At 32.6% G+C, this 70631-nt stretch overlaps 8 protein-coding genes across 15 annotated transcripts; 4 read left to right on the plus strand and 4 right to left on the minus strand.

The window, feature by feature from the left end:
* Window positions 1-1527: 1527 nt before the first annotated feature.
* Window positions 1528-5178, plus strand: LOC105786810 (protein Dr1 homolog). 4 transcript variants are annotated; one of them, XM_012613291.2, is made up of 6 exons: window positions 1537-1891; window positions 1969-2032; window positions 3025-3114; window positions 3720-3814; window positions 4324-4392; window positions 4696-5178. In XM_012613291.2, the coding sequence occupies exons 2-6, from the start codon at window positions 1978-1980 to the stop codon at window positions 4852-4854; spliced, it is 468 nt and encodes a 155-aa protein (XP_012468745.1). In that variant the 5' UTR covers window positions 1537-1891; window positions 1969-1977; the 3' UTR covers window positions 4855-5178. The 4 variants fall into 4 exon arrangements, with proteins under 4 accessions (XP_012468752.1, XP_012468750.1, XP_012468745.1 ...); XM_012613287.2 differs by having other exon boundaries at window positions 1597-1891; window positions 4693-5178; XM_012613298.2 differs by lacking the exon at window positions 4324-4392 and having other exon boundaries at window positions 1528-1891.
* A 6872-nt stretch (window positions 5179-12050) lies between these two features.
* LOC105786802 (DEAD-box ATP-dependent RNA helicase 51) lies at window positions 12051-17651 on the plus strand. Its single transcript, XM_012613280.2, has 12 exons — window positions 12051-12555; window positions 12958-13143; window positions 13446-13631; window positions 14152-14235; window positions 14925-14969; window positions 15156-15227; window positions 15319-15618; window positions 16298-16336; window positions 16425-16529; window positions 16818-16886; window positions 16972-17097; window positions 17226-17651. Exons 1-12 carry the CDS (start codon window positions 12136-12138, stop codon window positions 17406-17408), a joined length of 1815 nt encoding a protein of 604 aa, XP_012468734.1. The 5' UTR covers window positions 12051-12135; the 3' UTR covers window positions 17409-17651.
* A 642-nt stretch (window positions 17652-18293) lies between these two features.
* LOC105786791 (piriformospora indica-insensitive protein 2) lies at window positions 18294-20639 on the minus strand. Its single transcript, XM_012613271.2, has 2 exons — window positions 20269-20639; window positions 18294-19549 (listed from the first exon to the last, which is right to left on the minus strand). The coding sequence occupies exons 1-2, from the start codon at window positions 20488-20490 to the stop codon at window positions 18473-18475; spliced, it is 1299 nt and encodes a 432-aa protein (XP_012468725.1). The 5' UTR covers window positions 20491-20639; the 3' UTR covers window positions 18294-18472.
* A 2521-nt stretch (window positions 20640-23160) lies between these two features.
* Window positions 23161-26858, minus strand: LOC105786779 (probable serine/threonine-protein kinase WNK3). Of its 3 annotated transcripts, none has more exons than XM_012613266.2 (8): window positions 26618-26858; window positions 26363-26400; window positions 25902-26129; window positions 25595-25818; window positions 25340-25497; window positions 24818-25004; window positions 24604-24741; window positions 23161-24462 (listed from the first exon to the last, which is right to left on the minus strand). In XM_012613266.2, the coding sequence occupies exons 1-8, from the start codon at window positions 26654-26656 to the stop codon at window positions 23720-23722; spliced, it is 1755 nt and encodes a 584-aa protein (XP_012468720.1). In that variant the 5' UTR covers window positions 26657-26858; the 3' UTR covers window positions 23161-23719. The 3 variants fall into 3 exon arrangements, with proteins under 3 accessions (XP_012468720.1, XP_012468716.1, XP_052489075.1); XM_012613262.2 differs by having other exon boundaries at window positions 26604-26858; XM_052633115.1 differs by having other exon boundaries at window positions 24318-24462; window positions 24858-25004; window positions 26604-26858.
* Window positions 26859-32417: 5559 nt separating this feature from the next.
* Window positions 32418-37496, minus strand: LOC105786770 (50S ribosomal protein L19-1, chloroplastic). Its single transcript, XM_012613253.2, has 5 exons — window positions 37190-37496; window positions 36788-37009; window positions 36608-36694; window positions 36374-36507; window positions 32418-32765 (listed from the first exon to the last, which is right to left on the minus strand). Exons 1-5 carry the CDS (start codon window positions 37370-37372, stop codon window positions 32666-32668), a joined length of 726 nt encoding a protein of 241 aa, XP_012468707.1. The 5' UTR covers window positions 37373-37496; the 3' UTR covers window positions 32418-32665.
* Window positions 37497-41221: 3725 nt separating this feature from the next.
* LOC105786760 (uncharacterized) lies at window positions 41222-42837 on the plus strand. 3 transcript variants are annotated; one of them, XM_012613244.2, is made up of 2 exons: window positions 41222-42088; window positions 42517-42837. In XM_012613244.2, the coding sequence occupies exons 1-2, from the start codon at window positions 41290-41292 to the stop codon at window positions 42588-42590; spliced, it is 873 nt and encodes a 290-aa protein (XP_012468698.1). In that variant the 5' UTR covers window positions 41222-41289; the 3' UTR covers window positions 42591-42837. The 3 variants fall into 3 exon arrangements, with proteins under 3 accessions (XP_012468698.1, XP_012468702.1, XP_052489236.1); XM_012613248.2 differs by having other exon boundaries at window positions 41223-42088; window positions 42416-42837; XM_052633276.1 differs by having other exon boundaries at window positions 41223-42088; window positions 42493-42837.
* A 10848-nt stretch (window positions 42838-53685) lies between these two features.
* LOC105786751 (high-affinity nitrate transporter 3.2) lies at window positions 53686-54698 on the plus strand. The gene is made up of 2 exons (XM_012613236.2): window positions 53686-53902; window positions 53982-54698. Exons 1-2 carry the CDS (start codon window positions 53701-53703, stop codon window positions 54461-54463), a joined length of 684 nt encoding a protein of 227 aa, XP_012468690.1. The 5' UTR covers window positions 53686-53700; the 3' UTR covers window positions 54464-54698.
* A 7555-nt stretch (window positions 54699-62253) lies between these two features.
* LOC105786742 (quinolinate synthase, chloroplastic) lies at window positions 62254-67340 on the minus strand. The gene is made up of 7 exons (XM_012613231.2): window positions 66420-67340; window positions 66045-66329; window positions 64959-65177; window positions 64670-64849; window positions 62957-63469; window positions 62696-62857; window positions 62254-62617 (listed from the first exon to the last, which is right to left on the minus strand). The coding sequence occupies exons 1-7, from the start codon at window positions 67176-67178 to the stop codon at window positions 62552-62554; spliced, it is 2184 nt and encodes a 727-aa protein (XP_012468685.1). The 5' UTR covers window positions 67179-67340; the 3' UTR covers window positions 62254-62551.
* Between the last annotated feature and the right edge of the window lie 3291 nt (window positions 67341-70631).

The following is a 70631-nucleotide window of genomic DNA, read 5'->3' on the forward strand; positions in this document are numbered from 1 at the left end:
TTTATTAATTTTGGTTCGGTTCAATTAATTTCAACATTAAAGGTTAAAGTGGATAAAAATAATTTTTAGGATCAATGTGGAAAAAAATATACTTTAGGGACTAAAGTATACATTAAGCCTTAAAATTATATATATATATATATATTAAACCAATTAAACAAAGCGTTTACAAAACAAGCAGAGACCGAAGCTCTATATAGGTAGTTAAATCTCGTTACTCTCCAAGTAGATTTAACAAGAGACCATGTTCTATTTATTCAACTCCATCCCCACATCGCGAACAACACGGATCGACATTTTAAGATCTTTTAGCAATGTTTTCTTTAGTAGCAACCGCATTATGACATACTTTTTATAAAAAGTTGTTGATTTTAACAATGGTTTTGAGTTTCTGCCAACTTTTTTCAAAGCTATCATTACCTAAATGAAATCAACTTGGATCAACACTTGGTTGAGAATGCATGAAAAGTCATTGCCACCCCAAGCAAGGATTCTAGATTCCATCATTTAAGAAGTTCCAAACATGTTGATTATAACTTGCCGGAGCATCGATAGAAATTTTCTCAATTCCCTTACATTTTTAATAGTTAAACCACCTTCTAAGCGAGTTAAATTTTCGACATGATAAATTTGGATCTATGAAGTTCTTATCCACCAAAAACCTTGCAATATTGAAAGTGGGATGAGAGAGAAGGATGTAAAAACAAGGTAATTTTGAAATCCACCAATCATGCCGTATAAGAATGTCCTCCCCACTACCAACATTCTAGTGAAGGCCTTCTTGAAGAAGATCAAGACCCTCTCAAATGTTTCTCCATGCCCACAATAAAGTGCATGTCATACATGCATCAAAATAAGAGGTCGAAGGGAAATAAATCTCTTTGAGAGACAAGCGCGAAGAGCATATGAATCAGAGAAGAGTCTCCAAACTTGTTTAGTTAGAAGAACTGTGTTAAAGTTTTTTGACATATGGAAAATTCATACTCCGAATTTTTTTAACCTAATTAGCTTAATTCAGTTCATCTAATGAATTACTTTATTTTTTGAAATAGAATTATCTCACCATAACTTGTTAAGTATTCTATTCAAAGATTGACAGGTCTTCGAAAGTTCCAAAAAATTGAAAAAACAAATCAGGATAGCCTTTGCAAGTGCTTTGTACTTTGTATCATGTCTATGTATTAATTGTTTTTTGTAAATTATATTAATAAAAATATTTTATTAAAAAATTATATATTGACCATATTTACTCTTTTAAACACAATGCACTTCAGCGCACTCAAATTCACATCCTTCTGCATGGACCCATACCACTCAATTGACAAATTGTATTCCATAATTGAATTTAAATAAAAATATTTTTTCATAAAAAATACATAAAAATATTCTTAAAAGACGAATAAGTGAATAACTAGACGTGGACAAGTTTAGTCTCTTATTGGCATTTCGTCGAACACTTTTATTACCAAAAGTTTCATTTTCCTCGTCGATCAAAAAACCAAAGGAAAAACATTAAATTCCAGATATATGGAAAGTTTGAATAGTGTTTAAAGCCACAATACTCCACGCGCTTTACATCAGATTTCCAAACACGAACAAACCATCAGATCCACTAATTACGCAAATTTAATAAAATAAAGCGCGTGGATATCCATCGCGCCCCCTTGGATGTTTGTTATTATTTTTTTAATTTCCTCCCTAATCGGCTGCGATGGAGAGCTACCTCTCTTATCGTGAAGCGCCAATGACCTTCCTATGATAACTTCCATAAATCAACCATGTCTTCCTTCTTCTTGATCTCTCACTCGACTCAGATCACGAATCGCTTGACTCGTTTTAGAGTGTTTTCATCTGTAGAAATAATCCCCCGCGTCTTGACTCAGCAACTCGGGTGAGTCCATCCCCCTGGGTTTATTATTCGCTCTCACGTTTTAGATCTGTTTTGGGTTTTGATTTTTTTTTTTGCAGAATTAAAAGATGGAGCCGATGGATATCGTGGGTAAGTCGAAGGAGGACGCTTCGCTTCCCAAAGGTATATATATTTCTTTCCTATGTGTTTCTCGTTGTGATTTGTGTTTTATTTATAATTAATTATTCGGTGAATTTTGATGATATATATGTTTTTTTTCTATAAGATTTTCTTCCGTTTCATTTATTTTCCGATTTATGAATTTGAAGGCTTAAATTTGGTAGGGTTTATGAATCATAACAGTTTTGTTGCTTAATTTCGGGGTTTTTGATTGTCCATGTGAGCTTTGTGCTTTCAATAAGTAAATAAGTTCCTTTTAAAAATTAATTAGGTTTTTATCCAAAGGGTGAGTATGATGAAATGAATTCAAGAAAGGTGCATCATTCATGATGTGAAGGATAATTTTGTATTCAAACCTAATTTTTTGTTTTGCTAGCTTTCTAGTGTGAGATTCCATTTTTAGATTCATGGGAAGAGTTGGTCTTATATAAATTCTTTGTCTCTCAAAGGTGTCAACTGGCTTTTCAAATTTTCTTAAAAAGTGTTGGTTGGTTGTTCTATTTACAAATTCCAAAAGAGGTTCTTGTCTAGAACTTTTATGTGGGGGATTGTATTATGCTGGTTGAGAGATGTGATGGCTTTGAGGATCAATGATAAAGTTTATTTAGAAAGGAACTGACTTCAATGCTACTCAGGGCATTATTAATTGCGAACAGTGCAAGTGTGTGGAATACTAAACTCAGACTGCTATATGTTTTTGCTTTTTCGGGTAAATTTATGTTACGTAGTGAAATGGGATTTATGAGCTGATAATGAGGCTCTAACATTTTACACACTTTAGATGGTTCACTTTTGGTGTAAGGATTAAGATTATGTTGTTCTTTTTTTTTTCAATGTTTTAAAAAGAGAATTAGGTTGCTGTTTCTTGGCTGCATGCAGATTTAGTAATCCTATAAATTTCTGCACATGGCTTTGCCCCTTAGCCCTATTATTTTGTTCAGATTTGTTTCATTCCTCTGTGATGTAAATTATATATTATTACTTCCTTTTTCCAGCAACTATGACCAAAATTATAAAGGAAATGTTACCACCAGATGTACGCGTTGCAAGAGATGCTCAAGATCTTTTGATTGAGTGTTGTGTAGGTAAGATAATAAGTTTAACCCTCCTTTTCCTTTTAATCAGTACCAATTTATTGTCATACATTTATACTAGGTCTCTGTGGCTTCCATGTATTCTATCAATTTTCAACACATCAAATTCTTTTCTAACTTTTATTCAGAACTGAATTGTTGGCTTTTGTGTTAGTGATCATTTAACCGTTATTCTTTGTGGTGACTTGTTTCAGCATCACAAAGCCTTCTTTTGCATATTATGGTTGATTTATTTTGCCCCAAGCGTAATTTTTGAACCGAAAGTAAATCTTGTCTAAGTATAAATTTGATTCGGTCTGATTTCATTTCTAAACATTTCTGTTTTCAAAAAGTTGAAAGAGGATCTATTGTTTTAGATTTTCTTGTGGTTTTGAAACCTGAGTTGAGATTCATATAATTGGTAGTCTTATATTGAAGATTTGGATGTAAAACTTTTCCCGGTTAGATTCCCCCCCCCCCCCTTCTTTTGGCAGGTATATTGACCATCTATATTCACTCTTTTACATCATCGGAGTTTTACAGTCTCTAACTATAAATGCAATGATAGTTTAACTTCTTGTTTCCTGTAACTAATGGAAACTTTAATACTCTTGCAGAGTTTATTAATCTTATTTCATCAGAGTCCAATGAAGTTTGTAATAGAGAGGATAAACGAACAATAGCACCTGAGCATGTACTCAAGGCTTTAGAGGTTACTCCCTCCCCAACCTACTTTCACCTTTCAATTTGGTCCTTTATGTGTATTTCTTCTGTACTTTGTTTTATTAAGTTTGAAAAGGTAATGCCTTGAATGGGACCTTTGCATATGTTGTTATGGTTCAGCAGTGTCTTTATCTTCTAGTTGCTTAATCAAGTGCCATGTATTATATATATTATCTTTATCTGATCCAGTTATCAAGTGTCTGAAAGGGAAATTGTTGCTTTGATATCAGGCTATGGCTTTACTAGCCCTCTCTCTCTGTTAAATATGTCCTACATATTTCTTTTTCCTCTGCTATTACGAAGAAGTGAGGGCAGCTTTTGTGATTTTCCTTTGATGATTGAATTGGTTCATACTACATATTTCATTCACTAAAAAAGTCATCTGGTTTCCGTTGTGTACTTTATTCTTGATTGTACCATGTTAGTTCTAAGGATGCAAAAAAGATGTACTTGTAATATACTTGTTATTAAACTTTATGCATGCATGTGAATTTTCAGGTTCTTGGGTTCGGAAAGTACATTGAAGAGGTCTATGCTGCATATGAGCAGCACAAGATTGAGACACTGGTAATTTGCAATAAAAATTTTTCAGAAACAGAATCATAGTTTCCTAAAAACGAGATTGCCAGCTTGTTTTAACTTTTAACCCTTCTCTTTCTTTCTTTGTTGTTGACCATTTCCACAAAATTGTGTTAAGATTGACATACAGTTTCTTCCCTGACTATTATTGATCTAGAAATTGGCTATTTCTTGCTATTCTTTGCTGCTAGAATCTTATTCACCGTCAAATACAATTCAATACTTGATTCTGTACCTGAAGCACAACCCAACATAGTTCACTAATATTATTCTTGAAATGCATTTCAGCAGGACTCTTTGAAAGGTGGGAAATGGAGCAATGGGGCCGAGATGACCGAGGAAGAAGCAGTAGCTGAGCAGCAAAGAATGTTTGCCGAGGCACGAGCAAGAATGAATGGTGGTGCTGTTGCTCCCAAGCAACCAGATCCTGACCCAAGTTTAGAGAGCTAACCATTTAGGACTTAGTTTTCTTTTACAATAGGCAAGTATCCTTGACTCTTCCATTAGTGCTTCTAAGTTCTAATCTCATATATTATGTACAAAAAAAGAAGAAAAGCCATTGGTTAGTGTGCAGTGGCCTTTGTGGATATTTGTACTTTTTTCTTAATCTATGGAGGATGTCTATAATTTGATGTAGGGAGTGAGAGTTTGTTCACTTTCTGTGCCCAAACCTTTATTAGTAGTATTTTAGTCGTTAATCAATCAAGCTGTATTAGGACTTAGTGTTCTTTTGCTTTTTCATAAAATTAAACTTGTATATAAGATTTGATTTCATTTTGCACTGTTGGATACTTTCAAAATTGGTGAAGTCTATTTACTGCATGCTAGTCTGATATATATATATATATATATATATATATGTGTGTGTGTTTCGTTTGCAAATGTATATATCATTATAATAGTAATAAATACATTCGATCAGTTGCATTCATAATCAACCTGATAGTTAATATATATATCTAATTAACATTAAATCAACTAATACTTAACTCTCTTTATAAAAAACCACACATAAAAAGGTGCATTTTGTTTCAAATAAATGGTGGAAGTCGGTTTGTTTTCCTAAAAGAAAAGAAATAATGATATTTTAAAAAGATTAAACTTTTAAAAGAATTAAAACATACTTATAATTATTAATAATTATTGGTGAAATAATAAAGAATTTGTATATCATAGAATATTGACTCTATCTGTTCTCTCTTGATTTATGCGGTGGTTTTTAATTTTTGTTTAATGCATAAATTGTCTCCTAAAATATATTGATTTTCTCATTTTGATGTCTTAAAAAATTTTATATAACGATTTAGGATTTAAAGTCTTTCCGTACACGGTTTACCCGAAGTGTTGTCTTGTGATGGCAATTGTTCCCTTCCAACAAAGGATACAAAACTGCCTACTTCTCTCCCTCTCATGGAACTTGGCTTAAAGCTTCCCCTATAAGAAGTGATTCTAAGGACTAAAGTCGAGTATTTTCGTGGTAAAAGGGTCTGATCCTTCCTCCCTTCTTTGTGTCTTTTGCATTCTTTTGATATTGCTCCTGCTTCAGCCGATTTGCATACTACTACTTCACTGGCTATTGTGCCTTCCCTGGCGAAGGACTTCCGCCCCCCCCCCCAACTGTTCAATTTAGTCCTCGATCTGAATCAAAGATTGTTAACAGACAGTTTGTTGATGAATCACTTCCCTCGCTAATAGGGGTACAAGACTCCACAATCGTTACCCTCTTGGCTAAAAGGAATTTATCTGCTAAGTTCTCTAAGGATGTCGATTATCTTATGCGAACTTTGGCTTCCCTATCTTCTCCTATGGCATATCCTGTCTCTCATGTTGTTACCCATTCTCCTACTGTGTTGTCCAAGGCGTGCTTTCTCCTGTTCCCCACCCACCTATATCTGCTAAAGATCCCTATTTTGACCCCCACCGAATGTTTTTCCTCTTAAAAATGATTCTGCAAACGTGATGAACCATGTATCTAAACCAGGATCATCATGGAAGAGACGTGACAAGAAAGTTGTATGTCCTTCAAATGTCCGACAACCTAATTGTGGAAAATGTCAGCCTTGTTGTTCTGTCACTGGAGATATGGGAATTGATGGTCAACTCACTAAATTACCCCATTCTAGTCAGTCTTATGTTTCGACTGACTTGAAAATTGAAATCGACCAACACTGTTGAATAGCGTCGCTGAGAATTATGAAAACCTTGATTTGGAATTGTTGTGGGCTTGGGAACCCACGTGCACTGAGATGTTTATGGTCTTTGTTGAGGACCAAAGTTCCCTATATAGTTATGGAAAACAGATGGAATTGGTACGCCAAAAATTGGGGTATCTACCCAGAATCGATGTTAGTGCTTCAGGCATTCGGGTGGTTTATCTCTGGCTTGGAAACTTGGTACATCTGTAACCCTTCTCAGTTACATTGATTCCCATATTGATGTAGCGATTGATGCATTTTTGGTCATGACAAATGGAGATTCACAGGCCCCTGTGGTAATCCGGATGAGTGGCATCCAGGCGAATCTTGAGCTCTTATACACCAATTGCATGATCACTCATCCCTACCTTGGTCATTTAACCTTTAGTGTTTGAACAATTATTTTTGCTACTGCTGAAACCACTGTTAAAATAATAAATTTGAGGATATTTTCCCAAAAACTGAGTAATGAAGTAGTTTTCTATTTTTGTAAGAAATCAATTAGACACAACATTTTCAGCCATGGTATTAAATAAACAATTTTAAGATAGCATTTGAGGCGCTATTTATTTTTTTTAATTAGTAAAATTTACATAATTTAAGCAATTTAATCACAAATCCCACCAACTACGAAACCTTACACATTGCAATTGGTCATACCATTGCATTTGTTCATATGGCCAACAAGCTAGATGAGAGAGATCCTAAAATTTTCTTCTTATTGCCAGTTAAAACAAAGCAAAATGTCCATCTAGATTTCATTACTTTTTCATCCACATGTTGAAGGCTTGTTTCTTAAAGTCGAAATAACAAATGATGTTCCTTTCCTTTACACCCCTCATTATGATCGTCAAACATTGAAGCTTCCCTCCATGAACTCAAACCCCTTTTTTATATCCTTTAATCTCTTGCTGGTTGCTAGCATTGACTAGTAGGTTAGGCATCAAATATGTGCTTCATTACATCATTAGCTCCATAATATTGGTTATCTTCGTAGTTCAGGAAGAAAAACTTTTGAAAAAAGTTTGATAGGGTCTGATCCTTTAAAACCACTGGAAGGCTTCTCTTTTTCAAGTATCAAGCTACGAGCCCATGAATCTCGAGAATTAGTTATTGTAACAATAATAGATTATGAAGGTGGTATTTCATTTGTAAAGCACGGGCTAAGATTTTCAAGTGATTATGATGTTGTTGGTTTCACAACATGTGGGGAGATTAAAGGATCTTATTGTAAATATAATGGAAACCATTTAAAACAAAACAAAACTAGTGATTTACGTATGCCTAGTAGTGTCGGAGCCACCAAAAACGACGTTAGAAGACTAATGGAACAACTTATTAAGAAGCGCTTTAAAGCTAAAATTGTGTTTTTATGTGGTTTCAGGAGTGAATGTGTTTACCATTCCTGGTCGTCTTAAGGCACTCTTTTGTGACTTATTGTAGCTTAAGGTCGTTGGCAATGATTGTAAACTAATGTTATTACCCCACATACTACATAATTAATGCAAGATTAAAGGTTGGTGGCCAGAAAATCAGAGTAAAAGACGGAATATTTACGAAGGGCAATGTGTGCAAGGTAGTGAAGATTGTAACGGATGATGAGAATGAAGCAAGAGTGAATCATGCTAATAGGAAGTTGATCCTTGTAGAACTAGGACTTGAAAACTTCTATACGGATGGTTTTGTTAGGAAATTGCATGGGTTCCTTTTATTTTCATCAAGTATCATGTGTGAATATTTATTTTACTGTCTCAATATGATTTTGTTTGGTAATTAAGTAAATCATTCAATAATTATGATAATATTTAAATAATTGAAAAATAATGATAATATTTAATTAGTTGAAAAATAATTTTATTTAATAATTTACAATATTTTAAAGTTCAAATGATATTAATAAAATGAATTTTAGGATTTTTTTCTTTTCTAAGTGTTTGATTTTATATATTTTCTCTTTCTATTTTAATTAAATTATTATTTTCTATGTTTTTCGTTTTCATTTTCGGTTTTTTACTCGAATAATACAAAAAAATATTATCTCAAATAGTATGCACATGATATTATTTACTAAAATGATATGTTTGCAATAGTTACCATGGGTAGTGCCTTACAAGTTGGAACTACTATTTTCCCCCCACAATCATCATGACATAATAGGGTTTTAAAAAATCATTTTTTTATTGGTGGTGCCAACCTATATGGCGACACCAGTATTGGAGGGGTGAAAGAGACTTGTCAAGCACCACGCAGGTTGAGGGAGGCTGTCAGGCGGCACCCAAGTTGGTTGTAATTTTAAGAACAACAGAATTAGTATTGAAGATGGATAATCATCAATTCTTCGTGTGCATTTATTTCGATGGAGTAATTTTAAGAACAACAGTTGGTTGTCTTTTTTTAATCTCGCCAACAAATAGTAATGAGATTTAATAGAAATGTGTCTGTTGATGATATGAAAAAGAGGATCAGTGTAAAAATTGTTAGACGTTGTGGGAGGAAGATGTCGCAACTATACTACAAATTCCCAATTTCGTCAAATCCCATTAAATTTACATAGGAAGTGCCTCCGCTGACTTTTGAGTTTGCCCCAAATAAGAGGTTACGTAAGAAGCTGAAAGGTCACCTACATATCACCAGGATTCATGGTTAAATGGGCTTGAGGGAGAAAACTGACCCTAAATGTTACGGTGTGTGCAAAATAGTTGGTTATAATCGGGGGAAATACCCTCATTGAATCTATCATCTCGGACAATTGTCTCGATCGAGTGGAATATGAGCTAATGCACTTCATGTTCAAATGAATGTAAAATGTTATCAATTGAAGTAATATTTTATTTTATGTCGTGATTTGTATATACTTTTAGTTTTATTAAAATTTATTTGATTATAATGAAATTTTAATAATGTTTAAACATGTTCAACTATAAAATAAAAAGATTGCACTTTAGTAAATATTACATTGAAATACAGAGAAAATGCCTAAACTATATAAATTTTACAAACTTTAAAATTTGAAATACAATTATAAAATACATGCAATAAAGATAATGCTACACGCCCTAAAATTGATGGTTTGATGGTGTTGTCCGTAAGGTAAACCATTGTAGTGCCCAACATTGGCGTTGAGGGTGTTCGTACTGGTCATTGTTCTTCTCACCTGGACCATCGTTCATAGCATCCATCGACGAATCTTGGGGTGTGCTAAACAAACTTGAAAAATTGAACGTCCCAAAGGTTTGCCTGGGAGGGGTGGAGTACTGGGGTGATAATGGGCTAAAAATATCAAACATCATTGATGATCTCGATTCTTGATGATTAGAACTAGAACCGAGAATCTCCGAGTAATATACGTAGCCTGACGACCTTGGAAGATAATTATCTACCCCAAATCCCGATGATAAGAACTACCGGCAAATTGTGTATAAGATTGCTCAGGTTCAAGCTCAGGCTCGGGACACTTGGATGGTGCCTGACAAGTCTTCTCCACCCCTTCAACCCATATTTTGGCAAGTAATACTAGTGCCGCCATATAGGTTGACACCACCAATAAAAAATAATTTTTTAAAACCCTATTATAGCCTCACGATAACTTGATTGTGAAAAAAAAATGGTGGATAATCTCATGCGCATGCCTTTTGAGATAATAATTTTTTTTTGTATTATGGGGTAAAAAAGGGGCAATTTACCCAAAAAAGCCAAATTTTTTTTAAATTTAATGAAATGGGCCGGTATTTTATTATTTACCGGAATGGGCCCCTTTCCCCTAAATCGCATCCACGTCAGCGCGATGTCAGGGGATGTGTCAACAAAGCGCGGCCACGTCAGTGCGCTTTGATGACGTGGCAACAAAGCGCGGCCTTGAGAGCTCGATTTGTTGCCACGTCAGCAAAGCACTCTATCGTGGCCGCGTTTTGATGACGTGGCGCGTCCCTGGGGACGCAATTTAGACCGCCTGTGAACAGTGCAACGGTCATATGTCACCGGATCAACAGAAGAACAAAATCGATACGTGATAGACAGAACTTTCATTGGTGTCGTTCCGAAAATTTTACGCCTAATTCTTTTACGAAGTTCTGTCAAATCTATGTTCTAGTTAAAAACCAGTCGCATCGTATTCTCCGACAAAAAAATAACACCATTCTCGGTGTGGCAAACCTCACCATAGTAGTAAATAATATCACTAATACGTTCACTCATATTTGAAACTCTAACCTTCTTAGCCTCTCTAAATTGTTTCTGCTGTGACTTATGCATTCTGAGAACATTTTTTGCCTCATTTATAGCTTCAGCCCAAACGTGCTACTGTAGCAAAAGCGCGTCCACGTGGGTGCGATTTCACAAATTCTTCTCATAAAGCGTCCTGGTAGAAGCGATTTTATACTATTTGCTCAGAAACGTCAACTCGAAATTATTTCTTCTAGGACCAACTGTAGCAAAAGCGCGTCTACGAGGACGCGATTTCAGAAATTCTTCTCAAATAGCATCCTGCTTGAAGCGTTTTTTTATACTATTTGCTCAGAAACGTTAACTTGAAATAATTTTTTTAGGACCTACTATAGCAAAAGCGTGTCCACGTGGGCGCGATTTCACAAATTCTTCTCATAAAGCATCCTGGTAGAAGCGATTTTATACTATTTGCTCAGAAACGTCAACTCGAAATTATTTCTTCCAAGACCGACTGTAGCAAAAGCGCGTCCAGGAGGGCGCGATTTCACAAATTCTTTGAATATAGCATCCTGCTTGAAGCGTTTTTTATACTATTTGCTCAGAAATGTCAACTCGAAATAATTTTTCCAGGACCTACTGTAGCAAAAGCGCGTACACGTGGGCACGACTGCAAAAATTCTTCTGATAAATCATCCTGCTTTGATTTTATCTTAAAAACCCATAAACACAAAACGTAATCCAGTTTTGAATAAATTTTAATTAATTTAATTACGAACCCCTAAATCCTAAAATTTAATAAATTTTAATTACAAAACGTAATTTAATTTTAATTAATTAATTTCTCTCCAAAACCCTAAAAATTTGAAAAACCCTAAAAATCCTAACATGGGAAACACGGCGAAATCGTGTCCCCAAGGGTGCGCAACGTGGCAGCAAATCGCGTCCACGTCAGCGCGCTTTGATGACGTGGACAAAAATTGCTCTTTCAAGGACGCGCTTTGTTGCCATGTCAGCATAGCGCTGACATGGACGCGATTTGCTGACATATCCCCTAACTTCGCGCTTACGTGGACGCGATTTAGGGAAAAGGGCCCATTCGGTAAATAATAAAATACCGGACCTATTTCGGTAAATTTAAAAAAAAATTGGCTTGTTTTAGTATTTTGCCCGTAAAAATAGCTTCTTTTTCAATTTTGTTTTTTGTTTTTTTTAATTATTAAATATTTTAATTAATTAAAATTTGTAAAATATGTCAACACAATGGAGGGAGTATATAAGTATTAAGATTCAGGAAAGCAGGGCAAACCCTAGGTTCTACAAGCTAGGACCTGAAAATTATTATTGGCTAGTTTTTAGCTTTGGTTCATCAGCAATGGCGGTTGTGGAAGAGAAAATCTCAAAGTCTCCCTCTTTAGAAGATAGTAAGAAGAAAAGGAAGCGAAAGCGAAACAGAGCTAATAAAGCAGAGCACCCAAACCCTGATAACAACAATGACAGAGAAGAAGAGAAACACGAGGAAGATGATGCACAAGCGAGAGAAGTTGAAATCAATGACAAAAAGAATAATAATAAGAAAAGCAAGAAGTTGAGGAGTGAAGAAGATGACGAACAAGAGGAAAGGGGAAACAATGAAGAGGAAGAAGAGGAACAAGAAGGAGAGAAGGAAGAGATAAAGGAGAAAATGAATATTGGGGGAAGTGGGATAATGAGCACCGAGTCATTTGAGTCTTTGGGATTGTCTGAACCTACTATTAAAGCTATTAAAGAAATGGGTTTTCAGTTTATGACCCAGGTATCTTTTCTTTAGTTGAATTATTTATTTAAACTTTGTATCGAAATTGATTGCTTTTATATCTCTGTTTATAGTTAGTTTAGCTCAATTTAAACTTCCATAACACAGGATTGAATACCAAGCCTTGAAATATGGTGGAAAATTTTATAAAAAGTTGCAGTTGAATATGTGCTATTTCCTGGTGTTTGATTGAACTATAGGCCAATAAGTTGAAAAAGGGAAATGCATCCATTGTTCTGTTATTGGATTCAATACTAAAATTTGATGATGTTATTGTAAATTTTATAGTTTTTGGGCTATGCAGTAAGCTGATGTTAGAAGTATATAGTGTTTCTTTAAATGTGGCTAATTATGGAAGACTTGCAATTTTCTTTAAATTGACCTGTCAAACTAAAAATGCAGATTCAAGCTAGAGCAATTCCTCCACTTATGGTTGGCAAAGATGTTCTTGGGGCTGCAAGGACAGGTTCTGGGAAAACCCTTGCCTTCTTGGTACCTGCTGTTGAATTGTTATATAATGTCCGATTCACTCCTCGCAATGGAACAGGTGTTATTGTGATTTGTCCCACAAGGGAGCTTGCAATTCAGGTAAATGTTTGAATCCCTTGTTGTTGTTTTTCTTTTTTGGGTATTGACGCATGCTGTTTCGTTTTTGTTGCTATCAACTCTTTTATCTGTGCTAAAATTTCTTGTATGTCAATGGACTTTTCATCAGTTCAATATGAAATCTACTTGTATGTCAATGGACTTTTCATCAGTTCAATATGAAATCTATCCAATTCTTGAAAGTAACTTTAAAAACTTTAATATTTAGTTTTGGCTGTATGTTATTCCTTAGATATTTTGCAGTTCATTCATTACTTAGCAAATGGACCCTTAAAACATTTCAGACTCATGCAGTAGCAAAGGATCTTCTCAAATACCACTCTCAGACCCTTGGATTGGTTATTGGCGGTTCAGCCAGAAGAGGAGAAGCAGAGCGGATTGTGAAGGGAGTAAATTTGTTAGTGGCTACTCCTGGTCGGCTACTTGACCATCTTCAAAATACAAAAGGATTCATTTATAAAAATTTGAAGGTAAGATTAATATTTGAAATGTAGTTCGTATGGTCATTTGATTTAGATGTATAATGTACTTGCTTGGTAAACAAACCAAATTGTGCTGTATATATTGCCTAATACTGATGTTGTACCTGATATTACTTTGGTCGGAATGTAGTTTCACCAATAAGAGTTTGACCTCAAATTATTATTGTAATGTATAATGATCAAACTTGATGATAGACCAACTAAAAATTTGCATTTTTTCTCTTTTTTTAAGGGTAACTGGATGAGCAAGTGGGTTCCTTGTAACTGATTGAGATTTTGGTATTATGATTTCATTATAATAGCTGGTAAAATGTTTATGCAGTAATGAATATGATATAGTGGAAGTACTTCTAGTGAATTATTATTTCTATTAACTATAGACCAGTTTAGAAATGCATTATTTTATAGCTGCTTCATGCAGATAACTTGAAAGCCTTCTGCTCCATGACAAATTTAAATAGTCATTATGATTTTCAGACTTATAGTTGTACATCATGTGAATTTGTAGTGTCTCATGATTGATGAAGCTGACAGGATATTGGAAGCAAATTTTGAGGAAGAAATGAAGCAAATTATCAAGTATCTTCCCAAGGTTAATCTTTTAGCAGTTTATATTGTTATTTTAGGAATATATATGGACTATGTCATTTAATTCATGTCTAGACTAGAACTTCTGGAAATGAAATGGATGTAAACCCAAATAGTGGTAGTAACATTATTTATTGATCCCTTTAGGCTGAATGTCTAGTACACGACTAGGATTAAAATGCTTAGCTTTCTGAAGAACGAAGTTCCATTATTTAACTGACTTATTGAACAAGTTTGAATTGCTTTGCGTTGTCTAGGTTTTATCAACGTGTGATAATTGTTATTAAGGAGAAATGCACCAAGCTTCTAAAAAAAGGCAAATCTGCTTGGTCATCAATATTGTTGATTATGAAGTTATTTGTTTCAAGGGCTTTTCTTGGAAATTGATTTTAGGGGTTGCCAGAATAATTAGTGCAATGATCTTTAATAATTTAAACTCATTGAGTTGAATGTTAGAACATATGTCTTGCAAGAGTAAAAAAAATATCGAGGATTAACGGATGTTTGCTTTTTGAAAATGTTAGTAAGCTCAACTGCATGCATATTTTTGGTTTAATTGCAGGCTAGAGGAATAAATTGTTATTAAATGCTAGTAGATTTTTGGTTTAATAAAATAGGTTTTGGTTATACATAAGTCTTAAATTTGAAACATCTAAGGTGTTTATAGCTTCTGGCCTCTTATTCGATGTGCAGCAAAACAGGCAAACAGCTCTTTTTTCAGCTACCCAGACTAAAAAGGTTTGTCCTTCATTCTCATGTTTTTGTACAATTTTTTACACACTTCAAGTTTTATTGTTAATCACATGTATGCTGGCATTCTTCAGAAATTGTTTGGCAAGTTAAGTTAAAGCTTTCTTCTCTTTTTGGAGTGACATTGTGGTTTTAATCATGTGACATCTGTTGTGACTTTCCCTAAACCTGCAGGTTGAGGACCTTGCCCGCTTGTCATTTCAGACAACTCCTATTTATATTGATGTAGATGATGGGAGAAAGAAGGTAGGAAACATAGTTGAATTGGATCTTTAGATACACTGTCAAGTGCACAACCTACTTCTCGTTCTGACTTACGTGACTATCATCATTGTAGGTCACCAATGAAGGCCTGCAGCAAGGCTACTGTGTTGTGCATAGTTCCAAGAGATTTATCCTTTTGTATTCGTTTTTGAAGAGGAACATGTCCAAGAAAGTGATGGTCTTTTTCTCTTCATGCAACTCAGTCAAATTTCATGCTGAACTTCTTAGATATATTCATGTGGATTGTCTTGATATCCATGGAAAGCAGAAACAGCAAAAACGAACCACTACCTTCTTTGACTTCTGCAAAGCAGAAAAGGGCATTTTGCTTTGCACTGATGTTGCTGCTCGGGGACTTGATATACCTGCTGTGGTATGTTTCTTGTTTAACTAGGTTGCCTGTGGCTCCAATTATTTATGATGTTCTATTTGTCTGGTACATTAATGTTGGTATGTTTCTACCTTACAAAAAATTACTATATTTCTGGTTCAAGTTCAAGCATTCTTAACTTGCTTTTTTGCTACTTCTAATTGGAATGATCAATTATATATGAAAATGCACAATGGATTGGCATCTCATGCAACATGAGGAACTGCATGCTACTTTAGAAAGACAATTATAGTCTCAATAAAGTCTCACACTGGATACTGGGGCTGCTGTTGGTATGTTTATTCCAGTTATGTTTTTTTTTTATCCTATATTAATGTTAATACATGCCAGTTTCCTAGTTATTCGCAAGTAGACTGGCATTTGATACTTGGATTAACCTTATGTTGGTAGAAATGTAGAGCCAAGATGAATGTCTATTTGGTTTGAAGGACTCTGTTATGGTGTGATACCATATTTTAAGCAATCTTTTCACTAACTTCATTTAAACATGGCTTGCTCAACTGACCTTGAGCTATAGTTTAAACTTGAATGACTACCATTTAGGTTGTTTCCCCTTCTAAAAAACCCAATACATGGTTGCATATAGGTGTATTTTGAGTACCTCAGTTTAAACACGAGGAAGAATCATTTTGACTGGATTTTTGTTTTCAATACTGTGCAGGATTGGATTCTGCAGTATGATCCTCCGGATGAACCAAAGGTGTGTGCTTTTTATATAAATACATATTGCTGTTCTTGTATTTTGCTATGTACCATCCATCTTGAGTACTTTGGATTGTTGCTTTTAGGAATATATCCATAGGGTTGGTCGAACTGCCCGTGGGGAAGGTGCAAAAGGAAATGCTCTTCTGTTCTTGATCCCAGAGGAACTGCAATTTCTTCGCTATCTAAAGGTGCATTATTTCTGCTAAATGGCTTATTATTTTTCTTGAATATAGCAATGGGGTGAGGACTGAGGAGAGTAAAGGCACTTTTCTTTTAAAAAGCTGTGAACAATAAAATATTTAGGGTCTCAAAAGAGAAAAAGTAAGCTGCATTTCTGGTGTGGTGCATGGTTGAAAGGATGTTATTAAGATTTAAATGCTTGAGTATGAAAAAACAGCATGGCCCGAAATTAGTGGTGGGTCAATTAAAGAACCGATTCTAATTTGTTTATTTCATTTCTCTATTTCTAATGGCAGTCAGCAAAAGTTCCTGTAAAGGAATATGAGTTTGATGAGAAGAAACTGGCAAATGTGCAGTCTCATCTGGTAACTGTTTGCTTTTCTTATTCAATATAGTTTCTTAAAATAACAAAGTTTGAAGGAACTAAGATTTCTACTCGGAATAATGCAGGAGAAGTTGGTAGAAAACAACTATTATCTAAACAAGTCAGCTAAAGATGCATATCGATCCTATATTTTAGCGTACAATTCACACTCAATGAAAGATATCTTTAATGTGCATCGGCTTGATCTGCAGGTACAGTATTTTTCTTCTGGCATCGTAAAATGTAGATGTCCCTGCCGCTTAAGTGTTTGTGCAATGTGTTAGAATTTAAATAAGTGTTCAGCTGACCAATAAGAAATGTAACTGTTGTTTTTGAGCAGGCGGTTGCTGCTTCCTTCTTCTTTTCATGCCCTCCGAAAGTTAATCTGAACATAGACAGCAATGCATCAAAATCTAGAAAGAAAATGCGCAAAGTTGAAGGAACCCGAAACAATTTCAGTGAAAGCAACCCTTATGGAAGGCAGGGAAGTGAAGCCGAAACACGGCAATTTGTGAGGTATTAACTAAAGTATCATATTGAGAGGCCATATTTAAGGTATTAGCAGAAGCAGTAGTGGTGAATAGACACCACTTGAGTCTGCAACAATTTTGCATCTGTACCAATTTTTATATTGAAAATGAGTGTTTAATATAGCTTTATTAGGTTTTCACTAGTCTTATAAGTTGAAACATGAATACAAATTCTTGGTTTTGAAATGAATCATATTTAGTTGAAATTTTATGTAAATTGTGGTTTTCTTGCTTAATGATTCCATGATTTATATGTTCAAAGAGGCTCTCTATGAGCTTTATGCCAAACATATTTATACATTCTTCATGTAAAAGTACCGTAAAATCCCTTGTACTATACCTTGAATTGCATTTTAGTCTTTCTATTGAAAAGGAGCAAGTTGGTTCTTATCCGTTATATGAGTGAGCAAAACGGTCTCTTGTTAAAATTGCACCATTAAATGTTTGTTTAGCAAGTTGGTTCTTATCCGTTATATGAGTGAGCAAAACGGTCTCTTGTTAAAATTGCACCATTAAATGTTTGTTTTATGTTTTATATATAAGGTATGATAACAAATTTAGTTCTCAATTTTTACAATTTTATTCAATTTAACCCCTATTCTTTTATGATTTTTAACAGAGAAGTTTTGTTCACTCATCTAATGTATAAGGATTAATTTGTCTATTTTTTCAATCTGAGTTAAAATGCAATTCAAATATAATTTAGGGATTTTGTGATACTTTTATCAAATTCTTCATGTAACTTACGTTACTTGGATTCTAGTACGAGTGTTGGGTACGAGCACATACATATATATGTCTGGGTTTAGTTTGAAGTTTTTCAAGATGTTTTTTTTTATAATGAAAAAAATAGGGTTTGAATAAGAAGCCATGTAATATATATCGTAGACTGGCAAAGAGATAATTTAATAATTTAAGGGGGGAAATCCACAGTGAAAAAAAATATATCCACTAAAAATTGAACCGAGAAAATAAAGCCTCTAAAATCCCTTCTACTAGAACTGTTTTTTTACTTCATTCAAAGTAGTAAGAACTGTTTTCTCCTTTGTGTTTCTTGTTAACAAAGTTTAACCCCATTAAGACCATGGCTTGATGATGATGATGATGATGATGATGATGATAGGATCATTTCATGCTGATAGCAAAGATTTGAATTATTCCAAGCTCTGAACTTTCTCCCCATTTTCTTATAAAACCCTTCTGCAAACTCAAGCTTCCCTGTCAGATTATTATCATTAATATAAAGAGCATTCAGACAAGGAAGACTTGCAAGCTTTGGTGAAAGATTTCCTGTCAGACTGTTGTCATTTAGCCCCAAATATCTTAACTTTTTCATCCCTGCCATGGATTCTGGTACTAAACCTGTTAACCCCATATTTGAAAGATCCAATATCTCCAAATTCTGCAACTTTCCCCATTCAACACCCGTGAGATCACCCCCAAGCGGATTATTTGATATCACCATCTCTTTTAAAGAAACCAGTTGTTGAAATGACTGTATCAACCCACCTGAGAACTTGTTTCTGCCAAGGTCCAAAAGTGTTGCATTCTTTAACCTTCCAATCCCTTCAGGTATCTTTCCTTCCAACTTATTGTTGCTTAAGTCCAACTTCAGCAATGAAGTGAGATTACACCCGAAAGTCAACATCAAGGTCCCTGTTAGATTGTTTCTACTTAAATCCATTATTAACAACTCAGTTAACCCTCCTAAACTTGGTGGGATTTGACCAGTAAATTTGTTTCCAGCCAATACAAGTTGCTTTAAATTCACCAAGTTCCCTAATTCTCTAGGCAAGTCTCCTGTTAATCCATTTTCTAGTAACACTAATGATCGGAGCTTTTTAAGGTAGCTAATGGAGACTGGAATTGTACCAATGAGACCACCATTGGATCTAAACTCCAAGGATTCTAGGCTGTTTGAGAGTCTTTCCCAATTTGAGGAAGGGATTCTAATGGGGTTATCTCTAGGTGAGGAAAAACAATGGAAGAATGAGAGTGATCTTAAGTGAATAAGCTCAAACAGGTGATGTGTGAACTTTGCATTTGGGCTACATTGAAGAGAGTTGTCAAAAACTAGACCAATGTTTAAAACAGTGACATGCCAATACCCGTCAAGCAGATCACAGTAAACTCCCTGCATTTGTAAAGATAAAAATTGAGTATAAATGTCATCTAATTTTTACATAAACAAAAATGTTTGAAATTTATACATGTATATACTAGTTGTTAGATCGTATTGTCTATTAAAAAAAGGGTATTCTGGTAAAGAATTATCTATTTTCTTGTTCAAAATTGGCATGACTAATAGAATATTCAAACAATGGCACATGATATGCTATGTGTATTTTATCTTGACGTATAATGAACATTTTTAACAGTAGAAATAGATAAAAATTTAACAGAAATGACCAATTTATTCTTAGATCTAATGTATAGGATCATCTATTTTTAGTAGAGGAGACAAAATGAAATTTGATTTTAGTACAGCCCTCTATTTTACTAAAATTTGACTTTGCAACACTTGATTTCAAAGGCAAACTAGAATACCATACGTATAATTCCATTGAATATAGATTTCAGTTTTCAACACTAACATAGGAGAAACCTAGCTTATATTTACTTCTCAACATGAACATTCATGACCTTTATTTATTATGTCAAATGAGTGCAGCACATATTTGTGTATATACAAGCATACATACATACATAAACATATACATATAAAAACATAAATAATCATAAACTTTAAAAATATACAATCTGACACTCATTCAACACCCTTAGTCGGTAAGCCTAAGCAGAAACATTGAAAAAAACTATATATTCTGATATGTGTAAGTGATTTATATAAACCTGTATAGGTGTCCATCCACAAGGATCTGGGTAAAGATCCGAGCCATTCCATGAATTCCCCACAAATCCTTGAATAGCAGAGTATAATGCCTCTTGTTCTTTCTTCACCATTGGAGATACAGGTAAGAACTGGTCTTCATCTTCACATTCACACAAAACAAACAACCCAACAAGCAAAAACACAAGAACAGAACTCTTATTCATGACAATAAGATTCTTCATGGCCTAAGCAGGCAATTATACAAACAGGATATAAACTGAGCAATACCAACTTAACAATATGAGAAAAGAACTACAGTAATGATAACAAATGGAAGATGGGTTTTGTAGTTAAAAGAAAAGGCAAAAGCCAACAATGTTTAAGGAACACTTTGGAGTGGCAAAAGGTGTATTTAATAGAGTTAATGGAGCCTATAAAAAGTAAAACAAAATAACAACAATAATAGCAGCCTTATTAAGTGAAAGAGAAACCTAGAAAAGGCTAAAGCCTTTTAATGACCTTTAAACTTAGGCTCTTGCACTCCCCCCCCCCCCCTCCCATCCAGACTGCTATTTTAGCTTAGGCCAGGTTTCTTTTTGGTCTATCTTTCTGCATCAGTATCTGCTTTTGTGGCTAATGGAACTGTGTTATTTAATAAAAACTAAATGCAATCTAAATGGTTGAAAAATAAATATTATAACCAAATAAAAAATTGAAAAACAACCTTTAATATATTGATGGGTGCTATAGAGTTAAATTGTTGTTGTGGAGAGACCATTTTACCATGCATGCATCTATTCATTGCCTTGGCAAAAGTACAAGTAAAGGTTTATATATTCATTTGTTGAAATCTTTATATCAAAATTTTATGCAAAGTTATTTCATCTTTGTGAGGATATATTCAAATGAGAAGTTGGTCTATGAAATATTGAAATCTTTGTTATGACGGAGTTAAAGGGATTGATAGAACTCACCTTCTAAAATATAAAATTTTAATATCGACTCTTTTAAGTTTTACACTTCATCACTGACATTTACTAGAAAAATTCAGTATCACCATTACCCCATAGAAAAAGCTAAGAAAATTAGCATACATTCAAGAATGAATCTTAAAGAAGTAAGAAAAGATAAAATAAAGTATCAGTCTTAATGTTACAACTCTAGTTCGAACAGAAGAACCAACATTCGTCTCTTTCAAAGTTATAATGACTTAGTAGAAATTTGATGTTTTATATAGTAAGTTTTGTCGTAAAACCAATACATTAATATAATCTCAATTCCATCATAATACTTTCTATATAGATTAGAAAAAGACTATGTGGGCGAAAAATAAAATCATTTAATAATTATATCTATAAAATATTGATATTAAAAATAGATGAGATTTTAATTTAATGGTAAAATATAAATATAAAAAACTAATAAGTCACAACTTCAATTTCTTTAGTGTGTATATATATTTTTATTTTTCAATACAAAAATATAAAATGAAAAAAAAACACCCTCAAAATGATACAATTTATTTTGTAAAATGAGAGTATTTTTGTCTATTTTAATTGAATTGGTGTCACAGATTAATCGATATCAAGTTATTAATATTATGAGTATGAGTTAAGTGATATCATGTTATGATCGTAATCTCTCAAAACTAAATATTATGATATATTTTTGGATACAACTGTGATTTTAACCTAAACTAATTTTTGGGAATACTAACATAATATTAGGTTTAAGTTTGTACTTGTACTTTTTTTAAAATATAAAGTTTAGTTCCTATACTTTTATTTTGAAACATTGAGTTCCTCTACCTTTTTATTTAAAGATCTTGATCCTCTGCTTAATTTTTCCATTAAAGTTAACATTCAAAGGTAAAATAATTGTTTTTCCTCTCAATATTTAAAACTTTTTTGTTAATTTAAAAGTACAATAAAAAATTTTAAAATTAAATTTTCATATTCTAAATAAAAATATAAAATTGACAATTTTTAAAAATAAGAAAAATTATGAAAAATAAAAATCATTCAAAAATTAAATTAAAATTATAAACAAAAATTTCAGCATTCAATATTATCTAAATTGGATTAGATTGGCTAGTCAGATGGGGAACTAGTTAAGGTATCAATCTAATGAGAGGTATTAAATCAATTAACTCTCGAACCGGTACAAATTAGTTGAACTGAACTAAAAAGTAATTGAACCAACAATTGAACCAATTTAAACTAGTTTAACTAATTGGTTCCCATAACGATTGGTGCACCCGGTTCAAAGCAAATAAACTATTAAAATTAAAAAATCAGTTTAATTGCCAATTCAACTGATATTTTAGCTCGATTTAATCAGTTCATACCAATTCGCAAGTCAATCAATTTTTAAATTTTTTAAATTTTTTCAACCCTCGACATTTATAATTTTGTTATTTTGGTCCATACTCTTTAAAATTCATAAATAAAAAATAAAAATATTTTTTAAAATTTAAAATATTAAAAAAAAATTAAAATCCAATATTATCTAAACCAGATCGAATAAATTAAATCAAGAACTAATTGAAGTACCGATACAGTTGGTCCATTGTTTTGCTAGTCTGACCAGTCTTACTGGTCCGATTAAAAATTATTAAAATTCAAAAAAAAAAAAAAGACTCAATTCAATCATTAAAAACTACTCTCTAAATTGATACCCCAATCGATTCTTTATCCAATCCAATCCCGCCGTTATTCAAATATCGGTTATGTAACGTATAAAATCTTGTATCAATCCCTAGCACCGCTTAATAACAAGTATAAGAATCATTTGTATAAAAATATAAATAAATATATTGAGAATGACAAACCCGTAGTTATCTTTTATACAGAATAGGTGACAGCTTAATTATAGCAGAAAAATTGCAAATATTGATATTTGTGCAAACTTATAAAAGAACTTTTGGACTACACAAAGCTACATTTCCAGAAAAAGGAATCTATGAATGTCTGTACCCTTCAAACATTGTAATTTGAAGCAAACAAAATCTAGTAAATGAAAAAGAAGATAGAATCATATATACAAAATCTAGCAATTGAAGAACAAAAAAACTGTATCAATGATGTGCATATATCCTATAAGACATTCAAAACTATATTATACACTAGCAGGAACAATCCCTCACCTCGATAGCGCCTCGAAACCAAAGTTTCGGTTTAATAGTCCTTTCCATTTTAGCCAATATGTCGTGCCAATACGGAGCATTGTTGCTCTCGTCTCACCGCTGAATAGCCGTATACTGGGAATTCCTGCAGATTTATCAGCTCCCAACACAGATAGTCGAACTTTACAAACAAAACTGAAGCACTTCTAAGCAGTAATGGAGTGCCTATTAGATATTCAAGTATGAGGATTACGTACTATAATCAAACTGCAAACGTCGGAGAGACTAAATGTGAAATCATATCCTATGTAGAAGTGCATTTAGCGGTTTGTGTCGTATTGAATAGTTTAATCTGGAATCTTTATCTTACATGTAGCCAAAACCTTTTCACGGGTTTCTGGAGCAAGTTCTTTCAGAAAGTCTGATATGGTTAGTCTGTGCTGCTTCTTTAGCTCGTCTATCTCCATTTGCTGCTTTACCAGCATAGACTCGAGTGTCTCTGTTGTTACCCTCACCACTGATTCGGTATCCTTTAATGGCTTACAGTTCTCTTTTGATGATGATTGCGTTCCATTACTGTCATCACTATCATCTCTGCCATTGTGATGTGTGAACTCATTGTCGGGTCGCTCAAGTGAAGTACTACTGTTTATTTTCCCTTCGCTTTTGTAGCTATCATGTGATTGTTCATCAAGTCCAACCAAGTTATCTGCTACAAAATCTACCTGAGAAGCAATGTGAGAAACACCAAAACTGGCTGGAGAGTTTCCACTAGCTGCCTTTGGTGGGTCAGACCAGTATCTTCGACCCGAAGGTAATCTCTCTAGTGAAAGACGACCTGGAGATGAGGTTCCATCACCCTTATTTTCAGAGATACAGTTACCAGAATTTGCAATTTCACCAAAACAATCAGTGGGAGTTTCATTTGGAACCCAATTGGGAATATGGGACCGGATTTCGGATTCAATCATTTCGGAAATTGTTGGAACATCTTGATCTGTTAAATCCAATTCCTCAACCATTTCACTGGCAACAGCAGTCGCTGTATCTGCTTCAATATCAAAAGGGAAATGGATGTTGCGAATTTGACCTAGGACCATGTCGAAGCATTTCCGTTTTCAATAAGAGAAACATCTACAAATGCTCATGAATGAAATATTGCCTACCATGAAAGGAATATGAAGAAAAAGCAGCCAAAAGGTATGAACATATGAGAGAGAATGAGAAAGACCTGTAGAATCTGTTATCCTAAGTTTCAGAAATATCGTGTTAACGTCTTTCCTTTGACCTTGCACTTTGACATCCACACTCGTCTCCGATTGAAGATCCTTGGTATTTCCCCTGAAATTAGTCGGATCAGAAGTACTATCTGCATTTATCATATGAAAATGTGAGGCCCAAAATACTGAAACCTTTCAAGCTCCAAAAAAGCTCCTCAATTCTACCTGAAGAAGATTGAGCTTTGGGTCGTAAAGAACGACCTACACTGTCATTTTCCTCATCAGGTTGGAGAAATGGATCCCCTAAAAGTTCCTTCGCAGACAACCGTTCCGAGGCTTTAGCAATACATTTTTCAATAAATAACTTCACTCCAGGATCGGTCACTTTTGCCAATGATGCTGGCTTTATTCCCTGCCCAAGGAAGGAACGAACCATGAAAATCATGTAGCATTGTTTGCACCATCAACACATTAAATTTAACTCTACCATAGAAAATGTTGATAACACAATTTGGTTCAATTTAATACTCAAGACTATACGAACTATATTCTGAGGGAATCAACATTTTTCAGGAACTTGTTATCGAATTGTGCCTAAACTTCTTCAGCAAAAGATGCATCCATGTGTGATGAGTTTATATTTGATACACCATTATACACTGACAGTGAATAGAATATGTCGAAACCTCATAATTAAGCAACATAAAAATAAATGTTAAAAAACAGGAAAGATCAAGAATGCCTTACTGATGTCACTTTCTTGAATATTTGAGCTGCATTAGTGCATTCAACATATGGATACTCGAAGGTCACTAACTCCAGCAAACACATGCCGAAAGCATAAATATCTACAAGCTCATTATATTCCTCCTCATAGAGTTCTGGTGCCATAAACTCAGGTGTACCTACATCACATTAACAATTGCTTTACTATTTGTACTCGAAATCTTTGATGGCTATGTATGCTTCAGTATTGCCAGTTATTAAGCACATGATCCGTACCAATAACACTATGTGCAGAACGAGCTTGGCGAAGAATAGCAGCCAATCCTAGATCTCCGATCTTGACTTCACCTTGGTTACCATTCACAAAGATGTTATCACATTTTAGATCCCTATGAATCACCGGGGGATCGTGACTATGAAGATAAAGAAGACCCTCCAAGATCTGCTTAGACCATTTTTTCAATGCCCTCAAATCAACATGCTTATGCTTCTTTCGATACCTACATGATCGAGCACAAGCTTTTCAATGAAGCCAAAACGACATACAAAATTCCAAACACACGAAAGGATATACAGAACTTACTGTCGCAAGGTTCCTGAAGTGAAAATCTCAGTGATGAAGTTGATATTTTCATTCTTGGTATCAACCCAGGAATTGTAAAATTTAATTATATTCTTATGCTTCAAAGTTTTGAGCAAATGAACTTCCGAATAAAGACGCTCCAAATCTTCCGAGTTTCGCAATAAATCCGTGACCTTAACCTGATTCCATGCTACTTCTATACCTTCAAGTTCATCAAATGCCTTATATCTAAGTTCCCACAACTTAATCAAGGATTAAACAATAGCTTAAACTCACAAATTAACCCTCAAAATACATTCATAATACAATGAAAAACCTCACAAATGAAGCCTAAAAAATGTATTCATATATACCTTCATGTTCATCAAATGCATTATATCTAAGTTCCCAAATTACGCCTCAAAATACATTCAAATACAAACAAATAAACTATGAAAAACAGAGGAAATTAAAAAGGATACACTTTTTTGAAAGCTCCTCTTCCCAGAACCTCCTTGTACTGCAAATAATCAATTCAAAAAACACAAAAGTTAAAGACAACCCATTAAAGGTAACATTAATTAAGGCTAACACCCAAATGCAAATAAAGATCAAATATAAATCAAATGAGCTTCATTCTAAAATGGAAAACTTCGTTTAAATCAAACAGCAAACCATTAATAAAATTTTAAAAAAATGAAATGAAACAGTGATAAAACTAACCCGACCGTAACGACCTGTAGGATCAACCTCGACGAATTCAACATCTGAATCATCTCGTTCTTGGTCGGACGTTGTTTCTGGCGGCATTCTTGTATTTTTGTAAACCCAGAAAAAAATTTACAATAAAATTCAAAGTTCTTTAAAGAAATTTTCAATTTTTATCTCTATGTTTATTCGAAAAATGGAAAAGAAAAAAAAACCCAAAGTCGTGGATTCAAAGAAAAATAAATAGAAATTCGAGAAAGAAAAGGTGATGGGGATAGAGATTGGAAATGGAGTTCGTTTCGTCAAAGAGAAGCGTTTAAATATGGTTCAGGCCATTAGCAAACCGACTGTGACTGATTGACTCTCGCTAAAATAAAAAAGATTAAATTCTACTATTAGTCCCTGTACTTTATGAAAGTTATAAATTTAGTCTCTATACATTTATTTGATCACTTTTGGTCATGTACTTTTCGAATTTAGAATTTCAATCCTTATCCAACGATTACTATTGAATTCATTAAGATATGTTTTTCCATCTTCAAAATATAATGCAACAAAGATGTTACCATATGTGTAATGCGACGTCGGTTTGTTATTTCTACATATTATTTATTAAAAATTCAGTTAATTGATTAATGATTGTGGTTTACATCAAAATTAAAATTTCAGAATTCAAAATTACAGGGTTGCAAAACGATCTAAAGGGAGAATATGAATTAAATCTACATCTGTATACATAATACATGAGTAGTAATTGAATTTAACCAAACAAATTTACTATTACTGTTTGGGTCAGACTGAAATTGACCAATTTGAAAAATATAGAGACTAAAGTTGATCAAATTAAAGTATAGAGACTAAATTTACAATTTTATAAAGTAGAGGGACTAATAGTAAAATTTAACCAATAAAAATTAAACTTTTTAACCATTTTCCATTTTCTTTCAACTTTATAATCTGTTTTTTTTAGGAATAATTTTTGAGATTTCGAGAAGATTTATGTTTGTTTCTTTCTTAAGGGAAAAAAGATGGAAATAAAACAGAAAAAGAATAAAATATATAAATAAGATTGAGGATCTATTTCAAATATCAAAAAGTCAATTCATCAAAAAAATTAAAAAAGTCAACTTTCTACTAAGATTTTGCCACCTCATGCTGGGGCCCACCCATAGCTGTTGTATATGCTACGTGGTACCTTTATTTTATATACATATTTTTTACGCGCCAAACGGTTGCTGTTCCATGAAATTAAAACGAGAAGCAAAAGAAATGTGCAACTTTTTCCTTTTCCAAATTCAACCTTAGTTTTTTTTTTTTTTTTAATCTTTTTAATTAGGTTGATGTTGTTATTATTGTAATAATTCGGAGGATACGGATTCAAGTTCACTTAACTATATTTATTTTCGGGTTAAAAAAATTATGAGTAGAAGTCGATATTATATCAAAATGATAATATTTTTAAATATAAATATACAACTAATAAATATTTGGGGTAATATTATTTTTGACAACTAGGTTCATTTAGATATTTATATTTTCTTCAATTCACTTTGGTACTTGAACTTGATAATTAGTTTTATTTTAATCTCTCATCTTGAAAAATATAAAATTTAATGACATGGCACTTTGAGATTCAGATACAATGTTCTAATAATCAAACCAGTGATTGAATCGATCGATCATTGGTTTTTGATTCAATTGGTTTGATTGGTTCAAGTATTAAACCAATAATAATTAAATAAATAATTAAAAATTCATATTTTTTTAGAAAATTATTAAACTGGTTCAACTTGTTCAACTACTAGTTTTTGTCTTAGTTTTAGATTTTTTTTATAGTTTCGAGCTGTTTTCAATTCAATCAATTCAACCCCTTTATTTGGACCAGTATACCGATCAATTCAGTGTCCAATCGGTCTGACCAACCAATTCAGTCATGTTCTAAAAACATTAGTTACATCATCAAATCTTGATGAAATCCAAGTTCATGGGCCAAAATGAATCTAATTGTCAAGTTCAGGAACCAAAAGGAACAAGAAAAAGTATAGATACTAAATTGAACCTAATTGGCAAATTTAAGGGCCAAAACTTATATTATCCCTAAATATCTTAATATTTTATATATTTACTTTTTAAAATTAATTTCATGCTTACTAATATGTTCCCCAGACATTTACACCCATCTCAAATCTTAAAACTATCATTATTACATAGATTTAGTTGAATATCATATTGACTAATAATTTCTTGCTTTCATAATGATATATCCCTTCCTTAATTAAATTTTTTCACATCCATCTCTTACAAAACCAAAATTATATGTCAACTAGTTGACTCTTTGAATTGAGTTTAATTAATTAACTAGTTTGAGTTGATTTTGGTTGGAGTTAATGGTATTGTTAAGTAAAATTATGATTAATTATTTTATTTATCAATTAAATTACTCTTAATGATTTTTATATATTATAATTTTTAAGTGGTTTGTGATCGTTTGAGGAGTCAATAATGATAACAAGCCCCCTCAATAGGTTTGATATTAGGCTTAAAGTGTTTATGTTCAATTTTATCCTGATTTTGTCGAGGAAACGCCATCACGAATAAGAAAACATCAACATTTCCTATGCGCTTATTCACTCTTTTGTGAACCATCACGATTTTCGATGAAATTTAAGAATGAAATCGAACACATATTCTAATCCAACACTAGATCTGTTGTAGAAGTCTATCGACTCTTGATGAATGACACTTCACAAACTTTTCACCAATAGATCAAAATCCCACAAACAAATATGTGTATATATCTCAAAAGAAAATTTAGGAAGGGATAAATCTATAGACACATAAAAGAGCATGAGCATGATAACAAAGAATTAATAAAATGCATTTACTGTATATATATCTAACTTTTTCTTTTATATTTTATTTTAAGAGTGAAGAAATGGTAGAACCGTACAAGTTTAAGGTTACGGATGGTTCAAGTTATTTCCATATTTTTGTATATATAATTGAGAAATGTAAAACTTTTTTTTTTGTATCCAATAGGATGTAGTATTTTTATATACAAATAAAGGGTGAGTATATGATATTTTGGTAGTGTATTTTTTTTATTTTACGAGCAATTTTAAAATTTGACACGTATCTTTTTTAAAAATATTTTACTATATTATTATAGGATACTTGTAGAGTTTAAAAACTCCGCTTGCGTGTACAAAATCATTTCCATAAATAAATAGAAAATTAATTGATGCAAGCAAAAGTTTAAGATAACCATTAAAAACATCATGATAAATTTAGCCCTTAATATTTGAAAAGAGTCGAATTTAATCATTAACACTTCAAAAGTATCAAATTACCTTTTCTTTTAATGAAAATACGGAATAAAATATTACATTTTTAATGTGACAGCTCGTGTAGCCATCCAAGTATTTTTTTTAAAATTTTATTAATTTTAAAATATTAATATTGGGAAAAGGAAAGAAAAGAAATGGGTTAGTGGATAATAGGAACAGCAATTGTGAAGACATAAAGAAGAAAAGGTAGTGGAAAAAAAGAAAGGATAAAATGATAAAATGAAATGTTAATGGGGGGGTTGCAATCATGATAAATGGCTAAGCTTCCCACAACCAACCATAACCTACATTCATACTTGTCCCTACCAACACCAACAAAATAATTTGCCCCAAGTAAGGACACAGTTTAAATTTTAAGTGCTCTTGGGTAAGACAAACTAAAGTTGTGTATTTATTTTTTTTTCAATGAGGAAGGGTTAAAAGAAATGAGAAATAGGAAAGAAAATACAAAATATATATTCTTATTTCTTTAATGTGTTTAAATAAAATAAATTGATAATTATTTGATACTGAATTTTTAATTTCATGAGCAAAGTTAAAAAGCCGTAATATGTTTTTAATTGATATTTGAAAATAAGAAATAAATAAATGAGATAAATCTCAAAATAGGAGAGAAAGTTTCTTCAAGTCAAGTCTCGCTCATATATAATGGATATAAATACTCTTATGATTAAGTTTCAAGAGATCATTATCCAATCTCTCGTTTTCTTCGATGTTCATATAAGAAAATAAGCCATGTGACCAACTTACTTTATTCTTGAGAGCTAGGTGTTATACAACTATTAAGTATATAGTAAATAAAGTAGGTTAGTATGCAATTCCTCGTATTCATTTAGTCAAATTTAAAGTTTCTCATGATTTCTTTTATTACCGATGATATAATATACTTTTTATTCTCTAAAAGAAGTATTTTTTATTTGCAATTATGTTCACAACATCAAGCATAATTGGTTGGCTGATAATACAAGTGATGAGATTTTTTTTCAAATCTCTCTCTATTTCAATTCAACTGCTGTTTAGATGTGTCTCGTCAGGTTGAACCATATATGGTAATTAATTATATACTGAGACGACTAGCATGAAACTAAAACATTAAGAAACAGCCAAAGATCATAAGGGTATAACTTAATAGAGATCTCTAGTTGATTTTATAGATCTCACACAACTTAGAAGCAGAGATCAAATCTTCTACTACCCATATTGGTTGTATAATACACATATGGTATGAAACACATGCTACAATATTACTCTCTTTTTCCTTGAAGCATATGTCTCTCTCCAAATTTTAGTAACATACAGGTGATCATTCATATAGACGTAATATCTAATTAAAGTCCATAAATCTACTTTTTTTTAAAAAATTCATTAATAAGAATTACACCTGATAAAAGATAAATAAAATTTTTTATTCTTATCACTTTAAAGTTTTAATCAAAGAGGCTCTATTTTAAGCTCGAGCTTTCATTAAAACTTCTAATTTCAAAGCTTAAAGTTAACCTCATCTCAATGTAACAGTAAGCCATAGAAGTAATTTTCAATGTGAGAAATTATCTGTCAGACATACGTTTAGTGCTTTTAGCTCATGACATGTATGATTGAACCTAAATGAGGAATTGCAATATAGTCTAAATTTCCATCTCCTTTTATTTTCATTGCAAGTTGACTGGAATATATGTTTTATGTCTCATTGCTTGACATATCACCATCTTTTATATTAATTCAAGGTGGATCCCTTTGTTGCAAAAATAAATAATAAATTATTTGAATCATAAAAACTTTAAATATTTTTATATTATTCCACTTTAAATATATAATGTTAAATTTTTTTACATAATTAATCACATGAATTCCAATTAATTTTAAAAATAATAAAATATTTATACAATATTTCAATTAATAAATACAATTAATCCGTGCATTGAAAAACAAAACCAATAATATTATAAAAGAATTCCAAGAAAGACTATGATGTATTTCTTTCTTTTCTACGTATCCAAACACATAAAACCTTTATTCATTAGAAGATTATACTACCTGAAATCCAAAGTAAATATTAAATACAAATACATACATGGCATAAGCATATCATTTTTAGATATATTTTAATTAATATATGAATATATGGCCCCAAATACAAATGCTTAAATCCATATCATAAGCCTAGGGTACATGTGCACATGACCATAACATGTAATGTCTTCTTCCAAACAGATTCACATGTTATTAAGATGCATGCATGCTCTATATATTAGTAACTTTTCAACTAGTCAAGCAACGACACATGCTTACATTAATTATTCGTTATTATTATTATCAATTCATATTTTTCTAAAAATATTCATTTATGACACCTGTATCCAAAGCATATTAAGACAAGGGTATAATAAAACTTCTAAAGACCCTCATATATATGAGAAAACAAAACAAAAAAAAGAAAGAAAGAAAGAAAACCATATTCATATCCAACACTCACAGAACCACATTTCTTTTTAACACCCTTGTTATCAAAAGAATAAAACGCAGACCAAGAAGAGTTCATAGTTATAAGCATAAATGTATGCTTTACCAGCTTGAGCTTGCTATGTTTTCAGCTGCAACAAGGATAGATTCAGAGTTTTTGTTTAATAGAACTAAAAAAAAAGACAAAATATTAGAAGAAAACAAGATAATTAGAGCGATTTCTCAGCCAAAAATTCAATTTGAAGCCATGTTTGATTTCTTATTTAAAGATTATCTAAGAGCATTCATCTTGTTCCTGAGATAGTAAAGCTTGGCTCTTCTCACTTTTTTCTTGTCCAGCACCTTTATCTCCTTTATGTTAGGGGAATACCTGTCATCCATTACAAATCTTAATTAGCCAAAGTGTAAGCAAATTTATAAGATAATCATAAGCTATGCTACTCGGACTTTTTTTTTTTGAAATACCCATACAGGGTTGTTGATGTAACCCTCCAAAGATTCTCTAAATACATGAGAAATCTTAGAAAAAAACATATTCGTGTTTGGACACATACCTATATACAACACTCAAATCTAAGTCCAAGTAATATAGATCATTGGAACTAAAAGAATGTTTTCGAACTTCTTTCCATAGCAAATCACTTGTCAGTCATTTGAAATGGAAAGAACGCACAAGGTATAAGGATTTAGGATTGTTGATACTAAGTAAGGCTTGGGAAGAAGGAAGAGTTGGAGTGGAGGGAGGTTCGCACAGGATTAGAAGTCCAGAGAGCCTAGAAGGAGTGTTTGTCCCTTTCTCCTAACGAATATATAGATATTCATAGGACAGGTGTCCTACCAGTACTTGAGAGCTGGATCACGTGGTCTAGCCTACACGTGTGTTAGGATTTTGGCTCTTAAGTCACGCTGTTTCACAAGGTTCTCCTAGTATGTATAATGATGGGTCAGCGTACTTCACAAATGGCAGATGGTCCATGCCAAGGTTCCTGTTATTGGTGAGGTGGTGAGCTTTGGCTCTTAAGTCACGCTGTTTCACAAGGTTCTCCTAGTATGTATAACGATGGGTTAGCGTACTTCACAAATGGCAGATGGTCCATGCCAAGGTTCCTGTTATTGGTGAGGTGGTGAGCTTTGGCAGGATGAACATCTGATGTGGTTCCATTGAAGCAGGGTAAGGCACATACCAAGGATATTATGAGAAATCACAAAAATCACCTAGAATTCTTGGTTAGCAATTGTGATAAAACAAGCATGCCAGAAAGAACGAAAATAAACAGGCTATTTTATTTGGTCGTAAAACAGAAATGATTCTCATGGCTGAACCTAAATCTGAATTGGAGGATGAAAGGATGCAGTTAAAATTAAACCATTCATTAGGGGTGCTTGTTTCTAGTTTGGATAAGAGGCATTGTGCATGTCCATATTTATTATAGAATCTCTTAGGACTGATAAAGTTGAATAACAAAAACTCCTATATGAAAGCTGGTTTACAGAAACAACTATTGGGAGTATTAGATTAGATACACTCAGTTATGAATACAAGAACTAGATCGAGTCACAACACGATTGATGGTAAAGTCAAATTCAATTGTCTTCCCTTTACCTCGGTTCCTGTAACAACTCAGTTCATCAAAGGGAAATTGAAACCTTGGAACTTGTTAGAGAGTGACTGAAATCTCTTTAGGGTTTTTGATAAAAGTTCTGCCTAGGTTTTATTATTCCATATGTCCTTTTAAATAAGGACTGGACTTATCACATAACTAAGACCCTATTCTAAAAAGGAAATAGAACTACTGAAATAAAAGTAGAGTAAAAGAACCTAAGGGGAAAAAAAGAGTAAAAGCACAATTGAGCCTTAACTAAAGAATCCAAATTAACAACGTAGGTTTGGCCCATAACATTACCAACCTCCAGCAAAAAGAACTAGTCCTCAAGCTTGAAATTATGATTTCTGGCCAAAAGAACTTCTAACATTGATGCCTAAATGTATATGGTTCATCGCAATTACAACACAGGCCATTTGTCTTTCTCTCTGTCATTTCTTCCATTGATTATAAAAGTGGTAGATGAACTTACAAAGTTCGCTCAAATAGTTCCCCCTAATTGATTGTCACCCTCATTACCTTGCCAAGTTCCTCTGCAGTTATTTCTGACATGTAGCATTTGTTGCTTCCACTGAAAAGCTCTAGCGAGACTCATAGCCATGTCTAAAGCAAGAGGCTTGTGCGTTTGAACATCCAATTGAATGGCATCATCCTGCCATGAATAACCCAACATGTTGGTCTACCTGAATGTACTAGCTAGCTCGTGCTAGCTTCTCTTGGAATTGTCGCAAATAAAATTCCACTGTTCTTGTTTGTTTCAAACTAACCAAATCTCCTAAAGGGTTGCTGCCTACCGGAGGACCTAAACGAAAGGAGCAGTAATTACAAAATTCTAGCCAGTTCATCACATGCCCCTCCAGTGTAATCTAATAACACCGAAGTTCTCTCTCCCCCAACATGTGGAAGGCTGCCAAACTTACCTTGCCTGTCTCATTAGTCTGTTGATATTCAAAAAATTGTTTGCACCCACGCAACTAGATCAAAGGACTCGACCCATCAAAAGTAGAGAAATCCAATTTTGAATACCTAGAAACAGCTCCCCCAATTGGTGAAATGACACCACCTTGCAGTGGCGGCACCATGCCTCCTCCAACAGCCAGTGGGAAAGGCGCTTGGTCTAGTCCAGTTGCAATACTACTTGCACTACCATCCCCAATTATTGCTTTACCCAAATAATAAATTAGGGTTCTGATTTGTTAGTGGAAGAGAGTTTTCATCTGTTCCTAGAATTGTAGAGTCATTTGCTGAAGGTGGTTGTCTACACAGCCTTTTAGCTTGGTAAACCTAGCTTCATCAGGGATTCTGACATAGCTTGCTCTTCTTGTAACAACATAGTACATCGTTGCCACTTGTGGTAGGCTTTGGTACCAAATTGTTATGATAGTACATCATTGCCTATTGTGATAGGCTTTGGTACCAAATTGTTATGAATACACAAACAAGATTGAGTCACAGCGTGATCGATGGGAAAGTTAAAGTCAATTGTCCTCCCTTTATCTCAATTCCTGTAACAATTTATTGTGATTGATAGTTTAACTCTTCAAAGGGAGACTAAAACCTTAGGACTCGTTAGAGAGAGACCAAAATCTCTTTAGGGTTTTTATAGAAATTCTGCTTAGGTTTAATATGTCCTAAGGACTAGTCTTATTAGATAAATAGGAACCTTATTCTAGAAAATAAATAAATCAACTGAAATAAAAGCACAACAGAAAAAAGAAAACCCTAGGTTTGAACCTTGAACAAAAATAAAAGCACAACCTAAGCCTTAATTAAAAATCAAAATCAATGACCTTTCCTAACACAGGTTTAGCCTATAACACACTCATGCTTAAAATAACTATGTAAATAAAACTTGAGGAAATTGAATATCAGCATGAACTACCAGAAACCTTCATTATTCACACTTTGTGATACACCTCTAGCAGCAATGAAATCATACAAGAGCAGAGCTCTTGGAAACACATTGAAGCAAACACTTTTATAGTGAGTTATGTGATAGATATGCTTTTCCCAAATTCCCATATCTTTAATAACATATATACTAAAGTACAGATATTCCTTTCCCGTATCTTCAATAACATATCTTGTGGAAACCTTTGTTTCAAAGCAAACCTAATTTACACGATAGAGATTCTAGTAATAACTTCTGCATAATACATAACCATATTTCTCAATGCTAAGTATTTCATCGATATAGTCAACCTCAAAGTTATTACATAAACATCGGTGCAACTTCATTGCATTTTGCTTACAGGTAATCCAACAAAACATTAACATGTTTTCTTTCTAAGCTGATACATCAACGTCAAGTAACAAACAACAAGCTTTTGAAGCCTAATAGAATTAGGAGAACATAAACATGAATGATACTTACAGTGGGAAGAGAGATTCAACCCCAACTCCGGCAACCATTCTCCTTATCCGGAACGTAGTATTCAGGCCAGCATTACGTCTAGCTATAACGATACCTTTTATGGTTGAAACACGTCGCTTGTTTTCAGGTACTTCCTGCTCTCACCAACAGCACATCAATTACCTTAATCTGCTCAAAAACATATTAACAATCATATGTAATAATAACACCTCCAATCTAAGAAACATATCATACCACTTTGAGTTGCACAATGTAGCCGGGCTTTATTTCAGGTATCTCCCTTTGCCCCTTTACTTCCTCCACTGCTTCCTTATCCACAATCTGCAAGTACATAAACCATACTAGCATTTAGCCGGTCTGAAATTCAAATAATAATAATAAAAAAGAACAAGAACATTAGAGAAAGAAACTTTCCTGCATTATGTGCCTGGCAGTTTTATCAAGCCTCTTAAATTTAATTCGAGTAGGCACATCAGTGACAGATTCAGAAGAATCCATTGTAGGTGAGGCAGCTGTTGTCATATATCTGCTTGAAGATGAAGACATCATTGCAGCCAATGGAGACAAACTTGGAATCAAACATCCACCAGAGCTGCTGGGAAACATCAATTCTTTTGTTTGGGATCCAAATCTTGTCTGCTTAAAACAATTTGCAAGCTTTAATAATAAAAAAAACCCCCAAATTTACCTCAAAATTAAAGTTATAAGGAACATTAGAAACAAAGTGACTAGCAACATTTTAACAATCAAATTATATACTTTTGAGGCAAGAAAAATAACCCCAAAAAAATTAAAGCAAAGAAAAATAACCCATACTCCTAGAAGTTGCAGGAGATTATTCTCGGAAGATTTGATTGAATCGTTGGTTCCATGGATTAGGCTGTTGCTACTTTGAGTAGGCAGAAAAGCTCTGGTAGAGGCTTTGAAATGTGCACTGTTCCATCTGCAGAAACCTTGTCTTTGACCCAAGCGGATACTCCCACTAATGAACGACAGCATTATTGCTCCCCTCACCCCCGTTTGGTTGCTGAGAAAACGCGAGAAAATGATGGAAAAAATAATAAGTACGAAATTCCTGCAAAATCAACGATCCCCGAAACTCAAAACCCTCCCTAGAGCGGACTGGGGTCTAATGATCGATAATTGTTATGACAAAATTACCCCTAGTTTGATTGAGGAATTACTGCATTGATCCAAGTACTTTAACTATGAATGCCAAGCTCAGCCCAGCCCATCTCATTAAATGCACAATTGATTTTTGGGATAATATAATTTTTAGCTCTAGATTTGGCAATTAAGTCTACTTTGGTACCTATTTTTTTTATCCACTTTGAGAACTTAAAAATTAGATTCATTTTATCTTTGAACTTGGATTTTGTCAAGATTTAATAATGTGACCAGTGTTATTGGAACAAGACTAGATCAGGCGGATCTAAATTGATTGATAAATTGTCTAAACAAAAGGATTGAATCAATTGACTTGAAAACGGTTTCAAATTGGTAAAAAAAAAAGCGGGACAAAAAATCAAGATTTAACCAATTTAATGGTTTTTTATTTTAATGTCTTTAGATTTTATGAATTTTAATTATTTATTTAATTATAGTTGGTTCGAAGATCGAACCGGTTGAATTAAAAACTGGTGGTTTAACCTGTTCAAAACTGATCTAGTTAATAAAACACTAAATCTGACACTTTGATATTGTACCACATCATCTTCTGAAACTTTATATAATTTTTTTATAAAGATATGCTCTTCAAAATCAACAGCATTAATATCTCAATCACACATCCACATTCCAAGGACTTAATTTATTCACACGAATCCAATCCAAACTTCAAATATCGATGATTGGTTTCCATAGATGGACCGAATTATCTTCAATATAACAACACATAATTAGGTCCAAAAATTTTCTTCATTAAATTGTCAAACCAAATAATGCAAATTTTTAACCACCTCAATGGTAGTCCGCAGTTGGCATTGCTGAGTGCCACTTAGCAACTCTCAACTCATTACCTCAACAATGTTATTAGTAATGTGGAATGTGGATTTTGTGAGATTATGGAGAATTGTACATGTGAATAATGTTTATGTGTTATATAAACTTATTGTGCATCTTTACGAAGATATAAGAATTGGAATAAAAATCTCACATTTAAAATTTTGGAAAAATAATTAGGATATAATTGGTATGCAAATAGATATTAGATTGTGCACCTTGGAATGAAAATGTGATGAGATGCATTTTAGGCGTAACACATGTGTGTATATGGACCCCTTTTTTACGTGTATGTGTATGGTGTAGGGTTGGATGCAATATGTGAGGAGTGAGGTTTGTTATCCCAAGTGTCCAAATCGTATTTTACTAAGATTATCAAGAGGTTAGAATTTAAATGTGAGTTAATGTACTTATTGGTTGAGCATTGAGTAAGAATTTAAATGTGCTATATATTAGTGATCTAACTTCTCAAATGCTTTAAATATGCCATGATGTTTAATTGATAGATCTCGTTTGTGGTTAATCTTGAATATGAAATCATGATTTAGTATGGTAATGCGCTTTAATTACTAATTCCTTAATCATGAACTTCATCTTTGGAAAAAAAGGTAAGGAGGTCAATTTTCATGAGTTCTTGTTAAGCTTTTAAGCTTAACAGGCTGTTGTTTATTTGTGCATAGATTTTTTTGAAGAGTGTTTGTGCAATTAACTACCCTTTTTGAAATCATATTATTGCTGGCAAGGCTTAAAGAGTATGAAATTTGCTTATTTGTATAGTCAATCTTAGTGGTATATACTAGAGAATATATCATATGTATGCATATAGACTAGTTTCATTTTACTCTAGGTGTTATTGATACAGATGATAATGATGTTTAAGTATGGGGGTTTATGCTCTGGTTGATTCACAATTTATTAAAAGTATGCATGCAAATCTCTTAATTGATTTTGAGCTATGATTTAGATCAGTAATGAACTCGTTTTAAATGTTGTTATATGGTTTTAAAGTGCTCCATTACCTGCATTGATGATATTTGGGTTGAAATGGTATGATTTTTAAATCAACTTTAGTGTGCCATGTGATTGTTTTGTTAGGAGGTGTTTTGGTGTGTGATGGAGGTATCCCATACTTGGATTTTGGCCCCCTGCATCAAGGTTTTAGAACATTGAATTTATATATAAGAATTTTGCAAGTCAACGGGCGAGAAATTGGTCCTAAAGGCTTTTGGAAGACAATAATTAAAAAACTAAATGCTGCTAGTCGGAACATGGGGTCTAGGTTTCAATACCCAGCCTCTTAGGTAGTGCCCCTACATTGTTTTTCGTCCTAGACACTTTTAATCATTCATGAAATATTTCTAAATGATTTCAAAACTTCAAAAATTGATTTTACCTCTTTAAAATGAATTTATAAATTTTTTTGAAAGCTTAAAGTTTTAAGTATTTCCAAGATCAACCCTTTATTTGACATCTCCCATCCATAGTGAATGTCATGATGAGAGAAAAACTCTTGATTGGAGAACCACTAAGATTTTATTAAGAGAGTTAGAAAAGTGGAATGAGCTAGGATTGGAGAACCATCTAAAACACCCATTATGAGATCCGAATTACCACATGATTAAAAATAATACATTTGACCGTCTATGCTAAACAAATTTACCTTTATACATCACATTTTCTATTTTATTCACATATGTTTGACTCTAACAAGAATTGTATTTTTATTCTACATTAAAGATAACAGGAGAAAAAGAAGACCCAATTAGCAAATTAGATAATAAGAAAGAACCACCATCAACAACTTTAAAACTTATTTAAAAATTGCAATTTCCTTATAAAATAGAAATAATAACTTATTGTTGTTGTTTTTGTTAATAATATTTATAATGTTGTAATTTTTTTATATAATTTTAAAATTTATGTTCAGAATGACAAATAAATCTTTAGATTCAAAATTTTTTTTTTTTTGATGTCAACAATCAACAATTTTGTTAATGCGGATTGCCATGGCAGCATCAAGATAGTTGACTCAACGATCATTGACGATCACATCAACACAATAACGATCAACGATGAAAATAGTACCCCTTCCAACGATAACATCTTCAAGATTTAAACTCCATTCTTTTCTTGAAAATGCAATATACATTATCACTACACCCAACACTTATACATGTTTATCTCTTTTAATTAACCCTCTTTACATTTCAATCAGACTAATTGTATTTAACTATTCCAAGTTGTATTTTGCATATTTTCATAAATATTAAACCAATTTGGTGAGTTGAAACTTTAACATATATGTGTAGTTCGATTTAAAACAAATAATATCTCATATATTTAATAATAATTCATATATGGTAGTAATTTATCCCATTCCTTAATCATATAATCGGAGTTATATTTTATGATACCTTTCTAAAAAAATTCCTACCATGCATAAAATCAATGTTTCACTTCTATCAATGATAATTATCTTAGTTTCGAAAAGAAAATTAAAAACTTCAAAGTAAAATGGATGAAAAGGAATAAGATCTAATAAGATTGAGTGTGGGTTGATAGGGTGAATGTCCTCGAAAACTCTAACCAGGAACGTAGAAATCTATACACCAAATCTGGTGAAAATTTTTGGGGTTTTCTTCACTTTTCACCATACATGGAAAGTAGGAGAGTTACGTATTTAAAATTAGCACAAACAGAAACCCACCTAGGATTCAATGAAGTTGTCCCGGTAAGATGAAAAGAACTCAGAAAAAGTAAAAAGTTAAAAACAAAACAAAACCAATAATAATAAAGATCCAAGAAATAAAAAAGCTGAGGAAAACAATATAAAAAAGCTTTGTTCTTCACTCACTCACACATTCATTCATTCATTCACTGCCAAGAACACCACTGTCAGCTTCTTTCAAGTAACCATGCAAGAACCTGTTGGGATTCCTGCTTGTTATCCAACAACAATAACCAGGTCTGGGCAGAGTGTTTTCATGTCTGTTTTTCGTACAAAGATCGCCGACCAGTGCCATTTGATCACCATCACTTGGTGCAAGAACCTGTTGCTTAATGGTCTTTCAGTATCAATCTCAGGTCCCGAAGGAGAGACTACTCAACAATATAACTGCAAAGTTGAGTTTAAACCATGGTATTTTGGGAGAAAACAAGGCTCCAAACACTTCATCGTCGATGGTAATAAAGCTGTTAATGTCTTTTGGGACCTTAAAGCAGCTAAATTCAATGGCGAAACCGAACCCAGTTCTGAGTACTACGTTGCCGTTGTTTATAACGAAGAAGTTATATTACTTGTTGGGGATTTAAAGAAAGATGCTTATAGGAAAACTGGTTGCAGGCCTGCACTTATTGACCCCATTTTAGTTTCGAGAAAAGAACATGTATTTGGGAAAAGGAAATTTTGTACGAGGATTAAATTTGATGAGAAAAGTAAGTTCCATGAGATATCAATTGAGTATAAGAACAAGGATGAGCCTGAAATGGAGATAAGGATTGATGAACATTTGGTCCTTCATGTGAAGCATCTTCAATGGAAGTTTAGAGGGAATGAATCCCTTCATGTTGATAAAGCAAGTGTCGAAGTTTATTGGGATGTTCATGATTGGCTGTTCTGTCCTGGGTTAAGGCATGCCTTGTTTATATTCAAGCCTATTCCGCCATTGTTGACTCAGAAAGGAAGCTGTGGTTCATTGGAAAGGGTGAATCCAGGTGAGTCATCTGAGTTTTGCTTGTTTCTTTATGCTTGGAAGACCGAATGAGTATTAAGTTTTAACGTTTGAGATGATATTATCGAAAGTGTTTGAGGGGAAATTTTGAGTTTTGGGGGACGTTGATTTGGGCCTCAAATAGTAGTGATATTGTTGTTAGTATGTTTATACTTGATTTTATTTTCAGAATTTTATGTCTGAGTACAAAGCGAAAGCCTTTTAGGTCTATCAAAAAATTGTTTTAGTATTTTGGTCTGATAGGGAGATAAAATCATGAGATTAAAATCGAATATAAACATCTCCATAATAATATTTCTATTGTTTGAAGGTTGATTTCTTTCGTTAAAAGAGAGGATTCTCCAAAAGATAACTATAAACTAAAATAGGTACTGTAAAACATGAAAGGTAATATGTATATCGACATGAAAGGTTCCATCATCGTCATCGTCACCAAATGGGGATTTCAATCTTCATGTTATACATGGGCCAGCATGGAGTGGTGAGGAAGCACATTGGGTCGATAAGGGTGTGGGAGAGATGTCGGGAATTTACAGCTGTGATTGAAACAAGTGGCTAGAATTGGACAAGACAGATTGTATCACCATCACATACTCTTTTTTTTCATTATTCTCACATCTAGATTCATCTTGCCATTTTAGACCTTGCAATTCGTGTATCATGTCTGTTGAATGTAAATTTTAAGATGATGATAATCAGTTTATCTTGCATAAATTTACTACTTTTTTGTTACTCTTGTATTATATTTTCTGAGTATAATCATTGCAAATACTAATCAAATGTATGTTGATTTAGCAGCGAGGTTATTTTATCAATTAGATTCGAATTGATTAAAGAATGTAGTTAGTTGAAGGTGCGACAAATGTTACATTTATTTATATATTTAATTTATTATTTTTTATTTTTTATGACAATCTACGATATATTTGTCAAACTTTCAACTTGTTTGTGGAGTATAAAAAACTTTACGAAAATTATTTGATACATAGCTTGTGGAGTTTTTTAGACTTCACAATCAGATTGAGGGTGTGACAAGTATTACGTTTAGTTAAATATATATTTTTTTTAAAAATTACTACACCCTATAATACACTTGTCAAACTCAATCAGCTTGTGGAGTGTAAAAAACTCCACAGGCAATGTATAAGTAATTTTCGTTTATCAAATTAGTTTTTATTTGTATTAATCCAAAATTAATAATTAAATTATACAATTTTAAAAAAAATAGTTTTGACCAATAATAGACTACCACATCATACAAACTGTTAAAATAAAATTTTAATTATTTTATTTTTCATTTATATTATTCTCTCTCTTTTTTCTCTTCTTTTATAGTGACAATACTCAAATTCACATTAAATGAACGAAAATGATAAAATAAATAAATTACATGTATTACTATCCACATTAAATACATTATTAGCTAATTTATTATAATTAAATATTTGAGTTTAAAGTGAAGAATTAAATTAATTAGTCATTGCAATTTTAATAAACAAGACGATTAAATTATTTACTTAGATTCTAATACAATAAACTTGACATAAGTTTGACGGAAGTAGAATTGGGGTTGATAAAATAATTTAATGGAATAGAATAATATTTTGAAATGGAAAACTAATTATTGGGTTAGATAATTATATGAGCTTGTTATTAAAATTAAAACTGGACTGCACATATAATTGAACTCAATACATGATAAAGGCCCAATAAGCCTATTACAACATGAGGTGGACGACACACTATGTGTTGAAACCTCAATTTGTATTCCTCAACCTAATGAGTCTTCTATTAAAATATTATTTTTCCTCTTTTTGTTGAAGTAGAACTCTTATGATTTTTCCCTATATATAAGGATTATAAATGACTACAACACACACACACCTAACATAAATGGACACTCTTCCAAAACTTAAGAAAATTTATTTAGTTACAAAATAAATTTTATTTTTCATGAGTACTTGTGATAGTAATTTTGGTTTTGGTTCCCATAAAGAAAGTAAATTTTTTCATTAGAAAGTTAAAGTTTCTATTTTGTGTTTAGTTCATGATAAGTGCCCACTCTCTTAGCATCCGAGGTTTCAAGGATAGCAAAGAAAATTGTTTAGTTGAAAGTCAAGAACCTATAAGTCTCACTAGTCTAGAAACAAAGGTACTAAGTTGGGTAAAATTAATTGTCATAGACAACACAACAAATGTTCATATTTTATGAAAATTTTTAAATTTTCGGTGTGCAACAAAATCATTTTTATAAAAAAAATTTCTAACAATTGGTTTCAGAGCCAAGTTGTGCTATGTCTTATGGTGTAAATTGATTACCAAATTTTCTCTCTTTCTCTATTGATTGGTTAAATTTATAGAAAGTGACATTTTTTTATCTTATGCATATTTTTTGAGGATATATATGTGAATGAATGTTGATTATATTGGAAAAAATCCAGTTTGAAAACGATTTTCTTGCACAATATAAAATAAAAATTTTGAAAACTGAGTCAAATTGTGATATTTATAGCAATAAACCCTTTACTGAAATTGCACCTGCGTTTTCAGCTAGACGAATCCTTATCGTTCCTGGCTTTTAACCGAACAGTCTTCTCTGCTATTCTCGTATCACGAACTGATTAGAGTGTGAGCTCAAACAATACGAATCAAACACATAACCAGAAATAGGTTTTTTTTTTTTTACTTTCAAAGTGAAAGCAAAATCTCTCTCAATAGAAACGACAGAATTGTTATTCTGGAAAATAGAATTAATACTTAAAGAAAATAATATATCAAAGTTGTATGTTTAGTCCTACTGGTACCATCTATTTATAAGAAGAAGAGGTAAAACTCTTGTTGAATTTTAAAAGTTTATTTCAATAGAAAAACGAACTTCTAGTCTAACTAGAAGTAGGTGGGGAGGCAACCCTAATTAAACAAACTAGGGTTTGTCGTCCCTCTATTTAAACATGAGGGGCTTTTGGGCCTCTCTCATATTGGGTCCAATTACGAGTACTTCCTGGACTATTAACCCAGTACTTTATAATTCGATTAACTCGATATTTGTTTTTTTCTATTTTCCAAAATAAACATATCAAATTAATTTAAATAAATTAGTTTCCCAATTAAATAATTTTCTCAACCCAATTCTAATTCCGTTAAAATTATGAAAACTTTACCATAAATTAATCTACGAGAAAATATATTTAATATTTCTACATTCAACAAATTCACTATAACCAAATGATTTAATTTCATTTTCGAACTTCGTTGAATTCGAAAAACCATAAATTCATTTCCAAGTCATTTTTATTTTGGAGAAAACCACATTCATTTCCAAATGTTTTTCATTTATCCATTTTTACCATTTCTATCAATTTTTATTCATTTGATTCAACATGCAATTCATTTTTGGTTTTAACGAGCTAGCGGAGGGACCGATTGGACATATACGATTAGGGCTTAAATGATTTATAATTAAGTTCTAACTTTTTACCTATTAATTATAAACTCATTTAGTCACGAAGTCATTCCACTATAGTATTATGACTGGGCTCTCCCCAACGGTATACCATTACGAAAACAACTCGATCAGTGCTCGTCTAATGACATTGTCATAAGTGTGTTACCCTTATAAGATACATTTAATTTCTTTGGGATAATTTTGTTCTCCCAATATTATCCTATTTTATCTCATGGTAACCATTACATCTTCTTTCATGAAAAGTCAATTACTATCAAATAGTAATCAAGTCATTCATCACAAAGACGAACGACCATTACAAGTGTACATAAACAGAAATACTACACTTAGGGCACCACATCCAACAAGATGAGATTTCTTAGAGAAAAAGTCAAACATTTTTGGTGAATTCAAAAAATTATGCAAGAGATTTATGAATGAGAAGTGGCAAATAATTGGCACAATAATGAAAATTAGAAATAACCATGGCTGGGAGTTTGAGAATGAAAAGTATTTTGAGTTTCGTGATAAGGAAGGAATAAGACATGAATTCTTTGCACTTAAGACTCCACAACAAAATGAAGTAGTTAAATGGAAGAATCACATTATTAAAAGAAATAGCTTGAAGGAGTTGCACACAGGTTTTAGGTTGAGGCTATGAATATAATAGTCTATGTTATTAATAAAGTTCTTCTTAAACCAAAACCTCGTATTACACCTTAAGAGATGTGGAGAGGTAGAAATCCCAATGTTAAGCACTTTCATGTATTTGAGAGCACAAGTTACATTTTCAAAGACCATGTTCTTCAAGGAAAATTTGATACAAAGAGTGACAAAGGAATTTCCTTAAGACACTTAAGCAACAATAAGGCTTTCAGAGTCTACAACAAGCGCACTCAGAAAGTAAAAAAGGTTATCAATACAATGGTTAATGACAAATCCACTCAGATGCTTACAGAATATGAAAAGGAATGAGTGACATAAGCAATGTCAAGTATAGTGGCCACTGCTCTTGACAGTAAGAAAGTCGTACAAGAGCCAATTGTAATTCATGATGTTAATCAAGATATGATCAAATCAACAATGCTGAGCAATTCCAACCTTCATCTCGGGTTAGAAAGAATCACTTAGTTGATGGTGTTATAAGAGACCTCAATAATAGAGTAAAAACTAAAGAAAGGCCAATACCAAATTATAGACAAGGTAAGACTAGCATGTTATACCTCACAGTTTAATCACAATGAAGTTTGGCAGTTTGTACCAAGACCTTGAAATAGCAATATTATTGGCACAAAGTGGATCTTTAAGAACAAAATTGATGAAAATGGGTACATTCCTCGAAACAAAACAATGTTGATGGCCCAAGGTTATACACAGATTGAAAAGATAGATTTTGAAGAAACATTTGCTCTAATTGCTAGGTTGGAAGCTATCAGGATGTTGTTAGCAATTACCACTTATCTCAACATCAGTTGTACCAAATGGATGTCAAGAGTGTCTTTCTCAATGGATCTTAAAGGAGGGGAGGTGTATGTGGCTCAACCAAAGGGTTTTAAGGATCATGAACATGCTGATAATTTGTTCAAACTTAATAAAGTCTTGATTGGTCTAAAATAAGCCCTCGAGCATGGTATAAGCAGTTTCCAATGCCTTCTAAATCAAAGCCATTAAAGAGATTTTATGGACAAGACCTTATTCATCAAAAGACATAAAGGTACAATTATAATTGCCCAGATTTATGTTGATAATATAATCTTTTGTGCCACTTCAATTAATGTTAAAGACAATTTTGTCAAGATGATGTAGAGTGAATTCAAGATGAGCATGGTGGGGAATTGTCATGCTTTCTTGGCTTCCTGATCAAGCAACATGACAATGGTATTGTTTTTTCTCAAGGGAAGTATGTTAGAAATCTAGTAAAAAAGTTTGATTTTGCGAAGCTTGCTAAAAATCCAATGTCTCCAAGTGAAAAGATAAAAGAAGAGTGTCAAATCCTTCGACCACTTATATGAGTATAATTAGAAGCTTGTTATACTTGACTACAAGCATACTAGATGTATCTTTCATTGTTGGTGTTTGTGTCAGGTACCAATCAAATCCCAAAGAATCTTATGTCAAGGCAATTGAAAGAATAATCAGGTATGTCAATGGACTGATAAACTTGGGAATTCCGCTCTCAAAAGATAGTGCAATGAGCTTTGTTGGGTACAATGATGCTGGTTGGGTAAGCAATGTAGATTAACGAAAAAACACTTCTGGAGGGTTTTTTTTACTTGGAAACAAATCTTGTGTCTTGGTACAACAAGATACAAGTATCGATATCTTTGTCAACAAATTAGGTAGGGTAAATTGTTGTAGGAATTTCTTATGTTTAACTCATTTGGATGAAACAGGTGATGGAAGATTTTGGAGTGGCATTACCAGTGGCCACCATTTACTTTAACAATTTGAGTGCCATCAATATATCAAAGAATTCTAGATGTACTCTAGGACCAAGTAAATGGATGTTCAACATCATTTCATTTGAGAATTGGTTAAGAATGACACTATTGAACTAAGGTATGTGCCTATAAAAAACCAATTGGTTGATCTATTCACCAAAGTTTTAAACTTGACTAGATTTGAAGTTTTGAGAAATTTAATTGGCATATGTCGAGTTTGATACTTGGCAATTGATTGGTGCCATCCAAACATAGACATTTGATGTCATTTTGATTAATTTTAGTTACTCTTTTTAATTTTTTTGGCAAGAAATCTCTTATTTTTTATGAGTAAATATTTTGAGATTTTCACTTTCCAAATCTTGGAGAGAAGGTCTTTAAAAGTAGTGGCTAGTGAGGTTTGGGTTTAAATATCCTTTTTGTGTTACAATTGGTATCTACCACTTATCACCAAGTTTTTAGTCTCTTAAGATTGCAATAAACCTTAAGATTTTCTATAATCCTCACCTTCAAGTTCTTGCTTTTTCTAAGAAAACCCTTTAACTTCTCTTCGTTGCCATGGCTTTTGTCAAAATCACCTCTCAAGAACAGTTTGTGAAAACTTAACAAGAAGCTCAATCTATTAGGACTGAGATATCAACTCAAGGGAGATTATAGAGTGGAGATGTTCAATCTAATGTTTTTGTGCAATCTATCTCAACTACAAAAGTAGTAGGCACTTCTTTTGGCATTACTCCTGAAAGAGTGTCACAAGGGTTATCTCCATCTCTTGTACTCTATGATTCCTTTAAGGATTTCGAGAAAATAAAAAATTTAAATGATTAGGAAGTTCTTGAGGAAAAGGGAGAAGTTGTTTCCAACCATGTTGTTGTTCTTGAACATACCACCAATGTAGTTCAACCCTCTGAGAATGTGGTTCACTCAATTACTAAAATTAATCACTTACTCAAGAACCCATCTATCCAATAACGTGAGGATTGTATTGAATCCTTAATTGATGCTATTATTCATCAAAGTAATATCAATTTAACTCTTGTTTCTAATTCTATAGCCAATGAAGTTGTTTATCAAGGTAGGATAGAAGATAGTTCAAACACCCATCTTGTTGAATTTGTAACAAGTATTGTTGAACCAAATGTTATTGTTATTGATAACCCTTCTATTGCCTCTCATGATATTTTTGTTAAAGAATCTTATGTATTAATAGATCTTACCATTGAAGATGAAGATTACCTAGTGATAACTACGATGACAACTATTGCTACCACTACTTAACAGGGAAGAACTTATTTTACCACCACAACAAAAATCAAAGAGATCCATGATAAATGAAAGAAGACAGAAGAAAATTGAAAAACACCATTGATTCCTGAAGTTCCAAAGAGAAAGAAATCTTTGATTCTTCTGCAATAAAGATTGATGAGAGGTTGAAGGAACATATTCCTCTGTAGAACCTGATTCGAACAAAAAGCCCAAATGTTCCTCTATCTTTCACGCAGAGGAACAAAAGATTAAAGGAGGTTGGTTTTTCCTCAATGCTCTAAGAAATTGTTGTAAAAGCCAGGGAAGAAAAAACATCTCTCAAGAAAAAGTAGGAGCAAACATTTCTTTCAATAGCCTGTGCTAACATGTATTTAGCTTTTTATAAGAACTTTATTGAAGAAAATAATACTGAAAAGAAAAGTTTCTTTTATCATGAGATTGATGCATTCTTGGAGAAGAGTGATTTGTTGGGTACTATCGGCTTTGTTCAACATATGTAAAGAATATTGTTTTGGAATTTTATGCTAATTTGGTAAAGAACATCAATAATCCTAAGAGTGAGTTATACCATAAAGCTTTCTTAAGGGGAAAATGGTATGATTTTGGACCAACACAAATTCAAAAATTATGGAATCATCATTATGTTGCAGATATTGAGTTAGATGAATCATTCGATTCAACTATCAATACCATCACAAATGGTATGCACCCTACTTGGCCACAGAAGCAAGAGCTCCAAGTCTCAATATTGGGACCTACATATGCTACATTGTTTGTTATTACCTCAAGGAAAAAGATTCATAATAGCCAAAAGAATACAATAACTAGGAGGATGACAATCATATTGAGGAAGAATGTTGAAGTGGTATAGTTTGATCTTAGTGAAATCATCTTCCAAGATTGTCAATTCTACTGAATGTTATGAGAGGGAGTCACTTGAGTTAAAGTACTCTTACAAGTGGCTCAAGGGGAAAAAATATATTGCAGGGAACCTTGACACACAATATGAAAAAGATTTTATTGTTAATGAAGAAGTGCCTAATGTAGTTGGCACTAGAATGGGAACTATTCGTACCTAATTAGCTTTTAATCAAAGGTTGCTTTAGCACTTAAATGCTAAGATAGCTGCTCAGGATAAATAAATTGCACAACATGAGGCTTAGATCAAACTAGCACAATATATTAGAGATTGTGCTATGAATCTAAGGAATGGTCTTTTGACCAAAAGGAATCGGTAGCACATTTGGCACAATTGTTAAACAAAAAGAATGAGAGAAAGCTTGGGTGCTGATGTTTTATTTTGGATAATTGTTTTGGTGAACTTTTATTTGATCTGGGGATATATTTTGTATGAACCTTATCTTTCCGCTTAGTATTATATAAAGCTAGTATTTTGATTCTTAATGCATTTATCCTTCAAAACACTAATAATTGATTTGTTTGGTTATGTTATTAGTTAAGCTTGAATGATTAAGGGGGACCATTTATTGTTTTGATGTTTGCTGCTCTCTTGTATTAGTTTTGTTCAAAAATTACAAAAAAAGGGGAGAATTGTTGAGGCAAAGATGAGAGCAGTGCCACGAGTAGTTCCAATTGAGTTTGGCATTATGTAACTCTTTCAACTAGTCATATTTAGAGTTAACAATCTTTTGAAACAAAATCTTTGAGTTGTAATCTTTGTTGATGTTTTGGATGTAGGCTAGCCCATCTTGGAAGAATAACCCATATGATGCAACATAATTTCAAGATTGGATTGGATCAGATCATGCAATTGGATCCTTTGTATTAAGGAGATTAGATCGAATTGGCTTAAAGACTTATCTTGGATATCTCAATAATATCTTGAACTTTAATAAGATATTGTATGTGCTTCTCTAGCTACTATTTTGATGGAGAGATTAATTGTATTTGATTTAGGGTGAGTTTGGATGGCAGTGCATTTACCTGCGGTTAGTGTAAAAACAGCGGTGGCGGTGTGATTAGATACTGTAGCGTAAGACAAAAAGTAAGCTAAACGTATCGCACCGCACCCAATTGCCCATCCAAACCCACCCTTAGTATGTTAGCAAGTCAAAAATTATATTTATACTTGAGACTTGTATAAATTATGTAATTAGAGTGTAGCACTTATCTATTTATTAAGATGTGCATTTTGAGTGTATTACATATGTGAAGAAATAAGATTGCATAAACATCTCTGTATGCATCTTTATTCTATCACAATCCAACAAACAGTTGACTATAAATTATTTGTAACTTTTAACACATATATAAGGTATTATATTGGTAAACAACTTGCCCTTATTAAAAATAAATAAAAGGTAAGCATGAATCTTTAGAACATTATTTAGGAGGAAGATAAGGATAAAGAAATCGAATGAAGCTGGATCATTGACTATCTAAAACTTGGATCCTCATTTACTATTAATAAATTTCAACTTGAGTTGGTAACCACAACAGTGATGTTTTCATTGAATAAGAAATAGGATGGCATTGATAGGTTGAATAAAAATTAATTAGCAGTAGATGACAAATCAATCCATTTTGGTAAAATTAAATATTTTTAATTAATAAATTTTAAATATTAAACATTAAAATTAGATGCATATTTTCGGGAGCATAACCAAGTATAGGGTCTTGCCTTTTATCTCTTTCATTGATCTCATTTTTTCTAATCTTACATCAAATATTTTCAAACTATAACTTTCATTTTAAATTCATCCTTAAATTATAAATTTTAATTATATTCTTAAATTATCAAGGTTATATCAATTAGGTCTTTTCGTTACTAAAATCGGTAATTTAACTATTAAAAGACACGTTAGCTCTTATGTGACATAATTTAAAATGAATATTATAAAAATAAATGTTTTAAAATCTTAATTTTAAGGTTTACAAAGCTTTTATAGAAACTTTATCGTTTATTCTTTTTTTTTAAATTTTACTTTTAAAAATTATGCGACAACGTTTTATTTACTTAAAATTTTCATTTTAAATTTAACTACATAAGGTTTGATATGTCATTTAACGATTTTAATAACAAAAGGACATGATTAATATGACATTGATAATTCGAGAGTGTAGTTAGAATGTTTTGAACTTTAGAGACCAATTTAAAATAAGAGTCATAATTTGGAGATATCTGGTGCAATTAACTTTAATTATTAACCATACTTATTATTTTTTATATTCGATCTTTAATATCAGATTTTTTAATCAACAAGTGTTTGATATAATGGTAAGGCGCATTGTACTCTCAATGCGAGACACAAATTCAAACATTGGAAATAACATTGTTGAAAAAGACAATCACAAACCTAAACATAAACAGTAAAACATATATAAAAATACAAGAAAAATTAAATTTATTTAACCTTGATCATTTCATGTTCTTAAATTTTAGTAGATAAGAACCCTTTTGTAATTTATTCATATTTCAAGTTTCAACCATAGAATCCCATCACATGCAAAGCCTTAATAACAATAATAAAAAATATTAATTAAATTAATTAAAGTCTGACGTTTTGTTTTTGTCCACCGTACGGAACTACTTGTAATAACAAGCTTAAAAACATATCAATATAATTAATCTAAAATTAAAAGAAAAAAAAGAATTACGTCTATTTTAATTATCATTAAGCCATCTCCACAATTTTTATTTTCTTTAAAATTTTAATAAAATAAAAATATATATATTTCAATATAAAATTTGTTGGTGTTGTAACAATTACGCCAACTTGGTGAATGTCTTCACTTCTTTTCAATTCTCCTCAGCCTTAGAAAATTTGTTGCTCATTTTGGACTTTCCTAAACATTTGGGGACAAACCCTTAACATCCCATTTAATTTCTCTACTTAAAAAAATTAAAAATCAAGTGTTCCTATTTTTTTTCATTTCAAAAATTCAATTTAATCTTTAAAATAATAAATATTTTTGGTCAAAATTAATTAATTTAAAATTTTGATCAGATTATTCACATATGACATGATATGCTATTGACATGATAAGTTGACATTTTTTTTAGTGAATTATAATAACAGAGTAAAACTCAAACAACAATCTCCACTAGTGCGACTCGTACCTAGGTCACACTTGAAACGATAAATATCATTAATTATCAGGCCATCTCAAAATTGACAAATTTTAATAAAAACTATGAGATTAAATTATAATTTTTAAATTTAAAAAAAAAAAAAGGAAGAAACTATTTGTAATTGGGATTCACTTGTATTTCTAACTTTAAAAACACACCACAAATACTTTGAAACCTCACCTCTTTACCATGTTAAAGGGACATCATTTTGATTAAATTATTGGTGGAAAAGAGTTAGAATCTCTCTTCAAATTCGTAAGAAGGTGGCCAAGCAGATACTTTGGGCCATTTTGACTTTTTTTTTTCATGGAGGAGGAAAAAAAAATCAAATCCCCACTATTTTGTCTATATAAATGTCTCGAATTTCAACTTGGTTGATCACCAGTTCAATTGAGGAACTCATAACTCCTCAAAAGTCTTCTTCAATGGCGGCTCGAGTTCTTGTTTTGGCTTCAATTCTTATTTTCTCTTGTTTTGCAGAGACATGCTATGGGGCGATCTCATTCTCATCCCTTCAAAGAACACTTGTTGTTACTGCTTCTCATAGACAAGGACGTAAGTGATCATCTCAAAACCATCCTTGTTACATAATTTCATTGCATTATTTATAAGAAAAAGATCATGATTCATGCAGTTTTGAAAGCCGGGGAAGACAAGATCACAGTGAGATGGGGATTGAACCAGAGTTTCCCGGCCGGGACCGACTCGTCTTATAAGACCATCAAGGTCCAGCTTTGCTATGCACCCATCAGCCAAGTCGACCGTGCATGGCGGAAAACCGAGGACCATCTTAACAAAGACAAGACATGCCAGTTCAAGATAGTCAAGAAACCCTACATCAACGTCAACGAAACCCTTGAATGGACCATCGAAAGAGACGTGCCGACGGCGACGTTCTTTATCCGAGCCTACGCTTTGGACTCCGACGACCAAGAGGTGGCGTACGGTCAAAACACGGACGCCGAGAAGAAAACCAATCTGTTTGAAATCCAAGCCATCACCGGCCGCCATGTTTCGCTCGATATAGCGTCGGTTTGTTTCAGTGCTTTCTCCGTTGTGTCGTTGATGGGGTTCTTCTTTATGGAGAAAAGGAAGGCAAGGAAATCTCAGCAGTAGTGTGATATATTATGGTTTTAAGAACCCTAATTAAACCTTTGAAAGGATTTTTATAGTAATGGGTTTGATTTGCAAGTCTTATATACTTTCTTTGTGTTTTTAATCCTAGATGATGGGAGATAAAGTGTTAAGTTGAATGGTTGTGTTTTAGTGGGAATGGGGTGAATAAAAGAGTTGGGATTATCTATGATCATCTCCTTGTTATATATTAAAGTTGAAAATTGTCTTTTTGTTATTAGTGTTTTCTTCTTGTTGCTAAAAACAATTTGTGATTATTAGCTGGATGTGTTGAATTTCTTTGAAAAATGGATGAACAAGAACTAGTTTGTTTGGTAACTAAGAAACAAAAGGGAAAATACTATAGACTGAGAAAATTCAAGAAATGAAGATGTGAATACATTTCTGCTATTGATACTAGTTTACAGACAATTGTAAATTTAGTAGCTGCTATCATTGACTGATTAACCAAGTAACTGCTACCATACCATACTTCAACGACCTTAGTGACTTATAGCTGATACCGTAACATTCCCATCTTGCTTAAACTTTTGCACATCAGTGTATGCAACTACTCTAAGCTTATTTCTCAACTTGTCAAATTTAGCTGGTGTAATAGGTTTAGTAAGTACATCATCTATTTGCTCTTCAAATTGAATGAAGTTAACTTGAAGCTTTCCATCTACAACATTTTCTCTCACAAAATGAATATCAATTTCGGCACTCTTGATCCTGGCATGATGTATTGGATTGGCTGCCATATTATACATGTATTATCACACCAAACAGTAAGCATTCCAGAAACCTTGACTCCAATCTCTAATAGCAATTAATGAATCAGACATTGAGTTTGCCAAGCTAAGATACTCAACTTCTTAACATTACCTTAAGACCACACTTTGCTTCTTACAACACCAGAAATTAGGATTACTACCAACCCAAAATCTCCACTTGTATAATGCATTCCATGATCCAATGTAGCTTTTAGTAACCTAAGAGTTCTCTTCGCTACTTTCCAATGAGTATCCAGAGGAGAATTCATATATTGGCTGAGCTGTTTGACAAAATAAGCAAGGTTTGGTTTAGTCAAGCATATGTACTACAAAGCACCCAATAGAGCTGCCCATCCTCAATTGGTGCACCTTCAAGAGGTGAGAGTTTCAGTGAATCAACCATAGGAGTTGGTGTAGGAGTGGCTCCTATCATACCAATTATGTTGACAAGTTCCTTAATGTACTTCTTTTGGCTGAGAAAAATTCCCTTAACGTGTCATGATGACAAGGGTAAGGCAGTAGATGTGGTAGGTAATGAGTTTGTTGAATTGGGAGAAGTGACATTGTTAGTGGATAGGTGCCAATCAGAAGAACTAACTTGAGGTATAAGAGAAGAAGAATTGGATGTGGTAAATTTGCTTGGTAAGAGTAATGAACTTAAGTTATTGGTGATTGGGGATAGTTGTCTACGTGATTTGGTATGAATAACAAAAAGTGAATTAGAAGAAGAGGGCTGTTGGAAATGTTGTATATGATGTTTTAAGTCTAGCATTTTCGTTAACATACATTTATAATTTTTTCAAACAGATTAGTTAATAAAATTATTCATTAATTACATTAATAATTTGTATAATGTCCTCATATGAGTTTTGCACACAAAGCAAAATAGAATCAAATGTTACTCATTGGTTGTCTAATGTTTAACTGATACTAAGCGGTATTACATGGTCAAATCGTAATACGAAAAGATAGCTTATATTAATAGACGAACTTAAACATGTTCTTAGTCTAATCGAAAATGAGTTCATAATTAATAGGTGAAAAGATGGAACTTAATTATAAATCATTTGAGCCTCAATTGCATATGTTCAATCGGTCATTCTGCTAGCTCATTAAAATCAGAAACAATTTGCAGAATGAATCAAATAAACAGAAGTAGATAGAAATGATAAAGTTAGAGAAATGGGTTACATTCGGAAATGAATGTGGTTTTCTCCCTAAGTATAGAAATGACTTGAGAATTAATTTATGGTTTTTGAATTATTAATTAATTAATTGAATTTTGAAAATGGTTTTAAATGAATTGGTCATTGTGAATCCAATTGATTGTAGAAAAATTAAATATATTTTCTCATAGTTTCTTTTACGGTAAAGTTATCATGATTTTAATGGAATTAGAATTGTGTTGAGAAAATTATTTAATTGAAAAATTAATTAATTTAAATTAATTGAGAAAATAATATTTAATTTGGGAAATAAAAAAACATTTATGGGATTGAAATAAATTATAAAGTATTGGGTTAATGTCCATGAAACATATATACATAGGACGACAAACCCCAGTATTCCCATCTAGGATTGCCGTCCCTCTATCTAAATAATGAGTTGGAGATTTTTTCTATCAAAATAATATTATTTGTATTCTGTCACTTCAACCAAGATTCTACCAACTCTCCCTATAAATAGATGTCACTGGTAGGCTTCAAATCAAACCAACAAAAAGAGAAAAATATTAGTTTCTCTGAAGTTTTCAATGTTGCTATTCTGGCAGAAAATAGTGGTAATTTATTTTAAGAATAAATTCTATTTTCAAGGAATTACAATTTTACCGATTTCTATTTAAAAGAGATTTACTTTCCCACTGAGAGTAAAGAAAATATTTCTAGTTTTGTGTTTCATTCGATTTGTTCGAGCCCACACTCGAAGCAGTTCGTGGTATGAGAATAGTAGGGAAGATCGTTTGGTTGAAAGTTAGGAACGACAAGGATCCTTCTATCTGAAAACACCGGTACGAATTCGGTCTAGGGTTTATTGCTATAAATGTCACAAACCAGGTTGATTTTCAAAATTTTTATTTTTTTTCTATGCAAGAAAACTATTTTCGAATCGAATTTTTTCCAACAGGAATAGCTTACTAAGTGTAGATTGAGACAGTAATGAAGGCTAAGTAAAGGGAAAGGCATGTTCAACAAATATAACATGTCTAGATATATATTACCTAAAAGATCCAAGCAATGATAACTACTGAGGCAAGATGTGGAGAATGCAGCTGAGTGGCACTCTGCAATGCCCACTGCAAGTTGCCATTTAGCCATTTTATTACTTGCCTTATTTGGATTGGTAATTTAATGAAGAAAATCTATGGTCCAATTAATGTGTTGTTATTTTGAAGATATTATGGTCTATCTATAGAAACCAATCATTGGCTTTTAAAGATTGGATTGGATTCGGGTGAATCAATTCAACCATTAGAATGTGAAAAATTGATTAAAATTGAGTCGTTGATTTGGAGATCATATCTTCGATTGATTGTGTTTTGAATGTTAATGATGTAATAGTTATTTTCAATGAGTTACATTGTATTCACTTAGCTTCTACATTAGCAAGCCGAAATTGATATATGTTTTGACACTTGTCTAAGTTTTGTAAGAGAGCTTATTGAGTGCATTCTAATTTGTTCATTTGATGAGCTATTTTTGTAAGAGAGTGCAAATTGTTATTGTAAACGTTGTTGAGTATTTATTGTCCAAGTTCCTAGGGGAAGGATTTGGAGGTGAGTGTTTTAGTCTTTAGGTACAAATATGATATCTCTGTACTTGAAGAGTGATAGAGTGTGAATCACTTTTTGTATTGTGGATTAAAGATAGTGGAATTACTCATTGAGCTAAGCTTCACAGATGTAGGGAAACCGAACTGTGTAAACAAATCTTGGTGTTCTTTGTAAATTTTTTTGCACAGCTTTCGCGGTGCCAAACCGTAATGGCCACTACTTTCTTACAAATCCATTACATTCATTTTAGAAAACAAGCAACTTAAAGTAGCAACAATTGATATCAGAGCAGACACTTAACATATCTAGTGGTGAATCCTAATGCTATTGTTTGGTGATAATAGAAGGTTCTTCAATTGTCATCCCCTTATACTTGAGAATGGTAATTATCCCTACTGGAATGCTATAATCAAAGCCTATACTAAGTCTGTTGATAAAAGAGCATGGCATTATGTTCTCATTGGGCGGCAAGCCTCTACTAGTGATCCTGATGTTGGACAAGTTCCTAAGCTAGAGGTTGAATGGACTACTAAGGAAGAAAGAGTTGTTAATGCAAGCTTTAAAGCCATATGTGTCTTGTGGTATTGACATGCAAGAGTTCAAATGTATTTCCAAGTGCATTATTGCAAAAGAAGCTTAGAAAATTCTCTGAACTGCTCACAGGGAACCGATATTATCAAGCAATGCAAGATGCATGCCGACCACCAAGTTTGAAACCTTAAGAATGCAAGATTGCTCTACTTAGTGAGAACTTTAATAAAGCTTTTAAAAATCAAGCTAGGAGGTTTAAGAATTTTGAAACATCAAAACGTACTCCAAAGAACAAGAGCAAAGGTGTTGATATCAAAGAGGAGAATGAGAAAGAAAAGAAGAAGGGCATTTAGTGTCATGAATGTCTTGGATATGGTCATATTCAGGTTGAGTGTGCTAACACTCTTAAGAAGAAAAAGAATGTGTTGTGTGCTCTGTGGAGTGATGAAAACACTTCTAACAATTCCGAGTCTAATGAAGATCAAGTGAATAACTATGCAGTCTTTGCTTCAAGTGTGGTTTCTGATTCTGAGACCGATGATGATTTTGATAAAGGTTCTGATAGGGAATTTCTAAACACATACAAAACCATGCTGAGTAAATAGGAACAAGTGTGTGAGTTGAACACTCAATTGTCACAAGAGAATGCTCAACTGAAGGAAGAAAATAGAAAGTTGATCAAGCAGGTTGAGGCTAAAGAATCTTTGTTGACAGAAGAGTTGGACAATCTTGTTAATACAAAGAAAGAGTTGGTTAAAACTAAATTGCTTCTGGAGAAATTCAAAGTTTGGAGTAATAAATTAGATGAAATACTTTCCTTTGGTAAAATGGATCTAGTAAGAGGTGGACTACAATTTGTCAACAAAGGGAAAGTTGTCATGGAGAGTCTAGCTGTGTTTGTAAAAGCATCAAAACAAACTGAAATTGGTGAATGTTTAACCAAGGCTATTGTGATTAATACTGACAAGAAGGTATTGATCTACCATAAATTGATATGATAAATTAAGTTGTTTTTTACACTTAATGAACTTGCATTTAATCAATTTATGGTTTTATTTTGTGATTTTTAATAGTTATTAAATTTTCACCTTAGTATTTAATTCTATGTGTTTTGTGTATTTTATGACCAAAATGGAAAAATCTTGCCTTCTGGAGTTTAATAACTAATATTAGCTTGCCTAAGGAAATAACGTGAAGAAGCCTTGATGTTGTCCTCCAGGTCGTGACACCAGACTCTTGGTGTCGCATTACTGAAGTTGTTTGTCACCTTGAGAGTTTGAATTTTAAGGACTAACACAATATAGGTGAACTAGCGACAAAGTCACAACACTATAAGCACGGATTCATGACATCAAGTGATAAGATCGTAACATTGTCATGAAATCAAAGGTAGTCGCCATTGCTGAAGGATCCCACTATTCAATGAGCCAAAGTCGCGACATCAAGACTAGAGTCATGACATCAATGCTGTCAAGAAGATCTGAAAGGATGCTATTGGCAAGGTAGCGACACCAATGTTTGGGTGTCGCGACATCAAGGCTCAATGGGCTAAAATCTACAAGGCCTTTTCCTAGTCAAAACTAGCTATTTTTATAAAAAAAAAAACATTTTATAACATTTTATTTGTTAAGAAATGGGACAATTTTGTCCATTTTAGGTCAACCTTATTAGCAATATAAATAATATTTTATAACATGTTTTAAAGAGTTTGTTTTAGCTTTTGTAATTAGGTTAATTTTTTGAATAGGCTTCTATTTTAGTTTTTCAATTTTTTTATGCAACTTTGTTTCTTCTCTAACTTGACCTTCTTGTAACCTTGAGTTTCCACTTTCAATTTCAATAGATTTTAGTGATTTTTCTTTAAAAGTTATAATTGAGTAATCGGAAATGTGGAATATTGTGTTTACGCTCCATTGCAACAATCAAAATCAAGGACTTCATAAAAAATATCTGAGCAATTTCTAAACTCTTTAATTTTTGTACTATTGATTATTTAAATGAACATGAGAATTATTGGGTATTGTTTGCTTAAGATGAGTATGGAATAATTTCTTTGGGTAGTTGGTTAATTGAACCATTGAATAATTATTTTGAGGATTAAGGACTAAATTGAATAATTTAGACTAACTTGAATATATGTAAAAACTTGGAATTAATGACTCTAGGTGAAAATATAGATAAGTACGACTGAAAAGAAATCTTATCAAGTAAAAGTTCAATTGACCCCTTTAGTCTAAGTTAGATCAAGAGATTAATTGGACTAAATTGTAAATTGGGTAAATTATTAATCGAGAGGTATTAATTAATCTGATTAGAAAATTATTCCATTCAATTCCCGGATCCTAGAATTAATTGTCAACACATATATTAATCAACTACCGCTTTTGTCTTTGATTATTTCTTTTATAAATTTTAAAATATTTGCAATTAAGTCCATTAGATATAATTTTAGCCTAAAACCTTCAATTCATGATTTGTCAGACTATAGGTTGTTAGGTAATAGCTATTACCTATTTGGACTTTCTATTTTGCATGTTTGTTGCTTATCAATATGTTCTCTTGGTTTAATCCTTGGAATACTCCATAAGGTGTTCCATTGTACATTTTATAAATATTACAATTCGACCTGATGCTGCATGTTTTAGTCTTTGGTTGTAATTTTCTCTGTTCGATACATGTACACAACTTGACTGTTTTTGAACAAGGTCCTAACCGTGAATAAAGTTGGCAGGAAAGACTAATATCACCACTTGGTTGTTTTTGAACAGTTGCATGAGCAAAAGCATTAACTTCCATCATCAAATTCTATTGCCTAACTTCAACATCTAATGAAATTGTGGTAACTCCTTGAATACCATAGGGTATTTGGTTTGCAATTCTGGTGGAAGTCCATTAAGCATGGCTGCGCAACAAACCAAATTATCACAAAAATGTCTTGCTCTTCATTAAAAATTCTTTCACAAACAAATCACCTTTACGCTGAGAACGCAAAGCAATCCTATATAACAAAACTTGGACATGATCTAACTACCGTATGTATTGCTCAACGTCTGCCAAATCTGATATGTAGAATCATGCGTAATCAACTTGTAGAGGATAATAAACATGAGGCAAGTGCACTGTCTTGCTACTCAAAAGTGCTCAAACTTGCCACTTGCCAGACCATTTGCATCTTTAATGTACTGAGGAGGTGGAACAATAGAGCCATCGATGAACTTCTATAATTTGTGTGTTTAAGAGCATTAACTTGTTGATGCCATAAAAGATAGTTGGAGTCGGTCAGATCAAATTTCAAAATTTTAAAAATCACCATATCATAAAATTAGCTGTCACAAGATGTGGGTAAGAACAACCACAACCTTTCTTTTCTTAATTCCTTTTAAAAGGATGATCTAAATAATTCAATTGGCTACTTGAACAACAACAATTAATTAATTAATTAATTAAAAATTAAATTATTAAATCGATTCAACTATTTATTTTTACCTCAATTTTGAATTTTATTACTTCAAACTATTTTTAATTTAATCAATTCAACCCCAATATATTCTTAACCCAACTTTATTTCAAAAACACTGAAATACATACATACACACGGCCCAACTAATCAACCCAATCCCCACGCGCACACAAACATAATCTGGTTCATACAGAACTCCCTTAAAAAGTGACTGAAATTTCAGATCATAACGATATGGAAGGAAAAATTAGCTCGAGAGTTTAACTGTAAGGGTATAAGTTATTTTTATAAGAATTGGTCTTGAAGATGATTTCTTCCCTGTCAACTAACAGGGATACAATCTCTATAAAATAATTCAGGATTGAATCCATTTAATTACCGGTAAAAGCTAGCACTGAGCTCAACACTTCAATCTTATTTTAAGCAACTTCGGCTAATGAAGTAAAGAATCTATCACTGAAGTTGTACGTTAAAACTTTGTTGTGAACCTCAGGTGGATTCAATATCCCTAATCAAAACCCGGTTACAGTTCATTTACCAGCTCAGGTTAGCTACACCTATTTCCCATTACCGTGTGAACCAAGAACCTGGTAGACAAGTTCCTCTGACAGTTCTTTCTTTGCCTGGTTAAGTAAGAATCATATTAGGATGAATCAGTGAACCTTGGATGAAAAAGTACAAAAAAGAGAGCAAATGCGAACCTGAAAGTGTCTCATATGCAGTATAGGCTGACATCCAACATCTGCAATAGATTTTCCTTGTGGGGTTTGCGACTTGAATCGTTCGGTTTCGTATGCTTTAAGGTTGTTTCTTTCATCAGGCAAATGGTGGCAAACGTTTAAGAGCGAGCTAAGAGAGTTCATCTGTCAGGTAAAGAGTTTAACCAAATAAGAGAAGCTTTAACTTCAAGTAAACATTAACCTATTTCCTTGTAATAACAAACCAAATCCGAAAATGCTAACCTTCATGTAAGGACAAGATGCACAGCCACCATGAATAGAGCATCCTTCACCGCTTGCAACTCCGGGTACAACAGGGAGTATAACATCATCACCAGCTTTAACTGATATAAGTGCAGGTGATGCACTTGTAGATGTTTTTGTCATAGAGTCTGACGAGACCGGAAACACAATTTCAACGTTGATTTTTGTGCTAGAAGTCGAGTTTGAAGAATCTAACAAACTGCGAACTGCAGCAACTATTGAAGTCACCATTCCCGATTCTGTACCCAAGACAAATTGGAGGTGGTCATCAACGTTTCTGTCTAGTGCTTCCTGAACCCTTTGTTTTATGAAATCCAAAATGTTTTGAGTCGAGCCTACGACACCCATTCCTCTTCTCTTGGCTTCCATTGCCAATGAGAACATTTCTCCGGGAACCTCAAAATGTGCTGTGAGAAATGCATCACAGTACATTTCGTTTATCCTCTCTACAACTTCATGCCCAAAAAGATGATGCACAATACATGCTCCATTCTGGTAGAAATATGTTAGGTTCGTTATAAAAAGCAAAGCAGTTGAAGATATACATAAAACATATGGAAGATATACAAGGACCACAGCGGAAGCATTATGTATATGTAAAAAGGGTTAAATCAACATTTAGGGCCTAAACTTGGCAACTTTTTCCACGTTGGGACCTGAACCTTTTTTTTTTCAAGTTAGGGCTTGAACTTGGCAATTGTTCCAACATCGGGGCCTGAACTAGGCAACAGTTCCCACATTGAGACTTGAACTTTTGTTGTCCAAGTTAGTCCTTGAATTTGGTAATTGTTCTCATATTAGGGCCTAAGCTTGACAATTGTTCTCACATTGGAGCCTGAACTTTAGGGTTTTCAAGGACTAACTTGAGAAAAAAAAAGTTCAAGCCCAATGTGGGAACAATTGCAAAATTCAGGGCCTAACTTGGATAAAAAAAAGTCCAAGTCTCAATGTGATAAAAATTACCAAGTTCAAAGCCTAACTTGGACCAAAAAAAAAGTTCAGGCCCCAAAGTAAGAAAAGTTGCCAAATTCAGGCCCCAAAATGTGATTTAACCTATTTAGAAATAACAGAAAAACAGGTTAAACCAAGGTAACAAACTAAGATATATTTTTCTTGACCTACTCGGACTTGTGGTAGAGTATCAAATACAAGTATGCTCCCACCACGGATATGTTCAATTTTTTCTAAGTTTTCCATGTAGTTGGAGGATCCTTGGAGTCATATTCTTATAATCATGTCCGAATATGAGTCTCGAGCAAAATGCACAAGGCTGAAGGATGTACACTCTCCCTTCGAGCGCATTCCACCAAAATGTTTCTCACAATCATAGTTCTTCCGTTTTGCATATATTATAATGAATCATATATGCATTGCTGTATATTTAGGGGAAGGAGTACTGTATGAAAGGCAGAGAGATAGATCTACCATGAAGTTTATGTTTGATAGCATTGGAAAAATAAAGATGGTTTTGTTCCATGAAGTTCATAAGATGATAAATTCATAATTCATTTTCTCAGTAATTCCTCGATTTACTCTTCACATAAGATATTTCAATAATCAAATGAATGCCATTCCTTAAATCAAAATGACCAAAAGAAGTCGGTCTTTTCAATGTGATAAATAAAATTAGTGACAATCCAAATGCAAAAACCAAGTTTCTATTTATGCATAAGACATCATCATTGAAGTTACCTCATAATAGTGCAGGCGAGGTAGCAATGATTTAATAGAGTCTCTGTTATGTTTTGGGTGAATTTCAGCAATTTCCTCATCGGACATCAAAGTCATCTGCTGGAACAATTCTTTAATATTGGCACCCATGTAGGAATCAGGTCCATACCATATATTTAAGTCTGGAACTTGAGCAAAAGCCTGATGAATCCAAGAGACGTGAATTAAGAACAGAAGCCTTAAAACAAAAACGAAAGCATTGAACAACAAAGGAGAGGAAAAAACAAACAACGTTTGAAACACAACCCACCTGGAGAATGGTTGGGACAACATTTGAAGAAGTACAAGTGATTGTAGGTACAAGCTCGTGAGAATAAGCTTTTGTTTCTAGCGACGTATTAATGTAAACAACATGCAAGGAAGGAAGCGAGTTAGAAGCTGACTCAAGATAGTTCATATAATCAGGAGTAGCGGCAGCATCAGCCAAAGAACAACCAATGCGTTCATTTGACATCCTGTAAACACCAACCTGCAATTCCATTTTATACAAACAAAACATATCCATTAACAGCATTAGTGTTTTGGAGCAAAGAACGAAAAATCATTCAGCTCAATGCTCGATAAAACACACCATTTGCCATAGAAAAACAACAGTACACAGTTCAGTGCATACGACAGCCTTAAATTACATATAATTTATGTCCAAAAGAATAGAATAACCCCAACTGCAGATTCTAAAAAGCTATAGAATAACTCTCATCCATAAGCTTATACAATATACATACATTATAAATCAAACGGCATATACTATGTGATACGGACCTTTGGAGAACCACACCCCAAAAGTTAGCTATTGACGTAGGAGAGCCTAGGTCCTTATAAACCCCACTAGAAAATCTCATACATTCCTATGTGGGATCCAAGTCCCATACCTTGCAATTGGCACATAACAATCCAACAGGCTCAGCAACCTCGGCACCCAAGCAAGCTGGCTTTGCGCTAGCTTAATCTAGCCTTGGGCAAACACTGCAATACCAACGTCATCACCCACCGCGCACGATTGCAACTAAGAGACATGATGGTTGACTCTGATACCAATTGATATGGACCTTTGGAGAACCACACCCCAAAGACTAGCTATTGGATTGGAGAGCCTAGTCCTTACCCACTAGAATACTTTCCTACATGGAATCGAAGCGTCATACCATACAATTGCACATAAAACTACGCAGTATACATCCTAGTGCTTTGTTCTATTTACTTGACTTGGATGTGAGTATCAAATACAAGTATATTCAATTTTTCTAAGTTCCTGGAGGACCCTTAAACCTATGTCCGAATATGAGCCAGGCACGGATACTCCATATAAAATGAAGAGTAAAGAAAGAAAATATACCTCTCCAAAGCCAGCTTGATCAAGAATTGCCCGAACATTTTCTGACATAAAATCAACACCCAAAACAGTGATGAATTTACATCCAGATTTTACCATCTTAACAGCTGAATCAGCCATCACCAATGAGTCAGATATATGAATGTGAGGCCATTCTTTCTGAGCTGCAGTTAAGATGCCTTGCACTTCAGGGTCCATATAAAAATGAGCAACCACACCAATTTGCTTCTCTTTAAGAACATGGACAAGTTCTTTCACCTTTAACTTGTCAGGGGATAAATACCTTGCCTGCAATTCAACTAGATTTGAAACTTAGGATCTTAAACCACCATGTAAACAAAATCATAAAAAGGGTACAAAAATCAGTAAGAAACTAACCTGAGCCTCGGCATAGGTTCCCTTTGGCTGAATACCTTCAGCAGTGATCACTAATGATGGAAATGGCTCAAATGGCGTCTTTCTTTCCTTTTGAGCAACCAAAGCCCTGGTTCGTTTCTGCATACTAATTAAAACATTATGCCAAGTGTTAACACGAGACCTTTCACCACCGGGGAGTCCGACGTTAAGCGCCGCTAAATCCTCTGTTTTCAACTGCAACACTTCTTCCGGCCCCGCCCCATCAAGAACCGAAACCAAGCAAGCACAGAACCCTTTGGTAATCTCGGAATCACTGTCGGCCCAGAATCTGATGTTCCCTTCGGAGTCCATCTGGGCGTCGAGCCAAACTCGGGCTGTACAGCCCATAACCCGGTTCGAATCAGTCCGGGATGAAGCCGGGAGAGGAGGGAGAAGAGAAGCGTAGTGAAGGAGACGCTTGACTCGATCGAGAGGCTCTAGAAGGGACTGAAATTCGGCGACGAGGGTCGAAAGCTTCCGCGGTGGGAGATAGGAGGTCTGGGTCGGTGACAGTGTAACAGCAGAGCATGAAAACGAAGTGGGGTTTGAAGGAAGAGAACCAGGAGGAGGAGATTGAATGCATTTAAGGGACTTGAAGAAAGAGTTTTGATGGTTTCTGGGTATTCCATGAAAGTTGAAAAGGAGTGGTTTGGGTCTTGAATTTTGGGTTCGAGAGATTGCAAACAACGATGAACAGCTCGAAGAAGAAGGTTTAATGGCCATGGAAGATGAGAAATCCATGGATGAGAGAGAGAGAGAGAGCAAAGAGAAGACCTTGAAATGCGTAAAGGTGAAAGAGAAAAAGTGTGTTAATGGCGATGGACGGGTATGCAAGGCAGAGAAAGAAGAGCCGTGTGTTAAAAGGTGAAGAGGAAACAGACACTGCCACCAATTAACCTATAAAAGCAAGTAGGCGCCAAATGGTTCAATAGTTTTTTTTATATATATATAAAAATAACCTTAAAATATTAATTTATTATAAAAATGATTTGTAGGAAAATTTATTTTTAAAAAATATCCTTTGAATTGAAATGTTATTATATAAAACGTTAAATAATTTTATGTCTAATTTTTAGATTATTTGTATGTTACGTCTATAGTCTTTTAAAATTAAATTTAAATAACATTTAAAAATACAATAATAACAAAATAAACTCTTCTTATTTTTAGTTTTAAATAACAATAAAATTAAAAACTACATAAAATTCTTATTTAAATTACCTAAATATATCCTTCAAAAATTTTCCTTAACTTTATCTAAATTTGAACAAAAAGGGTAATTGCTTCATCAGGTCCCTCAATATTTTATATAATCACATTTCAATTCGGTGCTGCATTTTAAAGGTAATGATTAAAACATGATTGAGGGGAAGTAAGTTGGTGCCGCCTAACATAATGGTGGCACCAGCAAGTACTATAACAAACAGGTCATTTTCTTAAATAATTTTTCTTTCAAATCATTTTCATAATTAATTAATATTTTAAGGTTACTTTTTATTAAAAATCCAATTGAATAAATTATTAAAAATCATAAAATTACATTAGATAAATTATTTTTAAGAATTTAATTTCTTTATTTTTAATTTTTAAAATTCGTATAATGATTAGCATGTTAACAAATTTTTATTAAACTTGTTGGTGTGACATTTTAAAATAAAAATATATATTCAATTGGTACTTATGTACTTAAAAATAACGTTGTAATTAACTTAAATTTAATAAATTAATTTTAACAATGTTTAACAATTTGACTGAATCTTGAAATTTGAAAATAGAGGGTAAATTCCTAAAAACAAAAGTATAATAACTAAATTTTAAATTTACGAAGAGTATAGGAACTTATGGCATATTTTAACCATTAAAATATGTATATGGAATTTTTTAATAAATAAATAATATAAAATATGAAATTAAAAATAATTTGTTATGACTAACTCATATCAGTTTGCAAACCCATCGATACAATCATTTATTCCAGACCGGTACCTCAACTGATTATTGATCTAACCAATTTAACAAACTGATCCAATCTGATTTTGAAATTAGTGCAATTAACCAATAAACCAACCCATCTAACTTTCGGCTTTTTTCGATAGAAATACCACAAACCCCTTGCACTATACCTTGGATTGTATTTTAGCCTCTCTATTGAAAAATAAGCAAATTAGTCCTTTTATGTTAAATGAGTAAGCAAAACAAATCCTCCGTTAAATATTGATGTTTATATATAAAGTTTAATAATAATAAATTTAGCCCTCAACCTTTACATGTTTATTCAATTTGACCATTGATGTTTTATTGGAAGTAAATTAGAAATTTTTGAAACTAATAAAATTAAAGGGTTGAAAAGGCCTTGTAACAAATTAAAAAAATCAATTAAGCCCTTTTAAATTTTAAAAATTATTAAAAATCATAAGAATGAAAACAATATTTATAACATTTTAAAATTATAATTTTTATTAAAAAATAACAACACCAACCCAATAAAAGAGTAGAGGTTAAATTTAAAAAAATCGTATAATCATTAGATTTTAATGGGTCGGTATTGTTATTTTTAATAAAATATTATAATTTGAAATTTTATATTTTTAATATATTTTAAAAATTTAAAATGTCTTAATTGGTTTTGTTTAATTTGTTAGTAAGGCATTTTAAATAGTTCATTTATCTTTAAAAATTAAATAAAATGGGATAAGGTATTATTTGTGATTTTTATTAGATTTTACTTGTAAACTCTTTAAAGAAAATACTATTATTTTATCATTATATATGTGGCTCATATTAAATAGTTCATTTATCTTTCAAAAGTAAATAAAAACACAAAAAAATTAAATAGAAAATCATAAAAAAATAAATAAAGAAGAAAATGAATTCAAAAGTAAAATTTTTAAAGAATTCAAAAGAATAGAAATTAAAATTCTATTTTTTTAATCAACGGCACTAGTAATTAATCTATTTTCAAAAAAGCAAATCACTAGTTACGAAACGAGTTCTATCAAAAAATTTATTTTCGATCCGATTAATCTAAATAATTAATTTGTTTAATTAATTAAATTATTAAAAACTAATAAAAATACATATATTAAAAAAACTCGATTTAATTAATTTTTTAATATAATTAAATAACTTATACAATCAATTTAACTTTTCTATTCGAACTCATCCGAATCGATTCGCTTTTTGCCCTTTGGGAGTTCTAAATTCCATTAAATTAAAGGGTAAACTATCAAAATAGTCACTTTTGTTTGGCTCAGGTTACATTTTAGTCACTTATGTGTGAAATGTTACGTTTTAGTCACTTATGTTATCACGTTGTAATATTTTAGTCACTGAGCAGTTAGTTTCTGTTAACGGTGTAACAGTTAAATCATCATTTCAAACAAAAATTCTAGGTTAATTTATACAACCGGTCCTCATATTTTTTCATTTGGAGCAATTTATTTTTTCTTTTATGTTTTTTTATCTTTCTTTCTTTTCCATTCTCTTATGCTTCTCCCTTTGTTTTCCTCCCTTCTCCATTTCTTTCAACGTAGTTTTTCTATGTTTTATTTTTTTAAACAATTTAATTTTTTCGAGTGGCAAGCTTGTGGACTAGTTACAAATGGAAAGCTTAGAAAAATTATGTTAAAAGAAATGAAGAAGGGAGGAAAATAGAGGGAGGAGCATAAGAGAATGAAAAAAAAAAGTTAGAAGAACATAAAAGAAAATTTTTAAATTGTCGAAAATGAAAAAATATAGGAACCAATTGTAGAATTTAACTTAAATTTTTTGTTTGAAATGATGATTTAACGTGCCACATCAACTTACCGTTACACCATTGTCGACAATTAACGACTCAGTGACTAAAATGTTACAACACGATAACGTAAGCGACTAAAACGTAACATTTCAAACATAAGTGACTAAAATGTAACTTGAGTCAAACAAAAGTGACTATTTTAGTAGTTTACCCTAAATTAAATTATTTTCTTTTCACTTTTGTATTTTTTTCCTTTTTCTGGAAAAGTACTTCATGTGTCCCCATTATTTTGGGATGCAAAGATTTCTTGACACTCTCATTGGTAGACGTGGACGGCTTATTCCTTCAAATTAGAATGTTTTAATTTTGGACAAAAATATTAAATGCGGAAATAAATATTGAAGAAATTTTTTCAACGACTATCTCTTTAAGCTTAAAGGCTTATTAGTAGGGGT

The sequence above is a fragment of the Gossypium raimondii genome, chromosome 7, assembly GCF_025698545.1.
Source record: "Gossypium raimondii isolate GPD5lz chromosome 7, ASM2569854v1, whole genome shotgun sequence".
NCBI lineage: Eukaryota > Viridiplantae > Streptophyta > Magnoliopsida > Malvales > Malvaceae > Gossypium > Gossypium raimondii.

Coding starts and splice junctions, on each gene's coding strand:
- LOC105786810 (XM_012613287.2), top strand. CDS start 1,978: ATGGAGCCGATGGATATCGTGGGTAAGTCGAAGGAGGACGCTTCGCTT. Junction 2,033..3,024: donor GGACGCTTCGCTTCCCAAAG/GTATATATATTT, acceptor TCCTTTTTCCAG/CAACTATGACCAAAATTATA. Junction 3,815..4,323: donor ATGTACTCAAGGCTTTAGAG/GTTACTCCCTCC, acceptor GTGAATTTTCAG/GTTCTTGGGTTCGGAAAGTA.
- LOC105786802 (XM_012613280.2), top strand. CDS start 12,136: ATGGCGGTTGTGGAAGAGAAAATCTCAAAGTCTCCCTCTTTAGAAGAT. Junction 13,144..13,445: donor CAAGGGAGCTTGCAATTCAG/GTAAATGTTTGA, acceptor AAAACATTTCAG/ACTCATGCAGTAGCAAAGGA. Junction 15,228..15,318: donor TAGATGATGGGAGAAAGAAG/GTAGGAAACATA, acceptor TCATCATTGTAG/GTCACCAATGAAGGCCTGCA.
- LOC105786791 (XM_012613271.2), bottom strand. CDS start 20,490: ATGAAGAATCTTATTGTCATGAATAAGAGTTCTGTTCTTGTGTTTTTG. Junction 19,550..20,268: donor GTGGATGGACACCTATACAG/GTTTATATAAAT, acceptor TTACAAATGCAG/GGAGTTTACTGTGATCTGCT.
- LOC105786779 (XM_012613262.2), bottom strand. CDS start 26,690: ATGCCGCCAGAAACAACGTCCGACCAAGAACGAGATGATTCAGATGTT. Junction 26,401..26,603: donor CTACAGGTCGTTACGGTCGG/GTTAGTTTTATC, acceptor GATTATTTGCAG/TACAAGGAGGTTCTGGGAAG. Junction 25,819..25,901: donor ACTTCAGGAACCTTGCGACA/GTAAGTTCTGTA, acceptor TCGATCATGTAG/GTATCGAAAGAAGCATAAGC.
- LOC105786770 (XM_012613253.2), bottom strand. CDS start 37,372: ATGCTGTCGTTCATTAGTGGGAGTATCCGCTTGGGTCAAAGACAAGGT. Junction 37,010..37,189: donor ATCTCCTGCAACTTCTAGGA/GTATGGGTTATT, acceptor TGTTTTAAGCAG/ACAAGATTTGGATCCCAAAC. Junction 36,695..36,787: donor CTGCCAGGCACATAATGCAG/GAAAGTTTCTTT, acceptor ATGTACTTGCAG/ATTGTGGATAAGGAAGCAGT.
- LOC105786760 (XM_052633276.1), top strand. CDS start 41,290: ATGCAAGAACCTGTTGGGATTCCTGCTTGTTATCCAACAACAATAACC. Junction 42,089..42,492: donor ATTGGAAAGGGTGAATCCAG/GTGAGTCATCTG, acceptor AAAACATGAAAG/GTAATATGTATATCGACATG.
- LOC105786751 (XM_012613236.2), top strand. CDS start 53,701: ATGTCTCGAATTTCAACTTGGTTGATCACCAGTTCAATTGAGGAACTC. Junction 53,903..53,981: donor TGCTTCTCATAGACAAGGAC/GTAAGTGATCAT, acceptor TGATTCATGCAG/TTTTGAAAGCCGGGGAAGAC.
- LOC105786742 (XM_012613231.2), bottom strand. CDS start 67,178: ATGGATTTCTCATCTTCCATGGCCATTAAACCTTCTTCTTCGAGCTGT. Junction 65,178..66,044: donor ATCAAGCTGGCTTTGGAGAG/GTATATTTTCTT, acceptor ATGGAATTGCAG/GTTGGTGTTTACAGGATGTC. Junction 62,858..62,956: donor CATCTTGTCCTTACATGAAG/GTTAGCATTTTC, acceptor TTTACCTGACAG/ATGAACTCTCTTAGCTCGCT.